This window comes from Hibiscus syriacus, unplaced genomic scaffold, assembly GCF_006381635.1.
Source record: "Hibiscus syriacus cultivar Baekdansim isolate YM2019G1 unplaced genomic scaffold, ASM638163v2 tig00110429_pilon, whole genome shotgun sequence".
Classification (NCBI taxonomy): domain Eukaryota; kingdom Viridiplantae; phylum Streptophyta; class Magnoliopsida; order Malvales; family Malvaceae; genus Hibiscus; species Hibiscus syriacus.
Genome location: NW_024062733.1, coordinates 5,834,900 through 5,906,988, shown reverse-complemented (window position 1 = coordinate 5,906,988; position 72,089 = coordinate 5,834,900). Strand labels below are relative to the sequence as shown.

Sequence of the window (72,089 nt, the reverse complement as noted above, 5' to 3'; positions counted from 1 at the left end):
ACGGTGGTTGGGCAAGTGTTACATATTTCTAATTTTAAAAATATGGACTTGGGCATCAAATTTACGCTTGACCCTAAGTCAACCAGAGCTCATCCCACAAAGTTATCACCGATAGAACATGGTGTCATGAAGCTACTAGGATCTTTTTGCTTTGGCGGAAGTTTGCTTAATGCAGTGTAGAATTCTTTCGTCGTGGCAACATTTTCTATTTTTTCTACCTTCATTTTCTTCGTGACAATGTCTTTTAGAAATTTAGCATATGAAGGCATCTACTCGATTGCTTCAAGCAAGGGCACATTAATATACAACTGGTCTAGGACGTCGACAAATTTCTTGAATTGAATATCGTTATTGTGTTTCTTCAACCGTTGAGGAAAGGGTGGTGAAGGTCTAACTTCATCTACTATAGGTAGTGAGGAGACTTTTACCTTGGCAATAAATTTCCTACTATATACTTGATGAATTTCTGAACCTTCATCCTTTTCCTTCTCATCAGGCAATCCCTCTAGCTCAACAATTTCAGCTTTATCCCCAGGTTATGTAGTGCCTTGGCTAGAATTTTTTATTTGCTTCCTCCCAAACTTGTCATTCTGATTAATATGGGTACCACTCCTTAGTGTAAGTACATTTAACTACTTCTTTCCATGATGTTTAATGACCTCAGTATCACTTGGGAGACTTCCTTATGGGCGAGAATGTAATGCCATGGCAATTTGACCAACTTGGTTCTCTAATGCTCTCAAGGATGAACTACGACTTTGCAAAAGAGCTGCTTGGCTTCGTAACAAATTACCTTGTTTCTTAATTGTCGATGAGTATCCCTGAATCAAAGTCTTTATTGAAGCCATGAAATCTTTTGTCGAGGCCATAAATTCTTGCAATGATGCTTCCAAGGAGTTAGAATTAGAGTTTGTATTAGAGGAAGAAGTTGTACCTTTATTATGTTGCCAGGGCATCTGCTGGTGTTGATGCTAAAAATTTTGATGTTCCGAACTATTCTACTTTGGCCTATTATAATTGCTTTGGTTGTAGTTGCCCAATAAATTGATGGACTCCTGGTTTTTTGGGCATTCAGTTTCATGATAGTTGTCGCGACAAAGAATGCATGCAACACTAGTTTCCTTGACTTCTCTCACCATATTAGGACACTGCAAATTTTTTAACATATTAGTTATGGCAAATTTTTTAACATATTAGTTATGGCAAAAAGTTTAGCAGAGATTGAATCCTTAACCTTAATTTCGTATGATCTAGATACTTTTATACCAGTTCCTATCATTGTAGTCAGGAATTGATAGTCATTATTCGCTATCATGTCGAGGATATCGAAGGCTTCCTTGGGTGATTTATCAAGAAAAGTTCTATTCGCTGAGGCATCCAACATCATTCGAGTAGGTGCATTGACTCCATTATAAAACATCACAACTTGATTCCAGTCGTGAAATTCGTGGTTCACAAACTTATAAAGCAAACTTTTGTATCTGTCCCAACATTCGTACATGGATTCATCGTCGCCTTGGTGAAAACTTTCAATGTCATTGCGTAGCTGTGTGTTTATATTGGGAGGGTTGTATCGAAGTAAAAAACTTTTACATAAATCTACCAAAGATTCCATTGAGCCTGAAGGGACTCCACTGAGCCAAGCTCTCGCTCAGTTGCATAGGGAATAAGGGAAAAGTTTAAGCTTCAGCACATCTTCATGCACTCCTTATTGCCTGAATGAATCACACACTTCGAGAAAGGCACAGACATGCTATCTAGCATCCTCATTAGGCAAGCCACTAAATTGACCGATGGAGTTTAGCATGTTAAACATCACTGGTTTAAGTTCACAATGGGTTGTCTATATTTCAGTTGCCACAATGCCTGGATTGAGATCATCAAGAATTGGATTCAAGTTGTCTCATATTACTCATGGTCTTGCAGCTTCTCTAGGAAGATTATTTTCCACAACGTCGGGATCTACCTGATCTCCCTTATAGTTGTCGCCTTGATACTGTAGTCGATTCATATACTCTTTGGTTCGTTGGTTACATTGCCTTTTTCTGAACGACTGTTCAATCTCAAGGTCAAATGGTTATAGTGGTTTACCAACAGATATCAAGGTTATGCAATAATAAAAACCTTCAAAAGAAAATAAAAAAGAAAAAAATTAAATAGGTTAAACTAACTAAGTAAAATGTAAGAAGAAATAAAAATTTGTTATGGCAAAAATTTTCAAAATTTTCGTCAGTTGCTAATCCCTGGCAACGGCGCCAAAAATTGATCTCTTGTAAACATATATGATAAGACAAGCAAATATGGGCAAGTATACACAGTCGAATCAAGTAATAAAGGGTAAGTGAGTTATCGTCTCCTCAGGGATTGGTAGGGGTTTTGATGTTTCACGACAACTAGAACTAGGTGTCACGAGCTAGTTCCTGAATTCTTGTCAAAATAGAAAAATAATTAGCAATAGATTATATGAATAGGTTTTAAAATGTTGCTAAAGCAAGAGAATATTGTGAAGTATGGTTGTAGAAAAGTTTGGTCGAGTTAAAGAAAATATGCAAAAGTAACATATAAAAATACCAAGACAAAGAAAAACATTGACTTAAATATATTCAGAATAACCTCACATATTCAAACTTTTCATAGAGCATTCAGGTTAGTCTTTTGTTATGGAAAGAAATTATTCTAAGTCTGGAAGGATTTGTTATGATATGCTTAGGTTGCCCGACAGGATTACTGAGTATTCTAAGACGGTTGATATGTCAATACTACTTTGCATTAACTACAACCATTGATTTATCAGACTGTTGTTGTAGCAATACCCCTCAGCGTGAACTATAGTCGTTGTCTATCCTACTCAAGCGTCTATCCTTTTTAGTCGATTGAAACCCTCTCCTTATCTCTAAGATAGATATGTTAGAACATACCATCCCGGATCTATTCCATTGTTCACGTAGATCTATCTTAATTCTCTCGAATCTAAGAATCAATTTCTAGAAAAATGACAATCTCTCGAAAGCTCTTACAAGGTCTAGAAGTGTTTCGCCTAGGCATCAGGCCATCTCTCGAAAGCTCTTACAATGACAAGGCAAAATATTAAAACAATGAACAAAAAAGACGTAAGCAAAATCATAATGCATCATTCATGAACCATAAAATAAATGTCTCGACAAAACAAAAACTAACACCATGTAAAATAATACATGGTTTTACTATAGTGTCATCCAAGAGCATTATCATTTAATATAAACCCTAAAACAAATTAAAGAAATTAAGAACAAAGAAGGAACAACTCCTAAAATACAGATTGTGCCATGACAACTCTGATCAACACCGCCGCTCTGCTATAGCCTGGTTATAGAGGGTACCAAGGATAGTCGGGTTGGATAACAGTGGAAGGTAAGGTACTACAACTGCTTACTCCACGCCTCAGGTAAATTTTCTTCTTCCTTGCCTCTTCTATTTTTTGGAGGCTGTGGTTGGGTATTTATAAAGGGAATTTTCCTAGGGCTTTGTATAATTAAATATTCCCTAAATACCCATGTTAACTTGTTCATACTATAGATGGAAAGGCGGCTGAATATGGTCAAAATCTTGGGGGCTTGATTGCACGTGAGGTCAATCGTACAACTGGAAGGTGAAATCAATAATTCATCAGATCCACTTCAGACTTGCAAGATAAATCTTGCCTTGGCAAGAAAAAACTGCTCCTCACTGTCTTTGTCTTCTTTGTTCAACTGGCCCTTGCAAAATATATTGTCAAGGCTGAAATGTTCCTCCTATGTCAATTCCTGCACACACACAACCCATAAAAGCCACTTCTCCTCAGCAACATCAATTAAGCTAAAAAATCTTGCCTAGGAAAAACTTATCCACCACATGCAATTATAACCTAAATGCAACTAAATATAACTAATATTCTATGACAACAATGTTTATACAAACAATAACTAAAGTAAAAATACTAAAAATAGAGTCTTTTTACGGAGTTATCACCAACACACCATGTTCTCCCTGGCTACAAAACCCTTAAGGCAATTCCATGTAAACCTCCTCATGTAAGTCACCTTGCAAGAAGGCATTGTAGACATCCATTTGACATAATAACCAATTATTCGAAGAAGCAATCGCAAGAATGGTACAAACAGTGACCATTTTACCAACAGGACTAAATGTATCAATATAATAAATACTTTCGTGTTGATTATACCCCTTAGCCACCAAACGAGCTTTATACCTTTCCACCTCACCAAAAGCCTTAAGTTTGACTTTATAGACCCACTTACAACCAATTGGAACATTCCCATGAGGTAGAGGAACTACAACCCAAGTATTGTTAGATTCTAGAGCCTGAATTTCCTCTTGCATAACAGTTTTCCATAAAGGACTTTAGAAAAAAAATTTAGGCTCAACAATGGAATAGATAGAAATAAAAGCTTGTGTTTTAATAGGTAAATGTAAGTAAGAAAATGAAAAAAAATACTGACCTAGAAGGGAGATGGATTGGTAAGAACAGATAAAATCTTGTAGCCAAGAGGGTGGTTTAGTAACCCTAAAAGACCTACGAGAAATATGTACCTCAAGGGTAATTGACTTTGGCCTCAAGAAGGATGTCTCAATAACTAATTCAGATGGAACATCTAGCTCAGTGGGAATACTTGTTGAAACAAGAGAAGACTAAGTTGAATGAGATTGTAAAACATACGAAAGAGAATGAGGTGACAAAGATAACAAGTAATCTATAACAGGGGAAGACAATTATATGGCAGCTTGAGGAATAACCAAAAAATATGAATAAAAAACATAAGGCTGAGAAGGGAAAAGAAACTGAGTAGACTGAGAGGACTCGTGAAAAGGAAAAACATTTTCCCTGAAAGATACATGTCAATTAACAAAAAGTTGTTTAGTATCAAAATTGATCAAAACATATGTTTTTTTTAGTATTCGAAAACCCATGAACACAACAGGAATGGGCCTATAAGCAAATTTATATTTTTTATTAGGAATAATAGCAAAGCAAAGACAACCAAAAACCATAAATATGAATAAGGAGGTTGTTTTCTAAATAAAGCTTCAAGAGGTGATTTATAATTAAGAATTGAAGAAGGTAAATGATTAATAATGTAGCTAGCAGTTAAAATGCATTCACCTTAAAATTTGACAGGAACTTTAGAATGAAACCGAATAGCCTTAACAACTTCTAAAAGATGTCGATGCTTATGTTTAGTCACACCATTTTGCTGTGGTGTGTGAACACACGAACTTAGGTGAATAATCCCAAGAGAAACAAATAATGGACTACACTCATAATTAAAAAACTTCGTTCCATTATCGTTACGAATTATACTAACACTTGTCGAGAACTGAGTTTTAAAGAGAGCAAAAAAATTACGAAATGTAACAGTGACATCAATTTTTAATTTCAACAAGTAAACCCACGAGACTTTAGTACAATAATTGACTATGGTAAGAAAATATGTGGCCACTATGGGTGAAAATTCTATTAATTTCCCCAAATGTCAACATAAAGAAGAGAAAAAGGCTTTTGAGACCTTGAGGTACTAACAGGAAAATGATTCCTACACTATCTGTCCATAGGACAAATTAAATAAGTTTTAAAACAATCAGAATCAAGCTTAATATTTTGAAGATAATGTAAACGATATGAACTGATTTGAGAAAATAATGATTTTGATATTTCTCTAATAGTAGATTACAACTTTAAAGGAAGGATTATAACAAAAAATAGGAAATTATCCCTAAAAATAGGAATTACAATTAGAGACATATTTACACTAGGTTAACTCCTACAAGTAAGGAAGAAGATTCAGTTCCTTAATTCTAAGATTTCCAACACTCCCCCTCATGCTGGTGTGTAGATATTTATCAATCCTAGCTTGCCAATAAAATCTTCAAACACGTTCTTACTCAGACTTTTAGTTAGCAAGTCTGCAACTTATTGCTTAGTAGGAAGATAGATGTTACAAACTTCTCCTGAATTTACCTTCTCTTTAATGAAATGACAATTTATCTCCACGTGTTTAGGCCGATCGTGATGAATTGGGTTATTTGCTATACTGCCAACAACTTGATTATCACAATATACCTTCATAGGTTTAACATAGGATAATGTAAGTTCCTTTATTAATCTTTGTAACCAAATTCCCTTACATATACCATGAGACAAAGCTCGATATTCTGCCTCTGCACTGCTAAGAGCCACAATAGACTATTTTTTACTTCTCCATGTCACAATATTGCCCCACACATAGCTACAATAACCCCTTGTAGATCATTTTTTCACTCACTGATCTTGCCCAATTTGCATCAGTGTAAAGTTCTATGTCACGACTGGTATTTTTCTTGAAATGAAGACCTTTACCCAGTGTTCCCTTCAAATACCTTCACATCCTATAAACTACCTCCAAATGTTTTTCCTTTGGAGCATGCATATACTGATTGATGACACTTACCCCGAATGCAATATCAGGTCAGCTGTGAGATAGATAAATAAGTTTTCCCATGAGTCACTGGTATCTCACCCTATCTACTTCTTCCCCATCATCATCATTGCCTAGCTTAGAATTGAACTCCATTGGGGTCTCGGCAGGTTTACAACCTAGCATGCCAATTTCCGCCAATAAATCAAGAACATACTTATGTTATGAAATAGAGATGCGTGTCCGAGTCCGTGCTGCTTCCATGCCAAGGAAGTATTTGATATTCCCCAAATCTTTAAGCTCAAATTTTGTGTTGAGGAAGTCTTTTAGTTTCATCAACTCACTCGAATCATCCCCTATTAGGATAATATCATCAACACAAATGATAAGAATAGAGTATTTTCCACTTCCCGATTATTTGTAAATAGTGTATGATTTGCTTGCCCTTGGGTGTAATTCATGCTGGTCATAGCCTTGGAAAACTGGCTGCACCAAGCTCTTGGGAATTGTTTCATTCTGTATATGGACTTCTTTAATCTGTATACTCGCCCTTTTTCTTCTTCAAAACCTGGTGGAAAGTCCATATATATCTCCTCGCTCAAGTCTCCGTTGAGGAATGCATTTTTTACATCAAGTTGTGTTAAGGCCCAATCAAGGTTGACAGCTAAGGAAAAGAGCACTCGAACAACATTAAGCTTTGCAACGGGGGAAAATGTCTCATCATAATCGAGATCATAGGTTTGAGTAAAACTTCTTTCCAGAAGTCAGGCCTTGTGTCGATCAATACTCCCATCAGGCTTGAATTTTATGGTAAAAATCCATTTATAACCCACTATTTTCTTCCCTTATGGCAGATCTGTAACTTCTCATATTCCATTATTTTTTAGAGCATTCATTTTTTTTCAAAAATAACATGTTTCTATTCGGTTGATTTCAAAGCCTCTTTCACATTTCTTGGAGTTTCTACACTATCAATATTAGTTACAAAAGTTTTGTAAGCTTTAGATAAATTTCCATAGGATACAAACCGAGAGATTGGATGTTGAGTACAAGTTCTTGTGCCTTTACGAACAACAATGAGAATGTCCATATTCGACGAACCAGGAGATTCATCGAGAACAGGACAGTCCTCGGAGTTGTTTTTAGGAGGAAAATGTTTTCGAGAATAAATAATAATTTCTGGAGGTTGTAGCTGGGGTGTCTCAAAGGAATTAGGTTGCTGATGCTTACTTACAATGGGGATTTAATGGCTGGGAAGTCCATTTCTCTCCAGTGGAACACTCAAATATGGTGTTATGAGGACAAGGTTATCCTTAGAATTTTATGTGACATGGGTGTTAAGGATAGGCTCAGGGGTATAATAAGAAGAGTATGAAGAGTCTCCCCCTGGAGATGAGTGGCAAAAAAATATGGTTCATTTTCAAAAAATATGACATCACAAGAGAGAAATATACGAAGCAAGGTGGGTGAGTAACATTTGTATCCTTTTTGTGTGGATGAGTAGCAAACAAAGACATATAGGTGTGCTCGGGGATCAAGTTTGGATTGATTATGTTGATGATTATGTACAAAGGCTTTACAACCAAATATATTCGATGGTAGGATAAGAACACGAAATAAGGGGAAGTTTTTTGTAGGACATGTAAAGGAGTTTGGAGATTAAGAACTCTATAGGGCATACAGTTTATTAAATAACATGAAGTAAGGACAACCTCCCTCCATAGATATTTTGGAACTTTCATGGTAAACATTAAGGCTCGAGCAATAGCTAGTAGGTGTCTATTTTTTCTTTCTGAGATCCCGTTTTGTTGAGGTGTATCAGGACAAGAGCTTTGTTGAATGATGCCTTGTTCAGAGAGATAGGAGCTTAAAACAGAATTGAAATACTCTCTTCCATTACCAGTGTGGAGCGTCTGTATGTTTGAGTCAAATTGGGTTCGGATCATGGAGTGGAAATTCTGGAATATTTTTTGTGTTTATGTTTTTTCTTTTAGGAGGTAAACCCAACATACTCTATTATGATCATCAATAAATGGTATGAACCATCTAGCACCCATCTTTTTTTAATATGACTTGTCCCCTATAGGTCACTATGAATCAAAGAGAAAGGTTTGGATTGTATATAAGGCTTCAAAGGATAAGAAACACGAGTATATTTTGGCAATTGACAGATTTTATATTTTAGGGAATCAATTTTTTTATTCCGAAATAAAATAGGAAGCAACTGCTTCAAATACAAGAAATTTGGATGTCCTAACCTACGATGCCACATCATGATAGTGTCCTCGTTTGAAGCTGAGAGAACAAATACTCCTTTTTTATTCTTGTCATTGTAATCATCCCATACATAGAGTCCATCATCAACCTTAGCAGTGCCAATCATCCTCCCCGATTTCTGTTCCTGTATAATACAACCATCAACAGAAACTTCTGCATAAACAGCCTTGTCTTTAGTAATTTTACTTATTGATAGTAAATTACAAGATAAACTAGGGACATGAAGAACTTTCTCGAGTGAGAAGTCCTTAATGAGTCGAATAGCCTCAATTCTAGTAATAGATGAGTATGAACCATTAGTTATCCGAATTCGAGATTAGTTATGGCAAGGGCATACATATGGAATAGTGATAAATTACATGTCATGTTATAGGATGCTTCTGAATCTAGAATCGAAGATGGATGATTACTAGATTCAGAAGTAATATTAAAAGAAGTACCTTGAACAACCAAGGAACTACGGCTTATTGGTGCACCGAGTAACTTGTGAAGTGTTTCAAGTTGGGATTTTGTTAGGCGAACATCCTGAACAGCTTCAGTAGGTACAGGGGTCACTGTGGATGAGCTTCCCAAGGATAAAAGAGGCTTATTTTCCTTCTGAATTTTTGTTGTACCAGGATAACCATAGAGCTTGAAATATTTCTCCTTTGTGTGACCAATATGGTTACAGTAGCTACACCACAGTCGATCTCCTGAGCGACTTAGTTTTGAATCATTCCATGCTCAATTCTTTTGAGATTGAGGGCCCCTTGAGACCAGGGCAGATGATTCAGTAGGACTATGACCAGAATTGGTCACTGGTTTTGGTTTCTTGGAATCTCCCATCATCACTCGGTGACGATTTTCTTCTCTCCGAACCTCTGCAAATTCTTCTCCAATGGTTGGAAGAGGGGTCCTACCCAGAATACGGCCACAAACTTCGTCCAAGTCTCAGTTCAACCCTGTTAGAAACTCATAGAGCCCTTCTTTATTAAGATACGACATGAACTTGGTGTGCTCCAAGCCTTCACCCCAGTCCACTTCATAGTACATATCAAGTTCATGCCATAAGACTTTTAAGTTGTTGTAGTACTGTGTAACTTCAAGAGTTCCTTGCTGAATGTCTTTTAATTTTAGCTTGATTTCAAAAACTTGATAAGCATTTCCTAGATCAGAATAGTTCTCATTGATTACATCCCACATTTCTTTTACAGTCTTGAATAAGAGGTAGGTTCACCTTATGTAACTCTCCATCGAGTTGATCAGCCATGCCATGGCAATAGAATTATTGAGTTCCCACGTAGAATATGTAGGATCAGTAAGGGAAGGACGTGGAATTTCACCACTGATATATCCTAGTTTCCCACAACCTCGAATCACCATGAGTACATATTGGGACCATTGTAAAAATTCTTCTTATCCAATCGGTGATTAGTGCTTGTGAGGGACGAATTAATATCATTATTCGATAGTGCTTGATTGACATTCTGAGTTACTTGTGAAGTCTCAGAATCAAAAATATTTCCAGTGTTTGCCATGATATAAAAATAAGACAGGGAGAAAACTCAAGAAGTAGAATAGATCAGAAAATTCCTATAGCTCTAATGTCATGAATTGATTTGAGAAAATAATGATTATGATATTTCTCTAACAACAGATTACAACTTTAAAGGAAATATTAGTACGAAAAATAGGAAAGTATCCCTAAAAATCAGGTACTACAATTAGAGACATATTTACACTAGGTTAACTCCTAAAAATAAGGAAGAAGATTCAATTCCTTAATTTTAGGATTTCTAACACGATGTAATTGAGGTAAAGGAACATAGGTCATATATGAAGAGATGTTATTATCTATAAAGGAAAATGTGAAGAAGGCAAACGCTAAGCAAGACCCTTAGATGAAGACTTGAACACGTAAAGATCGCCAGACTATCTAACAATCTACCTCATCATTCCAGTAGAGATGTCATGCATAACACAAAAATCAGGATAAAAATGATAGCACATCCTACGAGTAAATTTTGAGATTGAAATCAAATTATTATTAAAACTTGGAATAAACAAAACGTTATTGAGATTACGAACAGGGTCAAAAGAAACTGAACCAGTGTGTCTGATTAGAAAAATATTACCATTAGGTAGAAGAACAAAGTGGGAAATAGAGGGATAAGCAAAGGGGTTATTCAGGGTAGAAAAATCGTACAATACTTGATTTGTAGCACCAGTATCCAAGTCCTAGTCCACTGATTTAGCACACAAAGAATCTTGAGAAGCAATACCTGCCATATTAACTGTAGATTCAAGAGAAGGCCACTTGTTCAATAATGCCAATAGTTGATCATACTGATCCTTGGTGAAGACAGATGCAGTCGAAGAAGAACTATGACTCATATGAGTGATTGAGAAAACATTATCATTAGCATAATCAAGAGACAAGATAACATGAGGACCTTTCTTCTTGTTGAACTTGAAATCGGGGGAAACCCAATAAGTCGATAGCACGACTCTTTTTTGTGGCCACGAACACCATAGTGATCACAAGAGCCCATAAAATACCGACGAAAAACAACATTAGTAAACACAGTCGTTGAATCTAAAACATGACTAACACCCTATTAAAAACTCAATGTGATTCTTCCTAAACAAGCATAGAATAGGCCTGATTGACGGTGGGTAATGATTGCATCAAAAGAATTTAGCTTCACATAGTGGAATAGGATTCGTTGATCCCCATGAGAAATTGAAACAACTATTGCTGCAAAACATGCCTCAGATTCTAGTGAGCTTCCTCACATTGACAAGAAGCGAAAGGAATTAGGGTTCTATGTTATCCCATAACAGTTTCAAATTATTGAAATAAACTAGAGATCGATGAATCACCATGAGTTAAAGTAGTTATCTCACGATGAAGATAAGAAATCCTTGGCCCATCAATCTTGCTGAAGCATTCCCTCAAGTATTCACAAATGAGCATAACATTTGACGCAAAAACAATTTCGACCGAAAACTCCTTACTTACGGTATTACGAATCCATGAGAGAACAACGGTATTGCAACGATCCCACTGAGCGCGCAACTCCAACTCTTGATCTTTTCGTCGACAAGATCTATCCATAAACCTTGACTTGTTCTTCGCCAAAAGAGTGATTTGCATAGAACATATCCACACATTATAATTCTCAAAACCAACCAATTGATGTGAGACGAGAAACGATCCATGAGTATACGAAGGATGTAAAAACAAAAGACTATTGGGATCGAGCAAACCCCCTCAGTCGTGGAATGTATGGTGGAGAGAACAAAAAAACAATGAAACTACGAAAAATAAATGAAATAAGGCACTAACAGAACCCTAGCAGAAAGCAAATGAAAAATAGGCCAAACAACAAAGCAAATGTTAAAAGCCCACTAACGAACAAGCAAACCCAAAAAACGTATCAGCTCTGATACCATGCTAAAAAATGAAAGAAGAATAAAAAATTTCCTCTTATTTCTCAATAATTGAATACAAGGTACACCCAAATATATATATACGCTGAAGTAACTAACTACAACAAAAACTGCCAATAACAAATTTTCTAACAACCTAACATACGGAACTTAACATAAATAAATCATTTTAATGTAGTATAGATAGGTAGATAATAATATTAATAATATTTATTTATAGATATTTTTAAAGAACAGCTTAAATTATCAACCAGTGAAAGAACGGTACAATCTGGATTTTGTAGTTTGTCTCTTTGATTGGTCAATTTGTAATTTACATATTTATATTTATGAAAAAGAAAAAACTTCTCCATTATTATAAAAAAAATACTATTTATATTAATAATATTTATATTTATTAGAAGCTTCAAATCTTTTTCAGTTTCCTTCTTTGAACATAATATTAACCATAATTGATTCGAATGGATCTTTATAATACCAATTTACAATAAGATAAATCATATACCATGAGTTTAAACATGTCACTATCTTGAGTAATGTATCGTTCCATTTTAGTGCCACAAAATAAATTACGTCAATTATATATTCCGATAATACTAATGAAAAATGTGAATGTAATAAAATATCTTTTTTCTCTTTGTGAAATTAAAATGATTAATAATAAATATAATAAAAATAAAAAATGTAGTTTAGTGTAAATTTACTTTTTGTTATCCAGTATGATTATAAATAATATATTTCATTTGTAATCACCATTTTTTAATATTAGTATTATTATTAACATAAATAAAAATAGGGTAAAGTATAGTAATAGTCACTGAACTTTTCTAAAGCTTTCATTTAGGTCCCTTAACTTTTAAAACTTGCAATATAGTCCTCCAACATTTAGCCCGTTTGTAATATGGTCCCCGACGTAACTGGCCGTTTGATGTCGTTACACTATCGTTAGTCCGTTTGCAATATGGTCACTAAATTTTTCAGGCGCTTGTATTTAGGTCCCCAACTTTTAAAACTTACAACGCATTCCTCAATATCATTCTAAACCCCAAATTCCTTTTCGATCTCAAATTTCCTTTTTCGCTTTTCTCTTCTCATTTCCAGCGTAACTTTTCAGTCGGGGATGTATGGGAAATTCTAATATAACTTTGAATTATGTGGAGGTGTTGACTTGAATAAGAGTCCATTGAGAGAAGACCCGACCAAGGGACTATCGGGACCATCAACGATTCAAGGTGTAATGTTAGATACATGTCATCTCAGGTGAAGTATAGGTGTTCGATTAAATGCTTGTGAGAAAAAAATGGGGTTAGAAATGTAGAGTTGACAAATAATACTAAGATGAAATAAGTATCATTGTTGAAAGTCACCAACAAAGCTAGAATTATTTTGTATAAATGACATATAATAATTTCTTCGTTTAATCCTTGTGGTTAAAGATTTTTCAACAGATGATAAATATAATGAAATGCCAAACAGCACATTCACCTCTCAGTCTCTCTCACTCACATGCCCCTCATTTGGTTTTTGTTCTTCGATTTTCCGCCATGCAAAATTGTAAACCCAAGCAGTGCTCTATCTTTCAGATTTTTATTTACAAAGAAAAAAATAGAGGAAGAATAGTTGAAACGCAACACTGATTGCGTTTATTTCTTAGCCTCTCCCCTCACTTGCAAGAAGGTATTTATTTTCTCTTTTGGGCTATCCGAAAGTAAGCTTTTCCTCTTTCGCACTTTCCCATTTTTAGCTAGCATTGTGTGTTTTTTGTTGAAATTTTTATGTTTTTGAAACTGTATGTCAATGATCTGGATATTCAGTGTTAGTTTTGAACCAAAACCATCTAATTTTTTTCTTTCTTCTTAATCAAAACTTTTAGTACTCCTTATGAAAAATATTCAGTCCATCAGAATAGAATAAAATATGGTCCTTGGCTAATTTGTTTTTATCTTCTTGTTTGGTTTTTCTTTAAATCAGGGAATTGGTTGTGAGTATCGATATAGTGAAATCGCCAGGCTCAATCCAAGACACTGCTAGTACTAGTTTACTAGGAATTGTATTGATCCGACCTGTGGTTTTCAAAATCATGTGAGCTCGTATTCTTTTTAATAAGTTCATGTTGATTATGGGACTGATATATCGTGAACGAATTGGATGTTTTTACATGTTTTGGAAATTTCTTTCATAAGGAGTACTAAAAGTTTTGATTAAGAAGAAAGAAATAAAATTAGATGGTTTTGGTTCAAAACTAACATTAAATATTCATATCATTGGCATGCAGTTCCAGAAACATAAAAATTTAAACAAAAACACACAATGCGAGCTGAAAATGGGAAAGTGTGAAAGAGGAAAAGTTTACTTCCAGATAGCCCAAAAGATAAAATAAATATCTTCTTGCGAGTCATGGGAGAGACTAAGAAATAAACGCAATTGGTGTTGTGTTCCAGTAATTCTTCCTCTACTTTTTCTTTGTAAATAAAAAGTTGAAATACAGAGCACTACTTGGGTTTACAATTTTACATGGAGAAAAATTAAAGAACAAAAACCAAACAAGAGTGCATGTGAGCGAAAGAGACTGAGAGGTGAATGTGTTGTTTGGGATTTCATTATATTTGATCATATATTGGAAAGTCTTTAACCACAAAGATTAAACGAAGAAATTATTATATGCCATTTATACAAAATAATTCTAGTTTTGTTGATGACTTTCAACAATGATACTTAGTTCGTCTTAGTAGTATTTGTCAACTCTGCATTTCTAACCCCATTTTTTTCTCACAAGCATTTCATCGAACATCTATGCTTCACTTGAGATGACATATATCTAACATTACACCTTGAATCGTTGATGGTCTTGATAGTCCCTTGGTCGGGTCTTCTCTCAATGAACCCTTATTCAAGTCAACACCTCCACATAAATTAAAGTTAGATTAGAATTTCCCATGCATCCCCGACTGAAAAGTTACGCTGAAAATGAGAAGAGAGAAGCGAAAAAGGAAATTCGAGATCAAAAAGGAATTTGGGGTTTAGAATAAAATTGAGGATTATGTTACAAGTTTTAAAAGTTGGGGGACGTAAATACAAGCACCTTAAAAGTTTAGTGACCATATTGTAAACGTACAAACGACATTGTAACGGCGTCAAACAGCTGGTTACATCGGGGACCATATTACAAATGGACTAAATGTTGGAGGATTTTATTGCAAGTTTTAAAAGTTGGGGGACCTAAATGAAAGCTTTAGAAAAGTTCAGTAACCATTACTATACTTTACCCATAAAAATATTATTAAATATTATTTACATTTACAAATCAGGCCCAATACAAAACCAAAAAAACCCTAATCCCATTAAGCCCACAACCTTTTAAGGTTAGCCATCACCCATCATTGTAACAACAACAACAACCATCGCCGCTGAGTCCAATTCTAGTCGCTGTTGACCATGTTCGTCCCACTTCTAGTCGCGTTGATCTTCGAGGCCATCAAGTCGAGCCAGATCATATCTCTACAAACCTGAGCCATTTAATGCCTCACTTACCCAAGCAAGGCAAACATGCGCGACCATGCCCTCTCCTTACCGTCCGTACAAGTCTGTCAACCATAATACAAAATAATGATGGACGTCAGAAGAGCAAGTAGAAATTAGGCTTTTGATTTTCTACTTTTGTAAAATAAATATCAGAAAGTGGTTATATAAACACCACTCAAAAAATGTAAATGGATATACAACTTGCCTCTTTTTTTAGAAAGTCATACAAAAAGCAAGATAATGTTTCAAGATTTTCCTATTCCTTTAGAAGATTTTTTTTTCATTTTTCATCCAAATCGAAATAAAAAAAGGGTAGAAGAGTTTACCTAAGGGAAATAGTTTCTTATCGAAGCTTGGTTCGTCGGGGTTAAATTGACGGCGAGAAGGTCGAAGAGTCAAGGGACTTGTGGTCTCTAGGACCTTGCATGTAGATTTTAAGCCTCGGTCTAGGAGCTTGGGGTAGATAAGAGAGTTGAAGGGTTGTTTGGAAGCCGTTTGGCATGCTCAGTCGTTGGAGATCGAAGACGTCGAATCCCCTTTTAAGTTGTTTTAGGGTTATTTTTAGGGCTTTCGGTCGTTGGGTTTGGTGTTAGGAGGATAGATCGAATGATTTGGGGGTCATTTTGGTTAAGTATAAAGTGGTCTCGCTACTGCTGGGCGTGGCAGACGGTGTGGTTGATGGCAGAAGCCATTGTAACTTATGTTTGAGAGAACGACGCTGAAGGGGAAGGATGGAGAGAGTTTTAAACCTTTCTTTAGGTCTTAGGTTAAAAATGAGTTGAAATAAAAAAAAATATGTCTTATATACATGAGTTTTAAGGTTTAATCGTGTATTAGTCCTCTAGCTTTCGCCGCATTTTCGCACTTTAGTCCTTGATTTTGTATTTTTTATATTTCAATTTTGAAACTGTTGTCCTGATTGTGTGATTTTCCTTTTTATTTTATTAATATTAGATGGGGTAAATAATTGGTAGAATTGCATTGTAATCCTTGTAATTTAACCTTGTTTTTACTCTTTGGTCACTAAATCTTTTATTTATTTATTTTAACTTAGATGCTTTATTATTATTTATTTCAGTTTGGTCAATGTTCATGTTTTTTTTTGGTATTTTTAATTCATTTACTTTATTTTAAATGCATGATTTAGTCCCCTTAATTAGGTATATTTTTGTAATTTAGCTAATGTTTAGGTTATTTAGGATTTATTTTAGTTTGAATCCCTATTAATTTTATTCATATTTATTTTAGGCCTTAATTAGAATAATTATATTTTAGATTAAATTCCTTAGATTTAGATTACTCATATTTTAGTCCTTGAACCTTTTTTTTTTGAATTAATCACTGGTATCCGATCTATTGACAGACTAATCCAGTAGAGGCGAAGGCAACCCTCCCAACCCAGTTTGCTCCATTCACAAACGCCAAGATTACAACATAGTTCTAAATGGCAAATTATATATTTAACTTATAATAAAAAAAACTATAAAATGAAAGAAATTTGTTAGTTCTATGATTCCAATTTAGAATATCTCGCAAAATATTCAAGCATTTAATCACTACATAAGATTAAGAATTAATTTAATACACAAAAATTTATTATTTAACATATAAAAATATTAAATTAAAATTAAATAATTTATCATTTTAATTTAAAATAAAAAGTAATTAAATAATAATTTATATATTTTATAAAATCAATATTAGTTTATTTTAAAAATTACATGTATTGTATCCTAAGTAGTTTCAAATTATATGTATTTAATTATTTAAAATTTAAATTTAAAACACAATTTAAAATATTTATATTTATTTAATTATTAAAATTGAATATAAACTTCTAATTTATAATTATTTATGAAAGATATTTAAAATTACTTAAATAATTTTAAGGATAGAATATATATTTTAATTTAATATTATTCATTAATTATTATATATAAATATAAATAATAATTTTAAATAGTTATTTAATTATTTTCTTATTTCTAAATAATATTTTAATTGAGAAATTATTTAATTTTATTTTTTATAGGTTAAATAACAATTTTGGTATGTATTAAATTAATTCTTAATCTTACTTAGTAATTAAATAATTGAATATTTTGTAAGATGTTCTAAGTTGGAATCATAGATCCAACAAATTTCTTTCTTTTTACAGTTTTTTAGTATAAGTTAAATATATACTTTGCGATCTAAATCAATTGCCAGTGCTAGCTTAGATGGTTAAGCATTTCTTCATTCCTTTGGAGGACTCAGCAACTCCCTTTGGGAGTTAATCTCTAAACCTTAAGTTTTTAACAGCGTGATGTAAAAATAAAACAAAAATTAAATTTTTGGTATGATTTTAAAAAATAAAATAAAATTTTATATACTAAAATAGACCAAAACTGATAGTTTAGGTACTAAATACATAGTTTACCCTTTAATTTATGAGACATACACTCAACATTACAAAACTTAAGTAATATTATAATTTTGATCAGTGACTTATGTAATAACCATTTTTTTAAAATATTATTTTCAAAAACATTTATCACTTTAATTTGAAAAAATTGGTGATTTTGAATTGATTTGGAATAAATTGGATAAAGTAGCCATCGACCTTTGGGTTAGGTAGGTTAAATACCTAAAAACGTCTTTTAAAAACAAATTTAAGAAAAATTGTTTTTCAAGACAAAATTCGGTCTGCGTTACCAAAGATTCATTTTAAATGAGTTCAAGAGTCGATTACGCGTGGGGAAGACTTAGCATTCCCACAACGCCTAAAATTGGTACTGTGTCGCTTACACTTTGTCGTAGCAGTGGAAATTATAAATCGAAGGTAAAGTTAAAATATGATCCGTTTATTGAACGTTAATTAATTTACTTCGAGTTAATTATTTATAGGAAAATCCTTTTACACGATAAGAAATATTAAATTTGCAATCCTCCGTTGGGAAAGCTATTTCAACTATTTCTCATTTGTTAAAGAATATTCCGTCCTCATTGATTTAAAAATATGAATCAAATATAAATTGACAATCGACTTTTGCATAAATTAAATTGCTATATAAAACACATTGAATCATAAGAGATTTAATTATTAAAATAAATTAAATTTATTTCAAGTCCTATTTCGTTCGAACGTCGTATTAGATTGTACCACTTCGATCAAGTGATACTTTCTATGCCCGTTCTACAAATATGTTCTTGAAATTATTTGAAACAAATTGATAGATAAAGAAAACAATGAAAACAAATACAATTTCAAATTTATAAAATAAATATTTACAACACATGAAACTAATAATGTATCTAAAATAATACAGAGAGTCGGAATATTAAAAATACATATACATAAAGGATTAGAACAAAATAAAATATTACAAATCAAAATACAAATAATAAAAACAGTAATTAATCATATTCAATTTAAAGGACCAAAATAGCAAAAGCAGAAACTTAAAGGACTAAAATAACATAAATAGAAAGTTAAAGGACTAAAATAGCAAAAACATAAACTTAAAGGATTAAATAGAAAAAACTAAAATTTAAAGGACTAAAATTGTAACACCCCAACCCGGATACGAGTCCGAAATGTCACATTAACTTTTAAAAATGACATTCTTACAAAATATCAAAACATTTGAACTCATTTTAAGAAAATATGATCATATATTGTTGAATTATCTTTCATTATAAAAATTCAAGTCAAAAACATATTTATGAACAGTACTATACGGTATGAACAGTACCGTGAACAATAATGAATAATATTGATACAGTACTTTCGTAAAATATGTATAAATTCATAAAAATATAAGGTTTTATCCGTATAAAATTACCATTTACATATACACATTTAAAATATTACAAAACTCAATCATATGATTTTACAAACCATTTAAGAGCCTATCGGATTCAAATCTTTATTTACATGCCAACCACTATAATTATTACAAAATACATATTATTTAATTCTTTTCTGATCTGATCTTTAGAAAGGAGAAATTGACCTGTCTTGCTTAACTTTTATCATTCTTCCTCTTCTCGGAACCTACGTGTGAAACAATCACACGCTAAGTCATAGACTTAGTGAGACATATAAAACATAATTATATGCTAACTGTAACTTCTACAATGCATGAACATTGATACTACCTTATCATACCAAAGCATATATTCTTCTCTGTAACATATACATACGTGCATATATCATGTAACATAACATCATTAACATGCTTATCATTTCTCATTTTATCATCATTAATTTCTTTTTATACCATATCAACATATAATATAAACTCTAAATCACACTAATGCATAAACAATTATCAATCTCATATAACAAATACATTTCACTTAGGAATACACACAATATCACATATAAATCTTGTAAATACTTTTGATATCTTTTATAGGTCCATGTACATTATTGAGAACTTAAGGTATTCGAGTACATTGAGGTTGTGCACTATTGCAGTCACCACAGCTCGTATAAGTCCCACTGAGTGGCATGTGAAATTTGTCCCGAATGACCTACGTAAATGTCCATATGTTCCGAAGAACTTAGGTAAATTGTCCATATGTTCCGTAGAACATAGGTAACCCTCGACTCTTGGCATGCCAACTATACCACTAGCTCTCATATCATATAACATGGGCATTATCATTTATACATTTCATATCACTTGTTCTTTCTCTTTTGTCACATACCACATGTATGTATAACTATATATCTCATATCATATCACATGTATCACAAGTGCATGTATTCACGTAGATCGTTTCATATGGCTTATATCATTTCTCAAGTAACCACATATATCTGTCTTATCTCATATCATATAATTCGTTAGCTTATATTATATCACATATTTATATCATATAACTTATGTAATCACATACACTATTTATACCAGTTCACATAGATTATCACACTAACATGTATTCACACAATTCATGTAATATATGCAATAATATATCACATACACTCATGCCACATAAGCATCATATCAATCACAAATCGAATAATATTTTAGGAGTCACTTCTTACCACAATAACTCCGTCACTGGCTCATCGCAAGCCAATGTTTGTTCAATAACCTAAGTACAAATTAAATTGCACTCACCTTAGCCTTGCTTGCTTTGACCTGATCCTAATTCTTTGATTGTTCCGGAACTTGTTTAGGCTCAATATCTACATAAACATAATTTCTGAGATGATTATCAGAAGCCTAAACCTTATAACTTGATGTTAATAACATAAGCTAGTTTAATGAACCAAAATTCCATTTTTCCTTTAGGGGTATCGATACCTCCCCCCTAGGGTATCGGTACCCCTATAGGTACCGATACTCTTTGCGAAGAAATCACATTTTCAAGCCCGGAAATCATCAACTCTTCACTCAATTCTTCTATTTTAAACCCCTATCATGTCATTAAACCAAACTACCATTACATAAACCAACTTATATCCATATAAATCATTTTTAACCTCAAAAATCCTTTTTCCATATAGAATCAAGAATCATACCCAAATTTTCAATATGCTCTAATTTCAATTGTATCACTTCATATCTCTTAATTCCACTTATGACAAGTCAAATTTGACTTCCACTTCTAATTATGAACTCTATTCCAAGATTTCATTCAAGAACTTAAAATCTTTAATCTTTCCTAACTCCTTTATCTTATGATTTTAAGATAAATTAAGCTTTTCTTAAGCTTAGTTATCATCTAATGATCAAAACCCAAACCTTAAATAAACAAATAATCAATTAATTAGAAAACTTACCTTTGAGCTTGGAGATATAGGAGGAGGAAGAATATAACTCTCTTCCCCCACGTGATTCATTCATATAAAGGGGGGAAATATCTTTCTTGTCAAATGACCATTTTGCCCTTTAATTCCTTTGATAATTACTAACAACTTTCAGGAAATATTTCCAAATAAATCATTGGACTATTCAACTATTCTACTTTAATCACCAAATTCTGAAATTTTACAATTTGGTCACTAACCTGATATTAAGGATGTTACAAAAATGACAAAAATAGAAACTTAAAGGGCGAAAACAATAAAAACAAAAATTTAGAGGGATAAACCACAAATATAAAAACAGAGCCAAAATAAAAAATATTAAACATTACAGGCACTAGAAATAAAAATAACTTGTTGAGTTAATCGATCGACGAAATAGCCAAGAGGGGGTGAATTGGCAATAAAAATTTTGGTGGAAGCTTTCAACAATCTCCCCCTTTTTGATATACCAAAACATTTTAGTAATTTTAAGATTTTCTTTTTGAAAATCAATTTTGAAAAAACAAAAAGACTATATAAAAAATGTTTAAATGAGGTTTTAAAGAAAATAACCAATTGATTTATATAGATATAACTTTAGCTGCTAAGATCGCAATGAATAGAATTGTTAGCCATTAGTCCATAAACAATATTCATAAATGTGTAATGGTAATTGGTCATAATTTTTCTAAAATGTAAATGATGCATATTTTACCATGAAAATTAAGTTCAAAAACTAATAATCATTTAAGACATTCAAACAATCCAAAAATCAAACAAATAAATCCAAACAACCATAATATATAAACATTCAAGTTTAATTATCCAACACATCAAAATGTTTTAACAATATTTAAGTTCAACATTCAACCAAGAAAGCAAGCAAGAAAAAGGTTCAATCATCCATTGGTGGGTTGGGAGGAGGAAAATATACTCTTAGAGAAGCCATATCTTGTGTGAGCACATTGAGTCTTTTGTTCATTGCTTCATGGTTAGCTCGCATTTCCCATTGGTTCTCCAATTTTTGAGCTCCCATAGCGGTTAAGTGGGACTCTATGGATGCAAACATCATGTCAAATGTCTCTATGAACGATCAAAAATATGGAGGCATCTGACTATCTTGCTGAAATGGCTCATCCTCGGCTACGTTAACGGGATTGTTGATATCCCATAGGATTTATTCAAGTTCTAGATCCTCAGCAGTCGGTGCCGATGCCGGAGCAGCTCGTGAAGAGCTAGCACCTGGTGTTTTCGGGGTTGAATGAACCCATTGATCTTCATCCCCGGATCATCCCGATTTACGCAAAGTTTTGAGATTTATTTGGCTTTTAAGAGGGATGGCTACATCAAGATGAACCCTAAGCTTGGATTTAATAAGCAAATTACTAAAAAGACAACCATAAACTAAGGTTTCTACGTCTTTAGACGGGACGTTGTTTACGGTTTCAACTAGTTCAGCAAAAATAATTTGTGGCAAGTTTATTTTCTTATTATTTTGGATACAGTGTATCCACCAAAGGTCAATTGCTCTTAGAGTAGAGTATCTACCTCCGGATGGTCTAAACCACCAAGAGATGATTAAGTGAAGAAAAAGATCGTGGTGATCTGACAATGTACTCGCGCTAGCCTTGGCTCTATAAAAAGTAGCCACAGTTTCTCTTTTATTATCTAAATTGTCGTTATCTAAACCAAATGTCCTAGCGATTGAGTCAAAGTCAATATTGATGCATTGGCCTAGGAGATAAGACCGAATACTAACGGTAGCGGTTTGAGACTGTTTTGGACACAAATCGCATTGGAATAGAAAATGCGGACGACTTGGTGATAAACGACAGGTTCAAGCTGAAATAATTTATTTAATTTCCAAGATTTAAGAGTAGAAAGATATTTATATTTCATATCGATCATAGCTTGAAGTGAAGGGATACGTTCTTCCCGAATATTATAAGACTCGAATAGGTTAACAAACCTAGTGTAGAGATTTTCCCGACGACCAGGTTCATTAAAACAAGAATTTAGGATAATCATTTTGGGCTCATTTGGGTTAGGATTTGGATTAGGAGGTGGAATAGGAGGTCGGTTTGGAGGTTGGTTTGACAGACTAGAAGACGACCTAGGGCGTTTAGACATGATTTTAAATCAGAATGGAATAAGGATACCTGCAATTTGAAAACACATGTATGCAACAATATTAATCCCAAAACTCAATATGAGTCCTCAATATTTCAAGGTTCTCTAAAAATAACCTAATGGGCAATTTTGAAAAACTCTTTGAAAATTAAGTTTGAAAAACATTATATAGTTTTTCAAAACAACATAATTAAATCAAAAACAATAATTTAAAATCAAAATATTTTTTTAATTTCGAAATTTTAAATTTTTTTTGAAGAAATTTGTGTTTTTAATGAAATTAGTTGTAGATTCTAGTTCTAAACTACAATCTAACAAATGCACGTTATCTATTTTGAACTAGAACTAACTAAATCTAGTCTTATGTTCAAAAATCAATAAAACAGTGGTTTAGAAAAATTACCTTGAAATTTTTAGATTTGAGTGAGATTTGTTGTTGTTTGCACGATTTTGATGAATGTAGCAGGTTTAGAAGTTGAAAATCGAGTGAAATCTGACTTAAATTTGTTGGTTTTGAGCAAAATGGAGATTAAGTGTGAGACAGTGGCGAACAACAAGTGTTTTTGAGTGAAGAAGGGTTTGGAAAATTTGGGATTTTTGGGATTTAAAGCCAAAACCCGATGGGGGTATCGGTACCCCCGTGAGGGGTATCGATACACATACAAGGAATGTATCTGTACACATTCAAGGTGTATCGATACAAAGCAAGGGAGTATCGATACCTGGGTATCGATACATGTTGCACAAAAATGTCAAAAATCTTTTTTTAAGCACTTATAATGCTAAATTAATCATCTCTAGTGGTATTGGCAACTCATATTTCAAAAATTAACTATGTTTAATCAATCAATTCATCCCTTAAATTTTATTTGAACATATTATTAATTTTCAATAAAGATCATAAACTCCCCCTAACTATTAGCATAGAATGCATTCAAAAATGTTATTTTTATAAGCATCTTTCATTTTCTAATTAAAAGTGCTAAAAATTTTAAATACTAAGTCAAATTAGGTCAGTTAAACCTAATTCTTTCCTAAGTGTCTAAAATCTTTCTTTATCTAAAGGTTTTGTAAAAATATATGTTATTTGATGCAAAGTATATACAAATTCTAGAACTACATCTCCTTTAGTAACATTATCTCTAATGAAATGATGTCTTATTTCAATGTGTTTAGTTCTAGAGTGTTGGAAGGGATTTTTATTGATACAAATAGCACTAGTATTGCCACACTTGATAGTTATGGTTCCAACTTCAATTCCATAATCTAAAAGTCGTTGTTTCATCCATAAAAATTGTGTGCAACAACTACCAGCTGAAATGTATTCCACTTCAGTGGTAGATAATGAAACACTATTTTGTTTCTTTGAAAATCATGAAATCAGCATATTTCTTAGGAATTGACAAGTACCAGAGGTGCTTTTCCTATCTATTTTGCATCCTCCATAATCCGCATCAGAGAAGGCATGCAAGCTAAAGCTAGAGTCTCTAGGATACCAAAGTCCTAAACTAAGAGTGTCCTTAAGGTATCTAAAGATTCTCTTAATGGCTTGTAGATGTGATTCCTTAGGGCATGATTGAAATCTAGCACATAAGAAAATACTAAACATGATGTCCAGTCTACTTGCGGTTAGATAAAGCAAAGAGCCAATCATAGACCTATATAATTTAACATCTACACATTTACCTCCTTCATCTTTGTCAAGCTTTGTAGATGAGCTCATTGGAGTGGCTTGGGGTTTTTCATTTTCCAATCCAAACTTTTTTAGCATATCCTTGACGTATTTTGCTTTATTGATAAAGATGTCATCTTTTCTTTGCTTGATTTAGAGCCCCAAGAAAAATAAAATCTCCCCCATCATACTCATCTCAAATTCACCTTGCATTAGCTCAGAAAATTCTTGGCAAAGAGCATCATTAGTAGAACAAAATATTATATCATTAACATAAAATTGAACTACTAATAAATCTTTACTTTTTCGCTTTAAAAACAATGTAGTGTCAACCTTCCCTTTTGAAAAACCTTTTTCTATTAAAAAATTTGACAATCTTTCATAACAAGCTCTAGGAGCTTGTTTTAAACCATATAAACCTTTTTTCAATTAAAAACATGATTTGGAAATTTTGAATCTTCAAAACCAAGAGGTTGTTCTACATACACTTCTTCTTTTACAAAACCATTAAAAATGCACTTTTAACGTCCTTTTGATACAATTTAAATTCATTAAAACATGCAAATGCTAATAACATTCTAATTGCTTCCATCCTAGCTACGGGAGCATATGTTTCTTCAAAATCTATACATTCTTCTTGAGTATAGCCTTCAGCAACAAGTCTAGCCTTGTTCATCACTATATTACCACATTCATCAAGCTTATTCCTAAATACCCATTTAGTACCTACAGTAGATTTATTACTATGTCTTTCAACTAATGTTCATACTTTACTTCTCAAATTGATTTAACTCTTCTTGCATAGCCATAATCCAATTTTCATCATTTAATGTTTCTTGAATATTCTTAGGCTCTATGCATGAGATAAATGCAACATAATTACATAGGTTCCTAAGAGAAGATCGAGTAGTTACCCCTTTGGATGGATCACCTAAAATTTCACCATCCTTGACATAGTTGTATTCTCTTGGGTAAGAGATTTTCCTTTCTTCAATGGTTAGATTCTTGAAGGCATCTTGAGTTTCCTCATCCCTCACTTCTTCCTTTGATGATGGTTCTCCAACGTCAGGTCCAACGTCATTTGTTTTTACAATACCTACGTCATCATTAACACAAGAACCCTTCCTCGGAAGTGGATTATCATTGAAAACAACGTGGATAGACTCTTGTACCACTAAATTTCTTTTATTAAATACCTGATAAGCTTTAGAATATAAGGAATAACCCAAAAAAATTCCTTCATCACTTTTAACATCAAATTTGCCAAGATTGTCTTTATTGTTGTTCAAAACAAAACATTTACATCCAAAATGATGAAAATAGCTAATGTTAGACTTTTTATTTTTGAAAATTTCATATGGAGTTTTCTTTAAAATAGGCCTAATCATTACTCGGTTTATAACATAACAAACGATATTTGTGGCTTCCGCCCAAAAATATTTTAGCAAATTATTTTCACAAAGCATGGTTCTAGCCATTTCTTCTAAAGTTCAATTTTTCCTCTCAACAACTCCATTTTGTTGAGGGGTTCTAAGTGCTGAAAAATTATGGCTAATTCCATTAGAATTACAAAACTCATTAAATCCAAGATTTTCAAATTTCGTACCATGATCACTCTTAACACTTGAAATGGAGTAACCTTTTTCGTTTTGGATTACTTTTGAAAAAGTGATAAAATGTTCTAATGCTTCATCTTTAGTACTTGAAAATAGAACCCAAGTATATCTTGAGTAGTCATCTACCAAGACAAATGCATATTGTTTTCCACCCAAGGTAGTTGTCCTAATTGGCCCAAAAAGATCTATATAGATCAATTGTAATACTCTACTAGTTGATACATTATTAATGGATTTAAAGGAGGCTCTTTTATGTTTTCATTTAGCACAAGCATCACAGATTTTATCTTTATCAAATTTTAGCTTTGATAATCCTCTTACTAAGTTTCCTTGAATTAGTCTTTGTAAAATACTCATGCTAGTATGTCCTAGTCCCTATGCCATAACCAACTATTATGTTCATCCTTAGCAACTAGGCACAAATTAGTCATATTTATAGAATCTAAATGCACCATGTATATGTTTCCTATTCTATGACCAATGAGCATAATCTGATTAGATGTAGTGTCAATGATTTTGTAACCATTAGTTTCAAACAAGACATTGTATCCTTTATCGCATAATTTACTAATACTCAATAGATTATGCTTTAATCCATTCACATATAATACTTTTTCTATTTGTATGGAAGATGTATTACCTATAGTACCTATACCTTCAATGTAACCTTTTGAGTTGTCACCAAAGGTTACCACTCCTCCATTTTTGTCGTTAAGCTTTATAAACTAGCTTTTTTCTTCGATCATGTGTCTTGAGCATCCACTATCAAGGAACCATGAGTTTGAACTTGAATTCCTTACCTTGTAGCAATGCTCCTTTTCTTACAAATATATATTAATTTTTTATTTTTGGTACCTAAATTCTTTTGGGTCCATATTCATTAGTTCCTAAAATCCTAGTCCCCTTGGGTATCCATTTGTGTAGGATATCCTTATCTTTAATAGTAATGAGTTCTTTAGGAACTCATATACTTTTAATGATTTTATCATTAGAGGTTCTTTAGAGATCTCTATGATTGTAGGTTTTTAAGCTTTTTCTAATATAGTTGGATTTTGAACTTTCTCCTTTTTTCAAAATGTTTTGTTCCAACTTTATCAAAAGAAGCTTTAAGATCATCAATTTCCTTATGATGATCATCGTTGACTCTTGAAAGTAAATTATGCAAATCATAATTTTTCTTTTAAAAATCTTTGATTTTGATTTGCAATTTATTAATTTTACTTTCAAGATCATTGTTGGTTTTGGATATGAGATTATTTTCGTTTTTCAATTTTGAAATATCTTTCTTGTATTTTGAAAATAATTTCTCATAATCCAAAGCCAACCCAATATATTCCTCTAATAACTCATCAAAACAATAATCTTCTAAATCAAATGAGTTAGAGGTTACCTGAGAATCTTCCCCGATGGCCATCAAGCGCAAGTTTACTACTTCTTGTTCCTCTTCATTGGATGATTCGTCATCGCTCCAAGTAGCTACATGTGCTTTTTTTTCTTCTTTGAAAGACCCTTCTTCTTTAAATTTGGGCAATCATATTTCATATGCCCAGGCTTTTTTACATTCATAGCAAATGATTGGGTCCTTCTCCTTTGGTTCATTTTTTAAGCCTTCATTTCTTTTGAATTTTCTTCCTATGTTGGGCTTCATTAATTTTCTGAACCGTTTGGCAAATAATGTCATTTCTTCATCATCGTCATCATCCGAAGAATCACTCTCATCTTTTGTGGATTTGAGAGCAACTCTAACACTTTTCTTTTTCTTCGTCTCCTTCTTTGTCTCATCATTATTCTTGAGGTCTGCCTCATCTTGGATCATCATTTTATGTGTGAGGAGAGAACCAATGAGCTCATCAAGAGTTAAAGACTTTAGGTCCTTAGCTTCGATAATCGTCGTCTTGTTCGATTGCCAAGCTTTAAGAAGAGAATAAATTATCTTCCTCACAAGCTTCTCATTGGGGATTACTTCTCCAAACGCTTTAAGGCAATTGATAATCACGGAGAATCTATCCGTCATAGTTTTGATTTCTTCATTCGGTTTCATCCTGAAATTTTCATAGCTATGAGTAAGAAGACTAATTTTGGATTCTTTAACCTCGTCGGTGCCTACATGAGTGACTTGTAGTTTATCACATATCTCCTTGGCGGTTGTGAAAGATGAAACTCTCCCGTATTCATCTGGTCCAAATGCACAAAAAAGAATATGGATAGCCTTTGACTTGAGCTAGAACATTCTCGTCTCTTCTTCACTCCACATATTTGGATATGTGGTTCATCACGAGTTTCCATGCTCCCATGTCACTAGCTTGAATGAAGTACCTCATCGTATTCCTCCAATAAGCATAGTTAGCTCCAATGAAGAAAAGAGGCTTGTTGACAGGCTGAGAAAAATAACGAAGTCGAAGTTTGATGTGGAGGTCATTGATGATTTGAATATCGATATAACTCTTCCTGAATCGACTCAAAAGGTGGTAAAACCTTCAAATGAGTGTATCTATGATACCAATTGTTGAGTTAATCAATCGACGAAATAGCCAAGAGGGGGGTGAATTCGCAATAAAAAATTTGGTATATCATTGGATCACTTTTGAACGTTGGGGATCATTGGTGAAGTCAATATAGTCGTTGTTGTATGTTTTCCATTTAAATATTATGTTGGGAGCGTAGGGGTATCAGTACACCATCAAAGGGTATCGATACACCCAGTGTAAAATTCAAATATTTTGACCGTTATTTGACCAAGTGTATCGGTACCTCCCAGGGGTATTAGTACACTAATTGCATTTGATGTTTCTCTGATCCAATTTTAACTGAAGTATATCGGTACATTCGGCTATGTATCGGTACCCTTATTTTATTCAAAATTGGGGTGTATCGGTACCCTTATTTTAGTCTTAAGTAAGAATTAAAATTGGCATTTGAAAACTTAGAGTAAATATTCGAATAATTTAATTGAATATATAATTTTGAATCGAATATAAAATCTTAAAATTCAATAGTACTTTATTTGTTATATCGAAACATCAAAATGTTTTCAACATAACCCATAAATAACATAAAAGACTGAAATGCATTAAAACATAAACATGAAGGTCGAATAATAATTAAACCAAAAGTAAAATAGTGACTAAAATAATAGATTTGCAAATATCATTCTCAAAGTCAAACATTAACAAAAATAATATAACACATAATAACATGACTAAAATAGAAATACAGAAACATAAATACTCAAAACGAAATAAAATAAACTTTCATTTAATGGCTGAAAAAGTAAAGTTACAAAGGCATAAGGACATATATGACTATTATACCCTTAACCAGAAAACACGGAGAAGCCCATATTGAAACGGTGTCTTATATATATATATAAAACAAACCAAGGCCAAAATAGGCCAACCCCTTCATTTCTTTCAGTTTCATCTAAGCCAGAAGAGAGATAGAGAGAACCAGACTCTCTCGTTTCTCTTTTCACTCCTTCACCATGAGGATATTTTAAGAGCCACAGCCGCCGCAGTCTGCGGCGATGCCATAAGAAAAATGGCCCAAGACTACCCTATTTAAAACCCTAGATGCCAGAACAAAGAAGGTTTTACCATCGGCGATGGGCTATTCCAACTCCGGCGAAGTTGTCAAAGACCAGATTCACAGGGTATGTTTCGATTCTTCTCCTTTTTCTTTCTATTTGTTTCTCTATATTTTCCTTTTTCTTTCTATTTTTCGAATCTCTCTCTATTTTTCCTGGAAAAAACCCGTTATCTCTCTTTTTTTTCCTCGTTCGAATCCCCTTGGGTTTCCTCTATTTTCTCTTTTTTTTTAAATCCCCCTGAATGCCCCATGTCTCTCTATTGCTTGTATGATTTAATGGATGCTTTTGTCCCCGTTATTGGAATGATGATGTCTAGAAAAAATAGGGGGATGGGTCTTTGATTTTTGCATGATTAAATCTCGAAAAAAATCAGGATTTAGGTATAGGATTTTGATTTTGTAAATACTTGATGATTGATTTTTTTCACTATTTTGGTTTCTGTTTTGCACTGTTCGGCCACTGTTGATGACAGCGATGATGATATACGACTGAGGAGGCTCCGGTGAAGCTTACGCGCGTTTGAAATTTGAAAATCGGGCGCTTGAATGACACGCATCGGTGAGACGATCCACCTTCATTTGACAGCGGCTGGATGACTTAAGGTTGTAAACCCTAATTAATCTGGGTCGGGTTGACTGTTGGGCCAGAACAAGTCGGATCGGGTCTAGATCGGGTCTAATCCCAGTTTGGTTGAAGAGTGGACCTCGGTTATAGTTGGGCTTGAGTTTACTGGGGCTGGTTGCTTGTAATGGGCCTGTAAAAATTATAATGTAATTGTTAAAATAATAATAATAATAATAATAATAATAATAATAATATACTAATAATATTTTTGTAGACCCGAACAAAAACGAGTATCTACAACTTATACATTAATAATTTAACATATAATTAAGATTTTTTTGTATTTATCTTTATAGCTCCTTCCGTGATTTGTTTATGTTTTGTTGGTTGCTTGTACTACTTTCCAGCTGTTTTCAAGTTTTTTTATGTCTATTTAGTTTATGTAGAAATATCGTTGGAAACCAAAGCTATTCTTGCACGTTTTCATGTTCACTATTTTTACCCCTTTCAATGAAAGTCTCAACAATTATTCCATAAAAAATTATAAATTAGTTTAAGATTTAAAAAAAAAGGGTAAACTACATAAATGACTTCCTAACTATAGCCCAGGTCACGAAATGACCACAATTTTTAAAATTGTTACAAATATACCACTGAACTATTTAAACGGATTCAAACTGGCCACGCTACGTTAACATTTAACGGAGGTATTTACGTGGAAGATAAAAAATTGGTATAATTAGGATACGAGTCCTTGTAAAGTTACGTATTTGAAGTGCTGGCACCCTGCTTTGTTTTCTTCTATTTTGGTCACTACTTTTATATGATTTGTTTCCTTGGATTTTCATTTAATACAATTTGATCATGATTTTATTTTTTTAATTTTTCTAATGCCTTAATTTGAGCATTAACTTTAAAATCTTTAATTCTAATCAAGTATTAAATTTTTAGATTAAATCCCATAGATTTTAGAATTAATCAATTTCAACACCAAGATTAACTTTAATTCTTAATTTTTAATTAGGTCCTAATTTCAATTTAATATAACAAAATGTTGTTTAATTGGGTACCCGCATACCCGATACTTGGTTTATTATATATTTTTATTTTTATTTTATATTAAATTTTTTATTTTTTATTCTCAAATTATTTCACTTTAACATTTTAAATTCCTAATTTCTTAAATTTTGCCACCATAACATTCTAAATTATTTTTTTAAATATTTAATTTAACTTTGGAACATTTGAAATTTAATTCTAACTTTTTTAATTTTTAATATTTTTTCAATTATTTAATTTGATTTTTTAAACTTTATGTGTGAATTATATATTATAGACCTTTAAATTTTAGATTTTTCTATATATATATATATTTTTTAAAAATAATATAATTCTAAAAAAATAAAAAAAAATTATAAACCAAGTACCCGTGACTCGAATATATGGGTACCTGAGTTTTACGGGTACCCGGATGTAATGCGTCGGGACACAGGTCGAAATTTTGATACACACAAATTTTGTGTACCCATATTTCGGATACATGAAAACACAAGTACCTGATTTTGAACACCTATAGTGGTAAGACTTTGAAGGAGTAAAGAGAGTTACTAAACTGTAAAACGTACAAAAAATAAAGACCTAGATGTGAGAAAATATGTCTTTTGTCAAGCAAATAAAATATGAATTCAAACATACTTTCACAAATCATCTTCTTCCTCTCCTATAAGCAGTTTGATATATATGAGTTCGCAGCTTATGTTGGAAGTGTTAGTGGTGAAGTCAAAAAATATTTATTAATTATGAAATTATTTTGATGTCAAGGAGATATAATTGACATAATATAGTTAATAAATAATATGATATAATTAATTTTTCATATTATTAAGTTAATTGAGAATATGACAACACTTAAATCATTAAAATAAAAAATTTAATAGTTTATTTATAATTATATAAGATTTTAATATTTTTCAACTAAATTTACTATTTTCATATTTATTTTTTAATGATTATATATATGAAATCATTAAAAAATAATTTAAAATTCAAATTATAATACATATTATATTATAATTAATGATACAAAAATATATTATATATTACAGTTAATATTCAAATTATATTCATAAGATTGTGACATGTGTCATAATTTGATTGGAGAAATAAGTTTATTAAATTAAAATGAAATTAAGACCTAATTAAAATTAATAGTTAAATTTAATCTTGGTGATCAAATTGATTAATTCTAAAATCTAGAGGATTTAATCTACAAATTTAATACATGACTAGAATAAAAGATTTTAAAGTTAATCCTCAAATTAAGGCATTAGACAAATTAAAAATAAAATCATGATCAAATTGGATTAAATGAAAATCCAAGGAAACACATCATATACAAGTTGTGGTCAAAATGGAAGAAAACAAAGCAGGATGCCAATGACGCGAATACAAAACTTTATAAGGACCCATGCCCTAATTATACTAATTTTTTTAACTGCCACTTAAAAATCTAAGTTAAATGTTAACATCATATGACAATTTTTAACCCATTTAAATAGTTCAGTGGTATATTTGTGACAATTTTAAAAATGATGATCATTTCGTAATATGACCCATAGTTATGTGGTCATTTATGTAGTTTACCCAAAAAGAATATGTATACTACGAAAATGGAATAAGGAGAATCCGTTCACCAGCACTTGCGGGGCTTGGACTAAAAACCTTTGCCCAAGCCTGATGCTAAACAGGTCTGATTTCAGGCGAGTTGATAACCCGGCCCATGAGTACGTATATGATATATCTGGCGCTTTTTCTCAGGCTTTCAATTTCGAATCCAGGGGAGAAAATGGGGGTAAAGAATTTGTGGGATGTTTTGGAATCATGCAAGAAAACGTTGCCTCTTCTCCATCTCCAGAACAAAAGGATATGCATAGATCTGTCTTGTTGGATGGTTCAGCTTCAAAATGTTAACAAGTCTCACTGTCCCATGAAGAACAAGCTTTATCTCATGGGTCTCTTTCACCGCATCAGGGCTCTCATTGCCTTGAATTGCAGCCTTATTTTTGTCACCGGTGAGTTCCCTTTGCACTTCACTCGTTAGTTTTAGTATGGTAGGATATGGGTTTCTTTTCAAACTTGGAGACAACATTGAATTGTGTATACTTGGATTGAAAAGCATAGTTTTAGGAGAACCTTCGCAATGCTTGGGGATTGAACTCTTTCAAGTTTGATTTGATTGTGTTGTGTATTTTAGGAGAAAATTATATCTTCAGGAATTTAGAAGAACAAAAATGTGCGTGGTGTTTTCATTCTTTAGTTGGAGTTGTATGGTAATAGTTTGATACTTTGTTTCCGCATACGGTAGATGGTTCAATTCCTGCCATCAAATTAGCTACATACAGGCGGCGGTTAAACTCAGGAAATGAGGTGGAGAATCAGGTATGCTAAATTTCAATGTATTTGATATTTATCCTCAGAACTCTCCTGTTGCTACAGTTTCTTGAGAAGATTTTCATTCATGCATTTGAGTTGTTGTCAAGGCAGGCTACTCAGGATGGGGCAAATTCTCAGAAGTTATCTTCTCTTAGAAGGAATATGGGATCTGAATTCTCATGCATGATCAAAGAAGCAAAATACCTTGGATCAGCACTTGGAATTCCCTGCTTAGATGGGTAATTTCCAATATTTTTTTATTGTTTGATATATTTGATAATGAACTGAACACTGATTCTTCATTGTCTCTTGTTTTATTTATTTGAAATTCAGTATCGAAGAAGCTGAAGCACAGTGCGCATTATTAAACTTAGAATCCTTATGTGTAAGTAGCTCTTCCATTTTGCCACCTTAGTGAGTACGATTGGAATACTATAATAATCAAAGTTCGCTTAAAATACTTTACTATTATCAGGATGGGTGTTTCTCTTCTGATTCAGATATATTCCTTTTCGGCGCCAGGACAGTGTACAGAGACATTTGCCTTGGTGAGTATTTGGTTATTGTTTCTCTTTTCAGTTGTTTTATAGAAATATCAATCTTGCTAACCCTTTTTATAATTTGAATTAGGCGAAGGAGGCCATGTTGTTTGTTATGAAATGGATGATATAGAGCAGAAAATTGGATTTGGAAGGAACTCTTTGGTAATTTACATCTTTTCTTCAAGCATCTAATATTTAATTGCACTAAGATTGGAAACTCATGATACTGGGACTTTCAGATTTCTTTGGCCCTTCTTCTTGGCAGTGATTACTCTCAGGGTGTTCATGGTCTTGGTCTGGTATGTTCAGTATCACAATGCTTCTAATATATTTGTGGGTTGTTTTACTTTTTCTGAAAAATGCTATTAAAAATGAGATCCACATTCTTTGCTCATCCAGGAGGCAGCATGCCAGATTGTTAAATCGATTGGGGATAATCATATTCTTCAAAAAATTGTGTCAGAAGGACTTTCTTTTACAAGGAAGAAAAAGAATCCAAAGAGACAGGGCCAAGTCGAATGCAACAACATGACAACCACATTTTCTAGCAAAGTGAACATGAATGGTGAATGAAGTAACCTACTACCTTTATATTTTAGGATATTACTGGCTTGTGCATTTGGTTCTATTTAGATACTGTTTTCCAAAGTTTATCAAGTTAAGGTTCCCTAAACAAGTGGCCAAGCTAAAAAGTAATAACCTATTGTAAAGAGTACTGGAATCAGAAAAATGTTTATCATATTGTGAGATGACTTCTGTGAAGAGCATTAGGCAACTACTATATATGTCCTTGTATTTGGAGAGGTCTTAATATAAGTAGCCTGATATTGAGATAATTTTTTAGAAGGATGTTGGTCGAGTGTTATTAAACTTTATCTTGACATGAAAAGGTTAAATCTTGCTCAAATTGACACATTTAACTCTTTGAATTATCAATAGGTGAGATTCAGATTCCGCAAAAAGATAATAACTATTTGCAAGTGGTGGAAGCATATATGAACCCCAAGTGCCACTCAGCTGACTCTGATGTAGTCCATAGGTAAATTTTTGTATACCAGTCTAATTATATGATCAAATACCAACACAAGGCACTTGACAAAAAGAACAGTTTAACTTTTTCTTTCCTTTTTTTTTCTTTTTTTTTCTTTTCTTTTTTTACCTACAAAGTCTTTTAACTGCTTTGTTCTTGTAGATCTCTAGTGCAACGTCAATTCCAGCGTGAGCGACTCCAGCAGATATGCACTCGGTTCTTTGAGTGGCTTCCTGAAAAAACAGGTAGTATGCATTTTTGAAGTATGCAACATTTGCTATATGTTCATCAATACGATCATGCAATTAGTATGCATTTTGAACATATGAACTCATATTGTATCAATGGCTCAGATGAATACCTTCTTCCTAAGATTGCTGAAAGAGATTTACGTCGATTTGCCCATTTGCGATCAACTTCATCTCGGTTTGATGTTAATATTCCACTGAAGGAGGTATTATTTCCATCTTTAATATTTATACAAGTTCATTCTTGAACTGTTGTCAGCCAAAATTCTTGTTGACGTGCTGGTTTTGATAGACTTGCTACTTTTGAAGGACCTATATTGGTCATTCATTTGGTATAGTCATTCTGAAAGTGTTCTTATTGGGAAATTTGTTTAGAGTTGCTAATAACATCAGCAGATTGTCACACACTAATGTACTTGTAGGAGTTAACCATCTTTTTGAATTTTGATTAGAACCACAATCGGCAAAATTGACTACCTTTAAATGATTTAAGATCCTGGTTAAGAAAATAGATTGGACTCATATAAAATACTTACCATAAAATGTTCGAATGTGATTGCCTGAAAGCCTCCAGCTTTTAATGTGATAACCAGAATATTGTAAAGTAGTATTTAACTTTCTGTTGTAATTCCTGTGATGTTGTTGGTGCTTGCTTATCTTTAAATGATAGCATTCCATTAAAAGGTCTCCCATTACAGGTGCCTGTAAAGTGTCCTGTATCAGCAATTATCAAGCGCCGAAAAGTTAATGGAAAAGAATGCTTTGAGGTGATGTGGGAAGAGTCCTATGGAGTTAAAAGCTCTGTAGTTTCTGCAGATCTTGTAGAGAGGTATGTTGCCGGTATCATAATTGCTTACTGGTATATATTGACATCCGTACATATAAGCTCGATCACCATGAATAGTAGAGTGAACTGTGAGATACTGTCTCAGTTTGATCTTTGGACGCCAATATCACAACAAAAAATGTGCTTTTATATTCAATATAATCTCAAACCCTTTAATAGCTTTCTCCCTCAACTCTGAAAGATTTGGCAGATTTTTTTCATATCCATCCTCTTGGTTCTTCTGAGTTATTAATGTATTCTCTGAATAAAGGATTAATTTCCTGTTTTCCACAGTGCTTGTCCTGAAGAGGTCAAAGAGTTTGATGAGAGAAGAGCTCTAGGGAAGAAAAACCAACGAAAATCAAGACCGAAGAAATCAGGAAAAGAATGTTCTGTGGCTGAAATAGACCTGAAACTCCAAGATCTGTTGCTTGACATTGAGTTAGGGAGCAAATCCAGTCCCATGGCTTCAAGAGAAATTATATCAGACAAAATGACCACAGCGACTGAGATTAATTTCATAAACCGAGATCCCCCTGTTATTTCAGATTCAAAAGGCAATTCTGATTCCAGAGCTGCGATCTTATGTTGGGAAACTGGTGCGACTGTTCCAAAGCATGAAGTTATTGATCTGTTGAGCCCTGGGAAACTCCAAGATCTGTTGCTTGACATTGAGTTGGGGAACAAATCCAGTCCCATGGCTTCAAGAGAAATAATATCTGACAAAGTGACCAAAGGATCTGATATTAATTTCATAAACCGAGACCTCCCTGTTATTTTGGATTCAGAAGGCAATGCTGATTCCATAGCTGCGATCTTATGTCGGGAAACCGGTTCGATTGTTTCAAAGCATGAAGTTATTGATATTTTGAGCCCCTCTCCACTAATTCACTCCAGGAATGTCTCTAGATGTGCACAAATGAATGATCAGCACATTAGTATAATTGATTTGAGTGACTCGGAAACTGAGAAATCACCCGAGCATGCAAGGAAAGCAAGAGAGTTTAGAGTATTTCTTGCCAGCATTCGAGATGACTTTTCATTGAATAAGCCATGAAACACTTTTGCAGATAGTCAACTATTATGCATGCTTTATTGTTGTAATATGTCAAAGATGTTGATTAACCTGTCTTTATTGTGAGTTAGTCTTTTATATGTTCATCATGTTTGTTATTCATAAATGAACCATCCAAATGCTCCCAAGTCCCACCCTCTTTATTTAAACTATTCCTTTTTCTTAAAGGGGTTAACTAGTGTTACACTTGGATATCATAATTTGTTCTTCAATTTAGCTAATTTTCCTTGAAACTTCATTGCTAGGTGTTTCGTGGTTATGAGTGAAAACATTTAACTCCAACACCTAATTTTTATAAAATTATTCATTAATGACCACAATTTTACATGTCTATCAATGCACCTCATTTCTTGCTAGTTACTCAATTGTTTCTTGATTAATACTCTAATTTGAATATTTCAATATTGGTGTCAGTTTTAAATAATATCATTGTGATATATGAAAACTGCCATATAAAATTATGGGTAAAATATATTAATGGTCATTGAACTTTTCTAAAGCTTTCATTTAGGTCCCCTAACTTTAAAAACTTGCAATATGGTCCCCAACATTTAGTCTGTTTTCAATATGGTCCCCAACAGTCATCAGGGATCATATTGCAAACGGACTAAATGTTGGGGGACCATATTGCAAACGGACTAAATGTTGAGGGACTGTATTACAAGTTTTAAAAGTTGAGAGACCTAAATGAAATCTTTAGAAAAGTTTAGTGACCATTACTATACTTTACCCTTTATTTTATGTAGAAATATAAATAAAGTATGTCATACAATAGAGAAACATTCACTAATTTTTTTTTATCTATTAATATTGTAAATCCTTGAATCAAAGTATCAGTGTCAAACAAAATAATTTAAGTAGAAAAAAACAATTTAAGTGGAAAAATACATATCATAACTTCTGAATTCTCTCCTTACATTATCATTTTCTTTCTAAATTCAGAAAGAAAAAGAAAGAGAAAACATTTCCACGTATAACTAGCTCAAAAGTGCAGGAGCATGTGTTTTAATGTCACATTATGTCTTGCAATTTAGCTTAAGCTACCCAATCATCGAGTAAAATTTACATACTAAAATATATATATAGGCCTATATTACAAATAAGTATATAAAGTATATTTTTTTATCTAAGTATTTAAAATATTTTTTTGGTCAAAATAAGTACCTTAAGTATTTAATTTTTTTTCATCTAAGTTATAAAAAACATTAATTAAAGATCTTTACGAATTAGATGAAAAAAATTAAATACTTTAGGTACCTATTTTGATAATAAAAGATAAGTTAAAATATTTATTTTGATCAAGAAATATTTTAAGTACTCAAATGAAAAAGATGATATACTTTATTTGCTTATTTTTTATGTAAGTCATATACTATGACATAGCACCCAAAGGAACTACTAAGATGACAGGAGGAGCTACACACACTTGAAGAAACCTTGGTAAGCGAAACTTTGTATACGAATAGGCCTTATTTTTTAGAGTGGAAGGCCAAAATATTGGTGTTCTATTTTGGGATTCTGAACACTATACTATGCTATCAATCTGTTAAGAGTGCCAAAACCTCATTTTCATTGATACCTGATGCCAAAGCAAGCTGAAGAGGAGTTTTACCTTCTCCATCTACAGCATGTGGGTCTGCTCCCCTGCAATTTTAGGACCACTCAGTTTCATTCATAGCACCGAGGAGGATAACAAGTAGGGTTGTTAAAAAAACCATAATTTTAATCGGTATAACCTATATATTTAATAGGTTAATTAATTGAACCGTTAATGTTAAACGGTTTCGATTATCTTAACTGCTAAAAATGATGGTTAACAATTAAGGTTACAGTTATGAATTTTGATAAACGATTAATCATTAATAAATTAAATTTATAATTATATTGAGAGATATAAATAATGATACTGGTGTAAGTATGTGTTAAATGTTACAATTTTTTGGAGATGTATGTAAGTATGTGTTTAGTGATACACTTTTTGTAGTACGAATTATGAAACTTTAAAACATTCATGTTGTGTTATTTTTGATAGGGTTGTTCACTTTTTGATAGACACCTCGGACTTGACACTTGGAGGATTGACACATTTCGTATAGTATATTTTGTTGTAATATTTTCATTTTCAGACTTGCCTTTATTTTAGGTGACATGTGCCTATATTTTGAAATACTTGTTTTATTACGTATTTTATTTTTTTATTAATGTTCGATAAATTTAATATTTGTCATTTGGTATTTTGCATATATTTACGAAATTATATTTTTAATACTGTTTTTGGTTATTATATGATTTTAAAATATTTTAAAAATATTTTAATTTTTTTTATTGTAATCCGTTAGAGTTAATCATATCGTACAGGTTGAGTCTAGGGTTTACATTGATAATGACATCCATTTTTCTCATTATATATATATATATATATATATATATATATATATATTTAACATTGACATAATTTTTCTCATTTTTATATATATATAAATTTATGTATAATTGCTTATATATTTTGCATATCATCGTGGAATCAAAGAAAATGGTGGACCGTGCATTAGAGCCAAATTTAAATTAGGGTAAAATATAGTAATAGTCACTGAATTTTTCTAAACTTTCATTTAAGTCACATAACTTTTAAAACTTGCAATATAATACCCCAATATTTAATCCGTTTATAATATGATCCCCAAACAATTACATCGAAGACCATATTACAAACAGACTAAATATTGAAAGACCATATTGCAAACAGACTAAATGTTAAGGGACTGCATTGCAAGTTTTAAAAGTTGGGAACTTAAATGAAAGCTTTAGTGACCATTACTATACTTTACCCTAAAATTATTAATAGGAACGGAGCACAATGAATCAATGAATACTGTTCATCACAACCATAATGCTTGATCTTTTGTGCGTGTTATCCCTTAGTGTACATCATCATCATCAATCATAACTATGTGACCTCTTGAGCACCATGTGCTCAGATTCATCTTTTTCGAGAAGATTTTCGATCAACTCATTCCAGCTTTCCTTATTCTTGCTTTTCCCTGATGGCCGGACAGATGATTCGGCATCCCCGCTAGATTTATGGGAGTTCTCCCCATCCTCTCCCTCATCGAAAGTTCCATATTGTGAAGGTGAAAAAGCGTAAGGCACTGACAGTGTTACAGCCCTTTGGAGAGCGGCTTTGTGCTCTTCACTGTGTTCTCTAGCTAAAGTCTCCTGCCGTTCCATCCTCTGTTTTGCTGGGATCTCCATGATCCGATCTTCCTCCAGCATTATCTGAAGCAAAATCGAGATAAGTTTGAGATTTCGTTTCAGTGCTCTTGCATTTGAAACCAACAAGCGGAGAGAGATTCACATAAGGTGTATTACAAGGATTAAAAACTGAACCAAAGGTCGAGCCGGTTCTGGTTCAACCAGCATAAAAAATTATAAACACCAGCTAAAAATGTATATAAAACATTTGTCAACATCGGCTATTACACCCCGCCCCCCGGCCCCCACACAAAAAAAAAAACTTACATCCATAGCTCGTCGTGCTTCTCTCTCTATCCATATTATAGCATGATCCGAGGTGGCATTACAAGAAAGAACAATGTGCTCAAACCTCCCATCGACCGGCACTGCTGTCCTGACAACAGGGGGGAATCTTCCTAACCTAAAACGGTGATGTATAAACAGTTGATCAAGAGGTCAAACTTCCATATGCATTGTGGTGAATCTTTTTATTATGAAATCCTGCTGTCTTATTTATTTTTAGTTTAAGGACATCTTAGATAGAAACATACGGCTCGGGGTCTTTTTGTATTTCTCTATGCTATATAATGACCAAAACAATTGGTGCAACGGAATTTAGAAACCTATCCCAACGTACGAGCCGGTACTAGAATCTGACCTCGCTAGGTGATCTCAAAGTAATAAAAAATCGAACTCAGTAAGCAATATGCAAATATAGAGGAGAGACTGATTCTTATGCCTTGTTAAGTCTTTATACCTGAAAGGCTTTCGCTCAACAATATGATAGAGGCGGCCAGGTGCATACAGCCTCCTTGGATCTCTAAGCATCGTCTCCTCTGGTATACAAGTATCCCTCATGCATCTCAAACAAAGCAGGCAGGGCAAACTGTATAAATGGGAAACCAATAAGTTGTCAATAGATTGTAAATAACACCGAAAGAAAGAGTGGTTAGATTCGCAACAATAGAGGATCTATAACTCTCTTTTCTTCCTTTGGAAGAGGAGGCTGTGCGACTAGCTTTGAAAAGGATATTAGAATATGCCCCAGGAGCCTATCAGCTGTAAACATTACTGTAATTGAAATGGGTGATAAAGTCCAACCATACCAGAAGAGAGACTTGAAAATGTCTTCCAAAGGCGTGGCTGTTCGTGGCAAGAAGTCATCCTAATTCACCCGTAACCATAGTTAAATAAGAAAGAAAAAAATAATAATAATATAATAACTGATATATTGAAGATTTAAATAAATAAAAAGTTAGAAATCAATCACCATGATTCACAAGTATAATGCTACAAAGTACAAACAATTACCGTTCTTTGGGACTTCTACAGATGGCAATAACAACATGATGTTTTTATGTGACCAACTGATAGTATCATTCCTACCACATAAAGTCTGAAACAAACAATAAATTGAAAGAAACGAACAAAGAAAAGAAAAGAGAACAGCTTGCCTGAAGAACCACGGAATTGATGACATCTGCATATCTGACAGCTAAGTTCAGTGACATGCACCGTGCAGGTGCAATTGCGTAACACCTAATTCTCCTCCTATCAATGTTTCCAAGTTTGTCATGGTGTCGAACGACCACCAATGCCAACATGGATGCTACACCCGAACCAAGAGAATGTCCAGCAAATGTCAAAGTGTAATTCGGATGCTTCTCCACCAATTCCTTCAAAATATCACACTCTGCATCCAAAACCCATCCTGCAGCTTTCAAGAGTCCATTATGAACATAGCCTCCATCAAATTTCTTTTTCCCCAGTTTATTATCCAAAAGCAATTGGTAGTCACTCTCCTTTGCCAAATTAAGACCTCTAATGGCAAGAACTATATCGGCATGATCATGATCGAGATATAATATATATGGAGGGGCACGCCCTTGAGTGTCTTCATAAGTTCTTCTTAGAATCAACCAATCTGGGTTGATCCCATAGCCTCCAGGGGGTTCCCAAAGTGGGTGTCGAATATCCTCTTCATAGACTGCTAGAATATAGCTGCACAGTCGTGGCACGGGCTCAAATTCTTCAACAGTCGCAAGGCCCCATGTTTCACTGTCATGGCCAGCGCTGTGAAGACACCTTTTCCATGCCCAGCGTGCACATGCCAGACAGTAAACACATTCGAGGAGTGGGACGCCACATATGATTGACATGGATGCCTGGTTTTCTAATTATGGCAATGTAGATCATAAAATATGGGATTTCACATGTAAATGACTAAGAATCTAGGGAAATAGTCTACTGATGTAAGAAATACGAGACAGGGTTCAGAATATGCAACTTTCTTAATGCTTTGAGAGGTCGGTGAGATACGAAATCCAAATCTATTCAACAGTGACTGTAGAACTTGGAATTCAAAATCTGCAATTTGAAGAAAAGGAAATATAACTTGTGGAGGTTTGATTATATAATTTTCAACTACAAAGTATTCCAATTCAGCAAATTGATTGACAGACAATATACAAAACCTCAACAGGTAAGTGCAAAATAATTATTAGAAGTACGAAACCTTGAACCGGAAAGTAGAATATAATGAACACGACTAGACTAGGATGCACTATTAAACGAACATGCTAAAAGAAATATACGAATTGATTCCAAAACTCAATAATTAAGATTATTGCTGTTAACAGAAAAAATTTAAGGATCAATGAGAAACATGCTTCCACACCATGTGAAGGGTCAAAGACAAACACTCACCAGAGACATACAATGATGGCTAAGGAACAAATTGCAACTCCAATCGACTCATAAATCGATAGCTGTACCAAAAAACCAATCCGGGTATTTCTCCCATTAGGGTTTCAATGTCATAAGTGATGACCGATGAGTGATCAAGAATTTTACAACTGAAATTGTCAAAGAAAGAACACTCTTTACAGCCACAAGAGAAAATAAGAAAGACCCAAGGTAGTAGATTTCAGTCTGACCAAGAAAAAGCATAGAGAGAAACAATGGGATCCCAATAGTCTTAAAAATTAGATTTTGATCATATGGAAAATTGATAAGGAAATGATCAAAGGCATGGGGTGTTAATGAATTGATGAAGGGATGTTGTGAGAGTGGATTAATGATGAGAGCATAAAATGAGCATTTAAATTGACAACATGAAATTTTGGAGAGCCGCCTGTAAGTCAAAGACTAATGGGTAGATGGGTGTAGATGAAGGAAGGAATTGTTAGATTTGGATGCGAGCGAAGTGAAAGTGAAGGAGAGGGCAGGCGCATCATTTGTCTGTATCGTACATGGCAGCTGATTCAACTGTAAATAAGTTGAGATTTGCAGGGCTTATTGGTCTTTTCAGTGAAATAAATTCATGTTGGGTAAACTACTGAATTGGTTACTTTCATTTCATGTTTATACACTTTTACTCATCAAATTTAAAAAATTAAATTTTGATCATTTATATTATTGATTTATTAAATTTTGATCACTTATATTATCAATTTCTACATTTTAATCATTAAATTTTTAATTTATGTTAATTTGATGACGTGACACATTAATCAAAAGGGATTAATTTTTAACTTTTACCCCCTAAACTTTAGATTGAATACTAATTAGACCTTAAACTTTAAATGAAATATTATTTTGACCCCTAAAATTTAAATATCAAATTAATCATTGAATTTGACCAAAATCTCTCAGCGAAACACCACTCTCCACCGTCATTGTCAATTACCATCGGTCGGCATTAGCCATTGTCACCAAGGATTGTTAGATTCCAAAATATATAATTTCCTCATTTTCTTCTATTTTAAGTAGGAACCTAGAGTCAGTTGATTCACATTGACCGTCATTATAGATTATTTTAAATTTTAAGTTCATTCAATTTAATAAATGCAAATATTTTGATTTTTCTTCTTCTTTCATTTCTTGTATTTCTAAAATAAAATAATTACAAGATAAATTATAGCAGTAAGGGGTAAGTATTAATCGAGTCAAATCAAGTTAACAAAATTTGAGTAATTTAACAAGTCATATTTTATGATTCAAAGTAGATTTAATTTTTTTCAAGTCGAGTCAAGTTGTTTGAATTTCTATATAAATTTAATTATAATTATTTATTGTATTATGTTACATATTAGTTCAAATTTTTTGACTTTCTCTAACTATATATATTGGAATGAAAAATAGCGTAGAAAAAGGAACTAGGCATGTCCCCGACGGACATAAGGAGGACCCCGGATGTCTCGCTGGAGGTGGTTATTGAGTGGGGTTGTCGTGGACTCAAAAACTCTCAGCTGGCCAGGATTTATGTCATCGATCTTTGCTCTAAAGTCAGCCACCATATTGGCTTCTCTGCGGATGAGTTTTAGGTCAACATATCAAGCTCTATTAAGAAGTTCAGCCATAGATCTGATCATCGGGTAAGGACTGTTTGGGGAAGCCATCTCGATAAGCTGGTAGGCATCAGCGCTATCAATTTGAACGTGGAGCTTTTCAAAGCCATAGGACCAAGCAAGTTGAAGTCCATGTAAGACTCCCCACAGGCCAGCAGCAGTAATGGAGGTGGAGCCAAGATTCTTGGCGAAGCCTGATATGAAACTACCATGGTGGTCTCTGAACACTCCACCGAAAGAAGTAGAACCCGAGCTAGCAACAGCTCCATCGGTGTTGGCGTTAATCCACTCGCTTGGAGCTGGGAGCCATTGAATCTATGTTTCATTTGATGTGCCTCTGTTACTTAGGTGAGATAGGCTTATGACAGGCCAAGACCAGGCTCCGGTGAAGAATGGTCTCCGCATTGCATCGCACACCGTTGGAGGCTCTCATTTCTCCTTTTCCCGGCGTGCGAAAGCATGTAAGCAAAAAGGACGTTCCACGGAATGTTGAAAATCGGGTGCTTAACTTGGATCTTTAAATTTGTGAAAAGCCAATCTTCAAACCTGCAGATTGAAAAACCAAGGAGTATTAGAATTACTCAGAATATCAGTCCTAACCTGTTTTACCTTTGGCAGTCGCGGTGGACATGGTGATAAAAATTCGATTCGATTCAATTTTTTTTTTCAATTTCGATTTATTCGAGTCAACTAGAATTATAAATTCTGTTTTCGAGTTCTAGTCGAGTTGAAATTTTGAATTTTTGAGTTACTCGAAAAATAAAAAATTTGACCAAGTATTTTGACAGTTTTACGATTTAGTCTCTGATTTCATTATTTCTTCAATTCATCCTTCATTAAGTCATTTTTTTACCAAATTTGAACCAGATGCTCTTAAATCATAGTAGAATACATGTGCACTTTCAATTCCTCTTTTTGATAATATTTTTTTTATTTTTCAATTTAGTCCTTCAATTTTTTATAATATCCTTATTTCTTTATTTCATCATTTGTTTTAGGCAAAAGGGTAACTTTTGCCCCTGTAGTAGATCCAATTTATTTCTTCAATTTATTCCTTCAATTCATATTTTCTAATCAATTTAGTCTTCGAAGTTGTTCAATTACATCATTCTAAAACCTTACTCCTAACTTAAAACCTAAAATTATAAAGCCTAAACCTTAAACTATAACCTTATTACCCCAAACACAAACTTAGGGTTTATAATTTAGGATTTTAAGTTAGGGAAAATGTATAGATTGATGCAATTAAAAAACTTTGAGGGCTAAATTGATGCGAAAATACGATATGGACGAAAATAATAAATTTGGTCTATTATAGGGGCAAAGGTGGCCCTTAAGCATTTATTTTAAGTCATTTTTTTACCAAATTTGAGCCACATACTCCCAAACCATAGTAGAATACACTTTCAATTCCTCTTTTTGATAACAATTTTTTTATTTTTCAATTTAGTCCTTCAATTTTTTATAATTTTCTTATTCCTTCAATTTTTTATAATTTCTTTATTCCTTCAATTTGTGGTTTATTTTAAGTCTTTTTTACCAAATTTGAACCACATGCTCATATACCACAATAGAATATATATATAACTTCAATTGTTATTTTCTTTTACTAAAGATGTACTTTATTTTTTATTTAGTCCCTTAACTTTGTATTTTACTCAATTTGATATTTTGACTACAATTGTTTGCAAATATATCTTCTCATCAATTTCTGGACTCATTCATACTCTCATCAATATTTTACCCTCAAAATACTTTCTTTAAAATATAATATTATGAATATATTTCATAATTTTAGATTATATTTGATATATTAAATAACATTATAATATGAAAGAATAATATATATATATATATATTATGGTTAGACAAAGTAAAAAAATTGGAACAAATTATTTCCATAATACTATAAATAATTATACTAAAATTAGTATAGAAACTCAAATAACTCGACTCAATTTCTTAAATTCGACTAAAAAAATTTTCAAGTTAAGTTCGAGTTGTAAAATACGACTCGTCAACTCGAATAACTTAAAATTTTTTGACTCGACTCGATCGAATGCTCACCCTAGCGGAGGATATGAATAGACGATTCTTCCATAACACCACAAGATGGATAAGTTGGGTCGTGAGTGATGCGTCTTTTGCAGCGATTTTGCTGAGGATCCTGTCACGACCTACCAACCATAAGAAGCAACGCATTCTTTCATGTACAGAGAGCTTCCAAATGGAATTCCATTTGTTATCACGTTGGCACCAGAAGTCTTTAATGACATTAAAGTAAGCACTCTTGATGGTGAATATTTTGTGAGTGCCATGATTCCAGTAGCATAAGTCACTCCCAGCAGTGTTGGAAGGGGGATCAATAATATGAAAAAAATTGAGAGCCGAGGGCTGAATGTAATGCGATGTAGAGTTCCAATTCCAAGAGCCATCCGCAGAAATAAAATCTTGAACAAGAGAAGAATCAATTTGGGTGTCCTAAGAATTCTTCCACTCACAAGCTGAGATTTGGAGGCAGGCCAAATATTGCTCAGGGAGCGCCACAAGGGCCAAGGGGGGCAATTGTTTCTAGTGATGGAGTCCGGGGCAAGAGAGATAAGATTATACATTTCGCGCAGAAGCCTGACCCAAAAACAATAGGGTGAGCTGATTAAAGCGTTGCAGAGTTTCATATGAAAGGCGATGTTATGGTGACGTTGTCGCCGAATGCCTAAACCGCCACTGGCAAATAGTGTTCCAGCTCACCAAAGGAAACGACCTGTTGTTATCATTATGTAATCACCAATTTTCAACAATAAAATTAAAATAGAGTCTATTCACCGATTTCTCCACTATCACCGCTTCATCCACAAGCCATAAGTCAATAAAGACACCCAACAATTTCAAACATGTTGAAAAAAAAAACTATAAAAATGTATAATTCGGACTATATAAACTCGAAAAAAAATGTAAAAGGTGGAGGGGTTGGATTCATAAATAAAAAACAGAGAAAATTTTTTAAAGTTATTTTTTGGTATTTTTATTTTATTTTATTTTATTTATTAGCTTTCAAATAAAAATAATAATAACAAAAAAAGGGGGAAAAAGGTGTTTTACCCTTCCGCCGGAGTCTCGTCGGCGTTCGGAGGGTCGGTTCAACGTTTCGAACGGTGAGAAGGAGCGTCTCGAGGAGGGGAGCAGCATACTGAAATTTGAGCTCGATCCAACGGCGAACGGCGTCGATCGGAGCCCGGGAAAGTCGAACATTTTTTTGCCATTTCACGACAATCGGAGTGTCCCATGACAAAATGGAGCCCAGATCCGTGATCACCGCGACAAGACGAACAAACCCTGAAAATTTGGTGGCCAACGACCACCGACTACCGACTGAAATTTTAGAGAGAAGGGAGACCCTCCCTCTCTAAAAAAACGAAAAATAAAATATTTTTAAAAATCTCGTATTAAACTTTAAAGACTTTTGGGCTAATTAAGTATTAGGTCCCCATATTCTAAGGTCTTTTTGCTTGGTTCACATATATTAATGGGTAAATCACGCATAAATTCCCAATTTCAGTGTGTTTATACAATGATCACCCATTTTTATTTTATTCTGATTATGCATGCTGATGTTGTTTTATTTTAATTTAGTCATTGTTAATTTCTGATTTAGCTACTATTATTTTCATTTTTACATTTTAGTCACTAATTTATATTTTTATTCGAATATGACCTAGGAATTTATGCATGTTTTCTTTTGGTCAATAATGTAAATTATGTTCTTTTATTTTGGTCTTTTTATTTTATAGTAATTTTATTTTAATAACTAATTTTGTGAGTTTGGTATTTTGTCTAATTACTAGGTGATCATTTAACATTTTCTTCATTTTTAGAATAAAAAATATTATTATTATTATTATTATTTACTAATTTTTATATATTTTGTCATTTTATTTTTATTTCTTTTAGCAATTAACATTTTTTAATTTTTTTTTATTTTTAACATTTTCTTCATTTTTATTTTTTTATCTTGTGTCATTATTTCACTTTATTATTATTATTATCTTAATTTTTTTTAATATTCTAAAATTTTTCTTTTTGTTTAGCATTCAATATTTTATTTTACCATCTAATATTTTGTTAGATTTTTCAGTAGTAACTTCAATCGATAAAAGGTAAATAATTCGAAATGAATTTTTAAATTTCAATTTAAATTTTATTTTTCGCAATTAAGACAACCGACAAATTAAATGGTACCGAAAGGGCAGTTCAAGGGTGATAATCCTTCCTTAACTGTAACCGACTCCCAAACCCATTTTAATCGAATATTTGTAAACACGTACCAGTTTTTCGTCTTAAAAATAATTTTTCTTAAAATTGTTTTTAAAAGACGTTTTAAGGTATTCAGCCTACCTAAGCCAAAGGTCGATGACGACTCTTTTTCAATTTTATCCAACTTAATTTCAAAATGTCTAATTTTTTAAAATTAAAGTCGTAACCGTTTTTTAAAATAACATTTAATTGTTCCACCCGAAAAATGGTTATGACAGCTTGGCAACTCCACTGTGGATTTCAGGTAAGTGAGTCTGGCTGAATTAATTTTCGGTTGTCTTTTTAAGCGAAAATTTTAAATTTTAAATTATTTATTTGATTCTAATTATTTATCTTTGATTATTTTTCAAATAAATAGTTGTACTGACGTTTTTTTCAATGATTTCAGATTTTTCAAAAGTTTTCATCTCAAGCTCTATACCCGAGCTCCGAACCCTTTTTAAGTGGGGGTGAAAGCGACGCCTTCGTGAGAATTTATTCTCCGCACAAGCCTAACAAGTAGCCTTCGGGATTCATATACCTTATGTCTTCGTGTGAATTTATTCACCACACAGACATAAGGGATTGTATCCTCTCGAGTTTAACTTAGTCCACACAAGCTTGTAATGGGCTTATGACTAAGGGTCTGGCTAGCCCAAGGGGGCACTAGCAAGGAGAACTCGAGTACCTTCTTTAGAACTTAAATCGGGAGACTGCAAGGAATTAGAGCCCACCCCAAAACCTCATTTCAAACCCGAGGCTATTTTAAGATTATTTTCTGCTTTATTTTATGTTCAAAGTATGTGAACTAGAAATTTATGCGGTTAGGACTTGTTCAAAATTAACATGCGGGATAAAGATCATGTCCGAGTAGGAATAATAAACATGTGGGGTAGATATCATGTGAGGTGGGATTTTTTTTCATTATTGTTTTGATTATTATCATTATCCCACTAACTTTTTTTCTTCATTTTTTTTGTTTTCTTTCATTTTATTTTTATCATTTGCATCATTTAAAAGAGGTGTTGATCCACTAAAATGTGTTCGTTAAACCTAAATAATTTGTATTAATGGACAAAGGGGTTGTAATACAAGAGGTGAAAAACTCAGAGGTCCAGTTATGGTCATGGAGACAATCTGCAAGACATGTCAAACAAAAAGACGTGATACACGTAATTGAAGAATATAATACACTGCTGCATTATAAAGGATTCAGAACGGATCGAGATTTACATCAAGCACATCAAAAGTCAACTTTCCAAACATAGGTTGGCAAAGGTTGCAGGGGCAAGATGAGAAAAAGGTTACTGGTCTGGATATTCCCTTCAAAGACAACAAGAGCAAAACGATAGCTGAAATTGGAGGTCATTATTGACAAATTCAAGAAACAAGCAAATGAACTTCGGATAACTCCTATCGATGGAAGGTTCCAATGTAACACCCCCAACCTATATCCGACCCGGATAAGAATCCGAGGTGTCACAATAACTTTTTAAAGCACATACATTTATAAAAAACGATAGTAAATTTAAAACTTTCATTAACACAAAACTATATTTACATTACTACGTTCAAAACATTATAACTCGATCAGAGCATGCATACTATATGAATTTATTTACATGCTAACACATATAAGATATAAATCAACATACTATGTAAGGTGCTTCTGATCTGATCTTCAAATGAGGATATACTACTCTGCTGCTCCTAAGACCGGTATTCTTGTTTTTCTGTACCTACGTGTAAATCACTTACACGCTAAGTCATAGACTTAGTGAGGCATAAATCTATAATAATGTATTTCTTATGCATATGAACATGCAACATAACATTCAGAATTTCCATATCAATTCATATTATTCACTATAACAATATTAATACTATAAAATATAATGAAATACACACTTTCACATTATTTATAAGCCCATGTATATACTGAGAACTTAAGGTATTCGAGTACATAGAGGTTGTGAACATTTGTTGTCACCACAGCTCGTATAAATTCCACTGAGTGGCATATGAGATTTGTCCCGAAAGACCTGTGAATATGTCCCGAAAGACCTATGAGTTGTCCCGAAGGACCTATAAAACCCTCAACTCTTGGCATGCCAACTATACCTATAGCTCTCACATTACATAACATGGGCATTAATATTATATTTCATTTAACCATGTATTTGTATCACTTTCCTTGTAATCACATATATCTTTTCTTTTATCACATCTCCCATGTACATGTAACCATTAATATCATATCATATAACATAAGTAATTGAGTACATTCACATAAATCATATAACATGTATCGAATCATATGTCAACATATATGAATTCTGCATGTTTAATAAAGACTATAATGTATACATGTTCATAATGACTATGTTATAATTATTAATCATAGGAATAGACTTATCACAAGTCATAATTCCTTTTAACTACATCTCTAGTATGCATTCACCTTAGCTTTGTTGCTTTGAATTGATCTTAATCCTTCAATTATTCCGGAACGAGATTACGTTTAGTATCTACATAATCATACATGGATCCATATCAGAATTCTAATTGATATCCTCTAATATATTACTTCTTAGACCAAAAGAAAGACTACTTTTATCTTTTAATTAAGGTAGGTATCGGTACCCTCTACTAGGTATCGATACCCTAATTGCATTCTGTTAGTTTTCATTCAAAAGGGTATCGGTACCCAACTGGGTATCAGTACCCTCCCTACATTCTGTTATTCTTTTTCATTTAAGAGGGTATCGATACCTATTGAATGGGTACCGATACCCCTAGCTCAGAAATGTCATTTTGAGCACGAAAATCACTCTCTTTTCAGCTCAACTCTTCATATTTCAACTTCTTTAATATCCCTAACTTGCATACATATACTTACACTCATTCCTACTCAATAATCACTTCCTTAAACTCAAAATCATATCCTTTATATGACATTAAAGAATCACACTCAATTTCTAACATGTTCTAATTCCCATTCTAACACTTCCTATTCCTTAATTCCACTAATGACAAGTCAAATTTAGTCTTGAAATCTAATTAATACCTTTCTATCAAGATTTCACTTATTCACTTCTTTACTTTAATCATTCCTAACTCAATCATCTTGTTATTTTAGAACAAATTAAGCTTTCTTTAAGCTTAATTAGCATATAATGATCAAAACCAAACTTAAATTTCAGCTAATAATCAGCTCATAAGAAAACTCACCTTTGCTTTGAGCCTTCACGTATGGAGAAAAGAAGAGAAGAAGAGAACTCTGGAAGCTTATTTCCTACTCCACCCCATTCCACGTGGAAACTTATATAACCATAACAATTAAATTATTTCCCCTTGCCAATGACCATTTTGTCATTCACTTTCTTCTTCTTTACACTTCAATCATACACAACATTTCCCATATAACTCATTAAACTATTCAATTATTCTACTTTAATCACCAAATTATGAAACTTTATAATTTAATCACTAACCAGGTATTGAGAATGTTACAAATCTCCCCCTTAAGAAAATTCATCCTCGAATTTTCAATGGGCAAAGAGATGTGGGTACTGATTTCTCATATCTCTTCACGTTCCCACGTTGCTTTCTCAACCTTGTGATTCCTCCACAAAACTTTGACTAATGGAATATTCTTGTTTCTCAATTGCTTAATCTCATGTGCTAAAACTCGAACCGGTTCTTCCTCATACATTAAATCCGGTTGAACCTCGATCTCTTATGGAGATAAAATATGGGAGGGATCATATCGATATTTCTGAAGCATCGAAACATGGAATACATTGTGATTCTTTTCCATTTCCGCTGGCAAAGCCAATTGGTATGCTACTGGTCCCACTCTTTTTACAATCTCATATGGTACAATAAACTGAGGACACAACTTTTCTCTCCGACTAAACCTCAGCACCTTTTTCCATGGAGACACTTTTAAGAACACTTTATCGCCAACTTGAAATTCAATTTCTTTCCTTTTCAGATCTGCATATGATTTCTGTCTGACAGCTGCAGCTTTGAGATTACTCTGAATTATTTGGACCTTTTCTTCCACTTCCTGAATCAACTCAGGACAAAGAACTTCTCGATCCTTAAGCTTATACCAGTTCAAAGGTGTACGACACTTCCTTCCGTATAGAGCTTCATAGGGAGCCATTTTAATACTCAAATGATAGCTATTATTGTAGGCAAATTCAGCTAGTGGAAAATATTTTTCCCAAGATCCTTTAAATTCAATCACACAAGCTCTCAACATGTCCTCTAGGATTTGGATAGTTTGCTCGGATTGTCCATCGGTCTGAGGATGAAACGTTGTACTGAAATTCAATCGGGTTCCCAATGCTCTATTTAATGACTTCCAAAATCTCAAAGTGAATCGAGGATCTCGATCAGAAATAATGGAAACAGGTACACCATGAAAACGTATAATCTCTCTCATATATAGCTCGGCATATTTATCCATGGAGAAATCTGGTCGCACTGGAATGAAATGGGTTGATTTAGTCAATCTATCTACAATCACCCAGATTGAATCTCTTTTGTTCGGAGTCAAAGGTAACCCCATCACAAAGTGCATTGTTACATTTTCCCATTTCCACTGAAGAATCAACATGGGTTGCAATAAATCGAAAGGAAATTGATGTTCAGCTTTTACTTGCTGACAAGTCAAACATTTTGATACAAATTTTGTAATCTCTCTCTTCATTCCAGGGCACCAATATCGACTCTTGACATCCATATACATTTTATTTCCTCCTGTATGCATAGTCAATAGATTACAGTGAGCTTCCGTTAACAAGTCTTTCTTCAATTCATCATCATCTAGAATCACTAGCCTCCCTTGATAATACAAATTCCCATCGATTTTGATCTCATAATTAATAAGCTCTCCCTTCTTTACTTGTTGCAATCTCTTTGAACACTTTTCATATTTAGTTTGCAATTCTTTAACTCTATCTATCCATGATGGCCGAAGGGTTAATTCCACACATAAAGCACCATCATTATTCAAGGACAACCTAACATCTAGGGCTTGCAAAACTGCAAACGTCTTTCGGCTTAGAGCGAGCTTAGAGCATCCGCTACTACATTTACTTTTCTATGATGAAAATCTATTACAACATCATAATCTTTCAAAAATTCTATCCACCACCTTTGCCTTAAATTCAACTCTTTCTGAGTTATCAGGTACTTTAAACTCTTGTGATCTGTGTACAAGTAACATCGTTCACCATATAAGTAATGACACCAGATCTTAAAAGCGAATACTACTCAACCATTTCTAGATCGTGCGTAGGATAATTCTTCTCATGCGGTTTTAATTGCCTCGACGCATACGCTACCACTTTTCCCTCTTGCATTAGTACATATCCCAAGCCATTATGGGACGCGTTACTATAGACCACGTAGTTTTTACCAGACTCTGGTTGAACCAATATTGGAGCTTCTGTCAATATCTTTTTCAACATATCAAAACTTTCTTGACATTCAGGGGTCCACAGAAACGTTACACCTTTTTTTCATCAACTTGTTCAATGGTATAACGATCATCGAAAAGTTCTTAACGAACTTTCGATAATAGCCGACAAGTCCTAGAAAACTTTGAACTTCATATACATTCTTGGAAACGTCCCATTCAAGGATAGTTTTTACTTTCTGAGGATCCACTCGAATTCCTTATACAGAAATCACATGTCCGAGAAATATAACTTCATTCAACCAGAACGCATATTTAGATAGCTTGGCATATAACTTTTTGTCTCGAAGAGTTTGCAAGACTATTTTCAAATGTGCACTATACTCTTCATTTGTCTTTGAATACACCGATATGTCATCGATAAACACCACTACAAATTGGTCCAAATAAGGTTGAAAAATCTGATTCATCAAGTCCATGAAAGCAGTTGGTGCATTTGTAACTCCGAAAGGCATCACAATAAACTCATAGTGGCCATACCGCGTTCTAAATGCAGTTTTTGGAATATCTTTCTCCTGAACTTTCAGTTGATGATATCCCGATCGCAAATCAATCTTAGAGAAGGCCGAAGCTCCCTTCAACTGATCAAATAAATCGTCAATTCTAGGGAGGGGATACTTATTTTTAATATTTACTTTATTGAGTTGTCGTTAGTCGATGTAGAGACGCATTGACCCATCATTCTTTTTGACGAACAATAATGGAGCACCCCATGGCGAAACACTCGGTCTTATAAATCCCTTGTCTAATATCTCCTGCAACTGAATCTTTAATTCTTGCAACTCTTTTGGAGCCATTCTGTATGGTGCCATGGCAATAAGCGCAGTTCCTGGCATTATCTCAATATGGAATTCCACCTCTCTATCTGGAGGCAAACCCAGTAACTCTGTAGGAAATACATCAGAAAACTCTCTAACTATGGGAATTTCCTCAATCCCTTTCTCTTTAGCTCTAACATTCATCACATTCGCAATAAACCCCTGACATCCTTGCAGTAATAACTTGTTTGCTAACATCACAGAGATAACATTTGCCAATGGATTCCATCCTTCACTGAATACTACCACTTCTAATCCATCTGAGTTGACTAACGTTACCCTCTTTAATCTACAATCGACATTTGTATGATAATGGTATAGCCAATCCATTCCCAAAATCACTTCAAATTCGTCAAAAGGTAATTCCATGAGATTAACAGGGAATTCAATTCCTTGAATCCGTATGGGACACCCTCGACACCTTCTATTAACTCGAGCATTGTGCCTTAACAGATTCGTAACTATAACTTCATTATTGGTGTCTTCTAATGAAATGTTCAATTCTTTCACTAGCTTACTACTAATGTATGAATAGGTAGATCCCGGATCAATCAATACCATAACACATTTATCCAAAAATAAAAAGGTACCTGTTATAATTTCTGGATCATCTCGGTCATCATTGGTTTTGAGGTTATACACTCAAGCAGTGTATCGAACCTCCTGTTGAGTAGTAGATTCTTTCGAATTTCTTCGTCTACCTCTACCTCGTCCCCTCTGAGACATTGAAGCAATTATTTCCGGTTGGGCAGGCTCTTCGGCTCTCAAAGTACAATCTCTCATAAAATGCACTGTTTCCCCATATTGGAAACAAACTCCTGTTTTAACTCTGCATATACCACTATGATTTCTCCCACAAATTTGACACTGTCTAACTTGACTCTGTTGTGCTCGCCCTTCACCAGACCCTACAGATTGAGTTTGTCTAACTCTCATCTGATTTGATCCTCTAGTAGAGGTGCCACCATTTTTGACCTTGCTTGAGATCGAAAGCCCGAATCTCTACCTCTCTTGGGCGGTGCAGAACTCGATGAAGCTATAGTTCTTTTGGATGGTTGGGATCTTTGTTCCCTAAACCGCTCATTTTGGGCTCTCTCTAGAGCTTAAGCATGGTTCACTACTTCTTGGAATGAAGACAAATTCAACACAATCAACATCTCCTTCAGCCTCGGGCGCAAGCCCTCCACAAACCATTCGCAAACATCATTCTCTGTAGACATTAGTTCCGCTGCAAAGTGACTTAGTTTCTTGAACTCACACTCATATTCATACACCGTACGGTTCATTTACTTTAAGTTCATAATTCTTACTTCATTTGGTTAATTAACTGGTCCCCTATATACTTGTGCCAAAACTCTTCTAAAAATAGAGACAATGTCACACGATCACTCGCCATCCTCAATGTGACATTTGTCCACCATTTTCTCACTTGCCCATGAAGCAAGGAGACTACTCCGTCAAGCTTCTCCACTTCAGAACAGTGGAGTCCTTCTAACATAATCTTCACGTCATTGAGCCAAAGGTCCGCAGTAACGGGACCTTCAGCTTCACCTCTAAACTCTGGAGCTCCTAAACCTTTCAACTCATTTGCAACATTCAATCTCGGAGTTGAAGTAACAGGAGCTTGGAAACTCGCTAATACCGCGTCCAACGTCCTAAAGAACACATTCTAATCATATACATGCACTCCAGAAGGTGTATGTTCTTCACCTTTCCTGGCCAGGGCAGGTGAATTACTATTTTTCGCTAATCTCTCATCCCCCGCTTCACTTCGGGAGATATCTTGTCCGGACATCTAATAAGACATAACCAAATATCTATATTAGCCCATGTTTTTAAAACCGGACTGGACATTGAACCGGTGAAGGTACTGGTTCACTGGTTCAACCGGGTTCAACCGCCGTTGAATCGGATTTTATATAAAATAATATATTTTTTTAATTTTACATAATATTCAAAGCAATATTAATATATATGTAACACTTTTTTTAAGTTTACAATATTAAAAGGTATAAAAATATCACAAGTCATAACATATATAAATTAAAAACCATAAAATCAAGTGAAACAAAATGATTCAAATCAACTACAACATAATATTTAAGGTAAAACATATTAAATAATAAATATAATTATATAACTATAATCAAAAAAATAAAATTGGGGCTTAAAATAATCATAACAAATGATGTCATTTGGTTTAATTGTTTTAAAAAAACAATCCCACATGGCTAAGAAACATAGAAGAGCATCCCAACTTACTTCTATAAATAATAGAGGTAATTTGACATTCAAAATCATGGAGCCTTTTGGTGAGCACAAAGCGAACTATTCTTTCACTTTAATTGAGCTCAAATTTTAGGCTTCAATCGAACTTCTAATTTTTTTTTGAGTTCGAGCCTTTTCGATTTCAAGTTTTAATATTATATTTTGATTTCGAGTTGAACTTGATAATTTTTAGCTCGTGAGTTTTTGAGTTGAGTTGAGCTTACTTTTAAAGTTTTCGAGTTCGAGTCGAGCTCAACAATAATCGAATTTGACTCGGCTCGTTGAACAAACAAAGTCGTTTGGTTTAATTTTTTTTAAAGAAAAAAAGTGAATCGGTGGTTCAAACCGGTTTTGTCGGTTTTCAGCCGGTTCACCCCGATTTTATCGGTTTTCAGCCGGTTCTTCTGGTTCTTTACCGGTTCTGTGCTCATCCAGTTTTGGGAGTTAACCGGACCGGACAGGCCACCGGTTCACGGTTCAACCGGTCAAACCGACCGGTCCAGTTTTAATAACATTGATATTAGCTAAACAACATACTCATTATTCTTATCAGATCATAAGTTCTTACTACTATGTTGGCATGTACACGTTTTAAGACACTTTGGACTCAGGTTTATGCCGAGAATCGACTAAACCGTAGCTCTGATACCATTAAATGTAACATCCCCAACCTATATCTAACCCGGATACGAATTCGAGGTGTCACATTAACGTTTTAAAGCACATACATTTATAAAAAACGATAGTAAATTTAAAACTTTCATTAACATAAAACTATATTTACATTACTACGTTCAAAACATTATAACTCGATCAGAGACTATATGACTCTATTTACATGCCAACACATATAAGATATAAATCAACATACTATGTAAGTTCTTCTGATCTGATCTTCAAATGAGGATATATTGCTCTGCTGTTCCTAAGACCGGTCTCTTGCTTTTCTGTACCTACGTGTAAATCACTTACACACTAAGTCATACACTTAGTGAGGCATAAATCTATAATAATTCATTTCTTATGCATATGAACATGCAACATAACATTTAGAATTTCCATATCAATTCATATGATTCACTATAACAATATTAATACTATAAAATATAATTAAATACACATTTTCACATTATTTATAGGCCTATGTATATACTGAGAACTTAAGGTATTCGAGTACATAGAGGTTGTGCACATTTGCTGTCACCACATCTCGTATAATTTTCACTGAGTGGCATATGAGATTTATCCCGAAGGACCTATGAATATGTCCCGAAGGACCTATGAGTTGTCCCGAAAGAACAATGAAACCCTCGACCCTTGGCATGCCAACTATACCTTTAGCTCTCACATTACATAACATGGAAATTAATATTATATTTCATATAACCATGTACTTGTATCACTTTCCTTGTAATGACATATATCTTTTCTTTTATCACATTTCCCATGTGCATGTAACCATTAATCTCATATCATGTAACATAAGTAATTGAGTACATTCACATAAATCATATAACATGTATCGAATCATATGTCAACATATATGACTTCTGCATGTTTAATAAAGACTATAATGTATGCATGTTCATAATGACTATGCTATAATTATTAATCATAGGAATATACTTATCACAAGTCATAATTCCTTTTAACTACATCTCTAGTATGCACTCACATTAGCCTTGTTGCTTTGAATTGATCTTAATCCTTCGATTTTTTCGGAACGAGATTACGTTTAGTATCTATATAATCATATATGGATCCATATCAGAATTCTAATTGATATCCTCTAATCTATCACTTCTTAGACTAAAAGAAAAACTACTTTCATCTTTTAATTATGCTAGGTATCGATACCCTAATTGCATTCTGTTAGTTTTTCATTCAAGAGGGTATCAGTACCAAATTGGGGTATCGGTACGCTCCCTACATTATGATATTCTTTTTAATTTAGGAGGGTATCGGTACTTGTTGAATGGGTACTGATACCCCTAGCCCAGAAATGTCATTTTGAGCACGAAAATCACTCTCTTTTCAGCTCAACTCTTCATATTTCAACTCCTTTAATATCCCTAACTTGCATACATATACTTACACTCATTCCTACTCAATAATCAATTCCTTAAACTCAAAATCATATCCTTTATATGACATTCAAGAATCACACTCAATTTTCAACATGTTCTAATTCCCATTCTAACACTTCCTATTCCTTAATTCCACTAATGACAAGTCAAATTTAGTCTTGAAATCTAATTAATACCTTTATATCAAGATTTCACTTATTCACTTCCTTACTTTAATCCTTCCTAACTCCATCATCTTGTTGTTTTAGAACAAATTAAGCTTTCCTTAAGCTTAATTAACATCTAATGATCAAAACCAAACTTAAATTTCAGCTAATAATCAACTCATAAGAAAACTCACCTTTGCTTTGAGCCTTCACGTATGGAGAAAAGAAGAGAAGAAGAGAACTCTGGAAGCTTATTTCCTTCTCCACCCCATTCCACGTAGAAACATATGTAACCATAACATTTAAATTATTTCCCCTTGCCAATGACCATTTTGTCATTCACTTTATTCTTCTTTACACTTCAATCCTATACAACATTTCCCATATAACTCATTAAACTATTAAATTATTCTACATTAATCACCAAATTATGGAACTTTACAATTTAATCAGTAACCCAGTATTGAGGATGTTACATCTAATGGCATTTCTGTTAGGGAACAGGTTCAACAAAGGTGCAATCATTCAATACTTCAGGAAAAAGTACAAAAAGTAGCTTGTCACTTGCACGGTTTAGCCAGAGAATCCAGAGCAATTGGACAGGGTATTCAATCGGTGACAGAAGAAGGCAGAAGACGAGTCAACCTGTCAGAAGCTGTTTGGGTCTGAAAGACTTGGTGGTTTTTTGTCTCTTAAAGAAATAACACTTTTGTCCCAATAAAGATTATTTATAATAACATACATGTTTTCGGATCAATGCTTCAAACATTTCATGCATTTTTACATTGAATCTACATTTCATTTTTAAGCATTTTCATTAACATGAAATTAAGTCATGGAGGATTCGATGAAATGGTCCTAATCACGTGACACCACATGGAAACAAGATTTGAACAATTAAAGAAAAAACTGAAATCAGTACGGTGAAAGTTTGTTCAACAGGTTGTAGGATTGAGCCTTCTATGATGATCTAAGAGAAGAGTTCCTATTCCCTACGGTTTATGATGTTGAAGCTGTATGCAGTTACCACATAGGAAGCTCCAGATATTCCTCTGAGAACTGTAAGGCATTGAAGCGCAAGATCCAAAAACCTGATGGATTCAGGGGCATGGACAATCAAAGAAGGGGGCATTGCATCCACCATTTGCACTGAGAGTATTGTTTTGTTTGAACACGTTTTTTATCTTTCATATTTGCTTAATCTTTAAACGAATGAATTTATATTACCTTCTAAGGTGGAATAATTGAACAAATTTTAATCTTTAGTTCTTTGAATATCGAATGAATTAAGGATTCTTTTAATTCTTCAAGAATTATAGATTTTTGACATATGGCAAGATCAGACCTTTCTTATCCTGTCTAAAATAAAAAAAAATCCCTCGATTCTTTACCCATAATAATTCATGAAGATACAAAGAGTCATACTCATACCTTTGAGTCAATAGAGTCACACTATTGTCTTTTTAGACGTAAAACCAATATTTTTTCCAATAAAACCTAAGACATTGAGTTGTTCATTTGACCATTCTTCTGAGACACAACTTGGCCATCTCGCAGGGAGCCTGAACATTGAGGCATGTTGGGAACAAGAAGTAGAAAGAATAATTCATTCGAAATAATTATATCATGCATTAATTACACTGTTTTCATGTGAATGAAATTAATCCTAAAAATCTATCCCCCTGGGGATACCTCTTCTGTGAGGACTTTTGTGTATGAGATGATGAACAACTTTGTTTCATTTATCCATATATATATATATATATATATCCCTTGTTGTCCCCTTTTGAGCCTATAGTATTTTTCTTCTGATTCGACCCTAACCAAGGATCACCCTCCACACTAGGGGGCAAGGTGGAAGAAATCTGCTCACATGAGTAAAGACATCCATCAAAGGAGATACCAAAAGGATAATTAAATGCCAAGGGCGAAGATCTAATCAGAACAAAAAAGATAAACAAAAACAAAGGAAAAAGAAGACAAAACGCATATGCAAATATTCTCTCGATTCAAATAACGCATCGAGATTCAAATTATGATATTGATCAAGCACAATCATTCCATAATCACTTCACTTGAATATGATGGAGAATCTAGATAAAATCAAAAGAAACACATACGAGCATATTCAAATTGAGCAAGACAGGATTGAAGGCATCAGAATGAATTGATCCTTGGTTCAATACCCTGAAACACTTATTTGGGCCTATTTATCATTTTCTTTCATAACCATGAACCATGGCCTACATTACGTGTCTTAAAAGTCCTTTCTAATCATACATGGATTTCTAAACAGAAGAGACTATATTCAGATTTTATCCCGCCCATCAGGATTAATCTTTATTTGCAAAAAGTTTTCTAAAATCTTTAATGCATGATAGAGAAAAATAACAAAGGTGGTTCAAGATGTAAATTCTAATTACGCCTTAAAACCAAAGGAGGATTCGAGTTGAAAACCTGAAAAGGCAGCTCGAATATAAAAATTGTGTAATTGAGGTGATCGCACAAATTCCTTGATAAGGCACCGCACAATCCGAGCGTGACCATGAAAGCTGGGAGTCGGAGAACACTTCCAGTAGAGGAGCATACAAGCTACCCAATCAAACCATTGAGCATCAAATAAATAAAAATGCCAGACCTTTGTCCAAATACAGTAACTTGAGACTTTTGTATCCTTTCCTTAACCATTTCCCAAAGATAGCTTTGATCTTGACACTTGTCAAATAGCTTTAATTTATTGAAGGATTAACAGTGTAATTAATTCTTTGATATCCAATGAACTCTTGTTTTATGATTCGTAAATTGTAAAACCTAAAAAGAGGCAAATTTTCTTTAAATATTTGATTAAACATTTTTTCAAAACTCTTTTAATTGATATTTTCAGACTTTTGAAAATAAAAGAAGAAGAAAAACACTTTTCAAACAAGACAATCTCTATAAATTGGATCTTGGTATTTGACATGTGACTCTCAGACATAAAGCTTATGCTTAGAGTCAGTGTTGAAGCAATAGATGAGGAACGATGAGGGAATCTTTGAATCATCAAATGTTGGGGCATCTTTGGAGACCAGCATCGAATATTGGGGCATCTTTGGGGGATTCAACATCCAGATGTAAATGACCAGATCTTCTGAAGGCCTTTCCTCCAAATACTGGAACAAGTAGACAAAAAATGAGGCTCCATCCAGGAGATAAAATAGAACTAATTCATGTTGTGTGCATCTTAGACATACTTAAGACCATCACATTTACCATTTTTTTTGCATACATAATTTTTTACAGCTTTTAGAGTCAAGTTTCAACATTCAAGAAGAAAGATACTCGATTCGAAAGCACCTTAAGAAATTGATGGTGGTTACTTAACTCAACAGCGAGGAGCTACACCTCAACTAATTTGACCAATTAAAAGATCGACAGATTTCAGAATCAACCTCAGACGGATTCGAAAGCCAATCCAAAACGAATCCAGTTCAGCTTAACTCAATGACGAGTGGTTAATCTCCAGTTTCAGTCAGAGTCAATTTCAACTTCACAGCAAAGGATATTGGACTCAACAAACAACTTTCCAATTTCATTCAAAGTCAATTTCAACTTCACAGTGAAATATATTGGACTCGAAGCAACACAACTTACTCAAGATTGGATTTCAACTTCACGACGAAGGATATCCAACTCAAAACCAAATTGGTGAAACAACCCTTGGATTTCAACTTCACGATGAAGGATATCCAATTCAAGGCTCAACTTCACAACGAAGGGGACATCCACGATTTTAAATTCATTGGATTTCAACTTCACGACGAATGATATCCAATTCGAGGCTCAACTTCACAACGAAGGGGCCATCCACGATTTTAACTTCACGACGAAGGATATCGTGTCCACCAGCAACATTCATTCTTAGATTGGATTTCAACGTCACGACGAAGGATATCCAATTCAATGCTCAACTTCACAAATAAGGGGCCATCCACGATTTCAACTTCACGATGAAGGATATCGTGTCCACCAGCAACATTTATTCTTAGATTGGATTTCAACTTCATGACGAAGGATATCCAATTCAAGGCTCAACTTCACAAAAAAGGGGCCATCCACGATTTCAACTTCCCGACGAAGGATATCGTGCCCACCAGCAACTTTCATCTTTATATTGGATTTCAACTTCATGACGAAGGATATCCAATTCAAGGCTCAACTTCACAGCGAATGAGCCATCCATGATTTCAACTTTATAACGAAGGATATCGTGCCCACAAGCAGCAATAAAACCCTTGGATTTCAACTTCATGACGAAGGATATCTAATTCAAAGCTCAACTTAACAACAAAGAAGACATCCACGATTTCAACTTCACGACGAAGGATATTGTGCCCACAAGCATCAATGCAACCCTTGGATTTCAACTTCGCGACGAAGGATATCTAATTCAAAGCTCAACTTCACAACGAAAGAGCCATCCACGAGTTCAACTTCACGACGAAAGATATCATGCCCAATGGATCGACTTGATTTCATAGCAAATAAGTCATCTGCAATAACATGGGTTTATTCCCTAGCCAAGTATAGCATAGCTCAAGGCAAGAAAGGCTATCTGTCATCAAAGACCTTCGAGTTCAATTACACTCAGCTCTAAGGCATATCATTTACAGCATAGCTCAAGGCAAGAATGGCTATCTACCAAAAACCTTCGAGTTCGATTACACTCAGCTAAAGGCACATCATTTGTAGCATAACTCAAAGAAAGAATAGCTATCTACCAAAGACCTTCGAGTTTGATTATACTCAGCTCAATGGTACATCATTTACAACATAACTCAAGGCGAGAAGGGCTATCTGCCAAAGACCTTCAATTTCGATTACACTCAGCTCAAAGGTACATCATAGCTCAAGGCGATAAGGGCTATCTGTCAGCAAACCTTCGAGTTCGATTACATTCAGCTCATGGACATATCAAATTTAAAGCATAGCTTAAGGCGAGAAGAGCTATCTGTCAGCAAACCTTTAAGTTTGATTACATTCAGCTCATGGACATATCAAATTTACAGCATAGCTTAAGGCGAGAAGAGCTATATGTCAGCAAACCTTCGAGTTTGATTACATTCGGCTCATGGATATATCAAATTTACAGCATAGCTCAAGGCGAGAAGGGCTATCTGTCAACAAGAATTTTCAAGTTCAATTTCATTCAGTTCGAAGGCATATCAACTGCATGGTAGCAACGAGGAACTACCTTCCAGAAGAATTTTTAAGCCGAGGTTCAAATCAAGAAGAAGACCAAGGCACAATTCCAGGCTCAACCTGAAGCCCAATTACAGTTGTTCTCCAAAAAAAAGAGAATCAGACAAAACTGGTTGTCTTTTTTCGTCTTTGTCCTATTCTTGTTGACACAATTGGAACTTGGCAAATCCATTACAGAAGGAGTTGGATCAGCGTCAACTTTTAGCTCGATTCTATCACAGAATGAGATAGATCAGCACTGACATCTCGTTCGATTACATCACAGAATGAGGTGGATTGACATTTTTATTTTCGCTCAAATCCATCATAGAAGAAATTGGATCAGCGTTAACTTTTTGCTCGATTCTATCACAGAAAGAGGTAGATCAACATCGACATCTTGTTCGATTCCACCACATAAGGAGAGGGATCAACATTTTCATTTTGCTCAAATCTATCACAGAAGGAGGTAGATCAACATCGACATCTCGAGGTGGATCAACGTTTCAATGGAATGTTCATAATGAGAAGAACTTATCCGAATAAAAGAGTAAAAAGTTCATAACGAAAAGAACTTAAAACTCAAAATTTCACTGATGAACCAAACAGATGAAAATTGGTGCTTTACGTCTTTGCTTTTTTCTTGTTTCACATCAACAAGCAAAGAAGGGTAGCTGTAATCACTAATTTTTAACAATAAAGTCAAAATGGAACCTACCCACCGATTTCTCCACTATCACCGCTTCATCCACAAGCCACAAGTCATCAAAGGCACCCAACAATTTCAAACATGTTGAAAAACAAAACTAGAAAAAATGTATAATTCGAGTTATATAAATCCGAACAAAAATGTAAAAGGTTGAGGGGTTGGATTCATCAATAAAAAGCAGAGAAAAATTTTCAAAGTTATTTTTGGTATATTTATTTTATTTATTAGCTTTCAAATAAAAAATAATAACAAAAAAAGGGAAAAGGGCGTTTTACCGTTCTGCCGGCGCTCAGAGGGTCTATTCAACGATTCGAACGATGAGAATGAGCGTCTCGAGTAGGAGAGCAGCATACTAAAATTTGAGCTCAATCCAACGGCGGACGACACAGATCAAAGCCCGGGAAAGTCGAGCAGTTTTTTGTCATTTCACGACGATCGGAGCGTCCCCTGAAAAAACGGAGCCCAGATCCGTGACCACCACGACGAGATGAACAAACCCCAAAAATTTGGTGGCCATCGGCCACCGATCGGAATGTTAGAGAGAATGGATACCTTCTCTCTCTAAAAAAAGAAAAATAAAATGTTTTGAAAATCTCGGGCAGAAACGAAAACAGTGGGAAAATATTAAACTTTAAAGACTTATGGGCTAATTAAGCATTATGTCCCCATATTCTAAGGTATTTTTGCTTGGGTCACATATATTAATGGGTAAATCACGCATAAATCCCCAGCTTCATCGTGTTTATACTATGATAACCCCTTTTTATTTTATTCCGATTATGCATGCTGATGTTGTTTTATTTTAATTTAGTCATTGTTAATTTCTGATTTAGCTACTATTATTTTCATTATATTTTTATTCGAATATGACGAATTTATGCATGTTTTCTTTTGGTCACTAATGTAAATTATGTTCTTTTATTTTATTTTTTTTATTTTATAGTAATTTTATTTTAATAACTAATTTTGTGTGTTTGGTATTTTGTCCAATTACTAGGTGATCATTTAATATTTTCTTGTTGTTGTTGTTGTTGTCGTCGTCATTTAACATTTTCTTCATTTTTAGAATAAAAATTATTATTATTATTATTATTATTATTATTATTTCCTAATTTTTATATATTTTGTCATTTTATTTTTATTTCTTTTAGAAATTAACATTTTATTATTTTTTTATTTTTAACATTTTTTCCATTTTTATTTATTTATCTTGTGACATTATTATTATTATTATTATTATTATTATTATTTTTATCTTAAATTTTTTTTAATCTTCTAAATTTTTTCTTTTTGTTTAGCATTCAATATTTTATTTTACCATCTAATATTTTGTTTGATTTTTCAGTAGTAACTTCAATCGATAAAATGTAAATAATTTGAATTGAATTTTTAAATTTCAATTTATATTTTATTTTTCGTAATTAAGACAACCGACAAATTAAATGGTACGGAAATGACAGTTCAAGGGTGTTAATTCTTCCTTAACTGTGACCGACTCTTGAACCCGTTTTAATCGAATCTTTGTAAACGCAAACCAATTTTTCGTCTTAAAAATATTTTTCTTAAAATTGTTTTTGAAAGACGTTTTTAGGTATTTCACCTACCTAACCCAAAGGTCGATGGCGACTCTTTTTTAATTCTATCCAACTTAATTTCAAAATGTCTAATTTTTCAAAATTAAAGTCGTAACCGTTTTTTAAAATAACATTTAATTGTTCTACCTGAAAAATGGTTATGACACATTAATCCCCCGGAGGAAGTTGCGGACGAGTCTTTCAATTTCCTTGCAGACCCGAATGGGGAGAGTGGAGGCTCGCATGAAATACGCGGGGATAGCCGAGTGCACAGATTTGGCCAAAGTCAGTCGCCCTGCGTAGCTTAACGAGTGAGAAGACCATTTGTTCAGGGCTGACCGAATCTTATCAATAATAGTTTGGTGAAGTCTCACATTATGGAGGACGGGGCAGCCAAGGTACATCCCCATCTCATTGACGGGAAGAAAACACAAGTTAGTACATACTGAGGACTTAGTCTCCTGGTTCGAATTTGAGGAGAAATAGGAAACTATATATATATATATATATATATATATATATATATATATATATATATATATATATATATATATTTCACATTATAATGTTACTATTTAATATATCAAATACAAACTAAATTTATAAACATTTCAAAGAGGTATTTTGAGGGTGAAGTATTGATTAGAGCAAGAAAAGTGTCAAGAAATTGATGTAAAAAAAGAATTTGCAAACAGTTTAAGTCAAAATATTCAATTGAGTAAAATGCAAAGTTGAATGACTAAATTGAAAAAGTAAATTTTTAGTAAAAAAAATATGAATTAAAGTTAAATAGATATTCTATAGCGGTCTGTGAGCATGTGATTCAAATTTGGTCTAAAATAAACTTAAAATAAGGATGCATCGAAGAAATGAGGAAATTATGGAAAATTGATGGGCTAAATTGAAAAATATAAAACTTATTATAAAAAAATATAAAGTACATAAGTATTCTGCCATTGTTTAGGAGCTTGCGGTTCAACTCTATTAAAAATGAATTTAAAAGAAAGAAAAATTGAAGGAATAATGAAATCAAAGTCTAAATCACAAAATCGTCAAAACACTCGACCAAATATTTGCTTTTCAAGTGATTCAAAATTTTTAAATTTTAACTCGACTCAAATTTAAAAACCAATCGATAATTCGAGTTGATTTAAATAACTCAAAATTAAAAAAAAAATCTCAAATCAAGTCGAATTTTACTCAAGCTTAAATGAGATTGTTTATCCATATATGAAAAAGTTTCTATTCCAATATCTTACTAATATGATATAAATTATATGCGTTACAAATGATTTTATTTATTTATTTAGGGTTTTGTATCATGTTTAAATTATTTTGATACTACATCAATGTTAATGTTAATCATGATGATTAATATGATAATAAATTACTATGATCAGGGAGCAAAATTTGAGTTGGTGTTTATATGACTAAAAATATTAAAATAAATCATATTTTTTTAATAAAAGATAATTGCGAAAATAAAGGAGTAACTTTGAAGTTTATTGTCTAAAATTTAATTATTATTTTTTTTAAATTTCAACAATCAATATAAAAATGGGGTAAAGGAAGGATGAAATTTGTAATTTAATAAAAACCGTAACTCTACAAGCCTCTTTTATATACAACCAAGATCACGAACGCAAAACCCTAATATTCTACTCCGCCTCACATTCGCCGTTTCGACAGGTAACCAAATCTCTCTGATCTTTTTCTTTTAGCTTGTTTCACTCTTCGTCCTTTTAAATGTGTTGCTCTATTTCGTTGCTTGGTGAACTAATTGCATACTGAAAAACAAATTCTTTCGTGTCAGATTGCTTAAGTTAATGAAGAAGAAAATGAAAAAAATAGGGTTTTTTTAGCGGGTTTGGAGCTTTTGCGACTGCTTTTATTTGATCCGTGGTTCTCTCAGATAATATGATATTGGGGTATTCGATATTTTTTTTATGTTTCACAAGCTTTTATTTTGTATGTTTAATGTCTAGATAAGCGTGGACAATTTTTTTTTGTTCAAAATTGCATTTTCTGAGTTTGTACATTTTAAGTTTTTAAGCCCATTCTTAATTTCATTCTCTGTATAACTTCCACGTTATGTAATTACAGATCTTGCTCTTGAGATATCTGGAGATTAGTATGCAACTTTGGTTTTTTAAGTAAGATTGATCCTTTATTAGGCTTCAAGGACATTCAAAATTTCATTTCTAATGGCACTATTTTAATTAGTGATGCTGTGATGGATTAGAATAATGATGATCTATTTACATAAGTAATGGATTAGAAAATGATGATTCCCACTATGCCATGCCGCCTTTCGTTGTATTTATATATGTGATTTAATGATACTTAAACAGACATGGCTACGAATACGGCCTCTTTCTAGGACTGAACAAGGGCCACGTTGTAACCAAGAAGGAGTTGGCTCCACGTCCATCAATTAGAAAAGGAGTAAGTGTATTCTATGCCTAATTAAGTGTTTTTCGTAGAATAAAAGTCTTTTTTTTGAAAGAAAAGAGAGCAAAATGGGAAAAAGATGCACTACCTTTGAATAGCGAATATTAGATATATAGTAGTTCCCTGTAATTTATCATTTCAAAGGTCTTGTATCATCAGCATGGGTTTTAGTTAATTGCTTCTTAGTGGAAGTTAAAGTATTTATTTCTATCTTTTTCGTTATTTTCAGAAAACAAGCAAGAGAGTCCACTTTGTGAGGAACTTGATTAGGGAAGTTGCTGGTTTTGCACCGTACGAGAAGAGGATCACTGAGCTTTTGAAAGTTGGTAAGGATAAGCGAGCCCTCAAGGTAGCTAAAAGAAAGTTGGGAACTCACAAGAGAGCAAAGAAGAAGCGTGAGGAGATGTCCAGTGTTCTCCGCAAGATGAGGTAATATCTTATATCCGAGGATGGACAGTTTTTCTATAATCATATGTTTTGGAGGAGCATTTGCTATCCGAAAATGGTAGTGTCAGTAAATCATTTTCCTTGGTGTACTGTCTTTACAGGGCTCACCCTGGAGGCGGAGAAAAGAAGAAGTGAAGCATATGTTGTTGATTTGCTCCCTTTTGCGACAAGCTTGAATGTCTCATTTGAGAGCTGCTAGAGAAGTTTGTTTCACAAGGTTTAATATTTTGTTTTGAGACTGAAATCCATGCACTGAAACTTTTTTTTACTTGTATTAGAAATATGAGAGTGGAAGCAGTGTTTTAATTTAACTTAAAACTGTCTTAAAGCCATCAGTGACAATTGCATATTTAAGTAACTTAATGTAGTAGATGGCACAGTATGGAATTCTGCAAGACAGACAAGATTTTATCATGATGAGTAGTATACTTTGAGACAAGAAACTAGTGTGAACTCTCATATAATTTACAATTTTATTAAGTTTCTCATCTAATATTAAGTTTTTATATATAGTAAAGCAGGAGAAAAAAAGGAATTCTCTACTGAACTTTGGAGAACTTGTAGAGTTGTTTTATCTCAATCTTTTAGGGTAGATAATTTTAATTCCTTAGTTTTCCCCTAGGTTTTGGGCCGTTTAAGATGTCCCCATTTTTAGGTGAAACAAAGTTGTCATGCAAATTTGGGAGACCATAGTCAAGCAGTTAGGACATCTCTGTTTTAACTTTCTTCTCCGAACTTGTAAAAAAACGTTTTCTTTCTATAAAGATTCGAGTCTGAATAATTGCGTCTGTAGAATATATATACATTAATAGATTAAGAAAGATCATGATTACATTGTAA

General features: G+C 33.4%; 3 protein-coding genes and 1 long non-coding RNA gene across 4 annotated transcripts; 3 read left to right on the top strand and 1 right to left on the bottom strand.

Moving 5' to 3' along the window:
• Window positions 1–23,663: 23,663 nt before the first annotated feature.
• LOC120125123 lies at window positions 23,664–42,836 on the top strand. The gene is made up of 3 exons (XR_005516332.1): window positions 23,664–23,674; window positions 33,797–33,799; window positions 42,698–42,836. It is a non-coding gene; the product is annotated as an uncharacterized LOC120125123 (long non-coding RNA).
• Window positions 33,848–38,261, top strand: LOC120125121 (single-strand DNA endonuclease 1). The gene is made up of 14 exons (XM_039143613.1): window positions 33,848–34,083; window positions 34,377–34,450; window positions 34,556–34,683; window positions 34,778–34,829; window positions 34,920–34,992; window positions 35,075–35,148; window positions 35,226–35,285; window positions 35,386–35,551; window positions 35,926–36,025; window positions 36,179–36,261; window positions 36,370–36,470; window positions 36,963–37,093; window positions 37,385–37,723; window positions 37,958–38,261. Exons 1-14 carry the CDS (start codon window positions 33,858–33,860, stop codon window positions 38,145–38,147), a joined length of 1,797 nt encoding a protein of 598 aa, XP_038999544.1. The 5' UTR covers window positions 33,848–33,857; the 3' UTR covers window positions 38,148–38,261.
• Window positions 41,024–44,537, bottom strand: LOC120125122. The gene is made up of 6 exons (XM_039143614.1): window positions 44,106–44,537; window positions 42,854–43,766; window positions 42,506–42,564; window positions 42,157–42,285; window positions 41,685–41,820; window positions 41,024–41,441 (listed from the first exon to the last, which is right to left on the bottom strand). Exons 2-6 carry the CDS (start codon window positions 43,556–43,558, stop codon window positions 41,103–41,105), a joined length of 1,368 nt encoding a protein of 455 aa, XP_038999545.1. The 5' UTR covers window positions 43,559–43,766; window positions 44,106–44,537; the 3' UTR covers window positions 41,024–41,102.
• A 25,371-nt stretch (window positions 44,538–69,908) lies between these two features.
• On the top strand, window positions 69,909–71,540 carry LOC120124999 (60S ribosomal protein L36-3-like). Its single transcript, XM_039143526.1, has 4 exons — window positions 69,909–69,913; window positions 70,703–70,796; window positions 71,032–71,231; window positions 71,351–71,540. The coding sequence occupies exons 1-4, from the start codon at window positions 69,909–69,911 to the stop codon at window positions 71,382–71,384; spliced, it is 333 nt and encodes a 110-aa protein (XP_038999457.1). The 3' UTR covers window positions 71,385–71,540.
• The last annotated feature ends 549 nt before the right edge of the window (window positions 71,541–72,089 follow it).

Excerpts from the sequence above, each read along its gene's own strand:
- LOC120125121 (XM_039143613.1), top strand. The coding sequence starts at position 33,858 with ATGGGGGTAAAGAATTTGTGGGATGTTTTGGAATCATGCAAGAAAACG. Across the intron at positions 35,552-35,925 it reads TAGCAAAGTGAACATGAATG|GTGAGATTCAGATTCCGCAA; the intron begins GTGAATGAAGTA and ends AATTATCAATAG. Across the intron at positions 37,094-37,384 it reads TCTGCAGATCTTGTAGAGAG|TGCTTGTCCTGAAGAGGTCA; the intron begins GTATGTTGCCGG and ends TGTTTTCCACAG.
- LOC120125122 (XM_039143614.1), bottom strand. The coding sequence starts at position 43,558 with ATGTCAATCATATGTGGCGTCCCACTCCTCGAATGTGTTTACTGTCTG. Across the intron at positions 42,565-42,853 it reads TCAATTCCGTGGTTCTTCAG|GATGACTTCTTGCCACGAAC; the intron begins GCAAGCTGTTCT and ends CGGGTGAATTAG. Across the intron at positions 41,821-42,156 it reads GTTGAGCGAAAGCCTTTCAG|GTTAGGAAGATTCCCCCCTG; the intron begins GTATAAAGACTT and ends TCACCGTTTTAG.
- LOC120124999 (XM_039143526.1), top strand. Across the intron at positions 70,797-71,031 it reads GTCCATCAATTAGAAAAGGA|AAAACAAGCAAGAGAGTCCA; the intron begins GTAAGTGTATTC and ends CGTTATTTTCAG. Across the intron at positions 71,232-71,350 it reads AGTGTTCTCCGCAAGATGAG|GGCTCACCCTGGAGGCGGAG; the intron begins GTAATATCTTAT and ends CTGTCTTTACAG.